Here is a 67,177-nt window from a genome sequence, read left to right as displayed (position 1 = left end):
GACAACAACAGGAAGCCATTTCCCTCCAATGGTTATTTCGAAATTCGAAATGACCGATGCCTCAGACGTCTCTATAAAAAGAGCCCTTCAGTTGCTTCATTCGACACAGAACTTGATGAAGCCATTACGCTGACCAAAATTCTACTCAAAGTTCTGCAAGAAAAAGCAAAGCAAATTCTTACACCAAATTCTATATCTTTTGTGTAAAAGTCTAGAGTGATTATTCAATCATCTAAAGTGTCTTAGCAATTGTTGTTTAGGACAAATCTTTATCATTTCTAGAGATTAGAAAGGAGAGGTTGAGTACTCGGTTATAGTACTCAGCGTGAGATTAGGAGTGAGTAGAGGTATAGAGGAAGGTACTCTTGTTATACTCAGCTTCTAAGTTGTAAAAGGTTTGATGCTCTACCGTTAAAGAGCTCAGTAGAGAATTCGAAATCTCGGAACGTGTTCCGGGGACAGGACGTAGGCTTGGAGGCCGAACCTGGATAAATCTGCTGAGTAATATCTTTCTAACCTTAAACTCCTTAATATATATATTGCTTGCTTAATCAAAACTGACCAAGTAAAGAGGTCAAGCTGAGTTGTGTGTATTGAGTGTCTGAGTTCAGGAATAGACTCAAAGTGCTATCTCTTGACTCAACGAAAGAAGCTGACTTAGTCACCAGTTGACTAAGCTAGTGTCTTATTTACTCAGCGCGCTGTGTAATCCTTTTTCAAAGAAAAAGAAGTCAGCCTTAACGTATTAAAATTTTAAATAGTTCCTATCCCCCCCTTGGAACTAACTTGTTACATTATAAGGGACCAACATCTTTTACTCAGCTTCCATGGTCAGCTTCGTTCTGCAAGACATAGTTCTCAAGAGGACTTCTCTACCATTGATGCTGAGTTGCGTTCCACTCAGCTTCGTTGATTAGCTTGATCTTCAAGCCTTTGTTCTGAAGATGACTTATCTTCTATCATGCTGAGTTATACTCCACTCAGCTTGTGTTGTGTTCTCATGCTGGCTTCGTCCTGTCTTACTTTTTATTTCCATTTCCATTTATATTTATACTCAACATTGAACGAACATATTAGTACAATTAAATCAAAGCACTTAAATTTAATTGTCCCTTAATCATGGATTAACTTAAATAATTTTGTCAAATCAAAATCATGTGGAAAGGTGTTTCAACAAACTCCCCCGTTTTGATGTTGGTAAAATATTTAATTGATGGAGCTCAGCATTTAGATTCCCCATGATTGATATTCTTTTTATGCTTCTGAAATTACTCCCCCGTAAGGGTTGCATTTATTGACTTAACTTAACTCTAAACCTTCTAAGATTTAATTGAGTAAAATTAAGGCATGCTTATACTGACTTAGTTCAGTTCTAGACCTTCCAAGATCTAATTCAGATGAGCCTAGATCAGCTTTCAAAAGAGGTCAATGTGTGGAATGTGTTTTTACTCAGTTTTGATACATGGTTAGTTTGATATCAGAGTTATGGGAAAACATTATCAGAGCAGATGTATCAAGTCTTAGTGTGTACTGAGTATATTCCTTTTTCTTTTATTTGTTTGTTCAATTAAGACAGATCAGCACAATACGTAAGTAAGCATCACATAAGATTAGTCAATTTTGAATAAGGGATGCATAAGTTTATAGATAGACAGCAAGACAAATTATGCCAGATAAGAGAAAATTACAAGTCAAGAATAAAAACTAGCAAATCTAGCCAAACTATTTTTTCCTGTTGACTTGGGCAGAATTAACTTTGCCTTTTCCCTTGTGTTTCTGTTGACTACTAGATGCTTCTCCTGTTTCCCTAGAGTGATGCTGAGTTCTATCAGCTTGTTCTTTCTCCCCCGTTTTGCCAGCATCGGGCGGAGGAGGAACGAAAGTGTCGTTGAGCAGCACGAGTTAATCTTACGGAATACGCCTTAAGCCTTTTCGTGCTTTCATTTAGACCATCAAAAACAGGAACACCATCGTCCAAGACAGAACCGGGAATTCGGATAGAGGCACTGAGCATACTCAAAATATATTATTGGGATTTGCCTACCCATGTGATAGTGTTAGTCAGCATGGTATAAGCTTGATGATACATCTTAAGCAAAGCCGAATCAGAGAACTGACGTTGAGCATTCGTGTGGCGCACATGTTTGAAGGTGGCTCGGGAGTACTGCAAAAGTTCGTTCATCTTGAGTTGGTCAGTTTCCATTTCTTCCTTACTCAAGTTGAGTAGGCGGACTGCCTCACTTATTTGCTCAATGGAACACTGGGACGAAGAGGAGATTAACTCACGAGCTCTGGTCTACTCAGCGTTTAGCTGGGTAAAGAGTCGATGAACCTCAGCTGAGGTTGCATAAATTGAGTTCACAGCTGACAAGTGGTTGAGTTGACCCTAGAGAGAGTTTATATGGTTTACCATTGTCAGCTGGAGTTCAGCCAGCTTTACGATAGATTCCTGCTTGGGTTGTTGAGATTGGAGAGATGTCATGACACTCAGAAGATCCTTGAGACCTTTGATTTCAGTCAAGAGCTGAGTGACAGAGGAAAGTTAAGTTGGCTCAACATGAACAGACCCATCGGCTTCGGCATTGGATTGATGAATATCTTGAAATAGTGCTTGAGCTAAGTCGATGATTCGACGTCCAGACTCAGTAGCATGCAAGTATGCGTAGGGTTCATCACTTTGTGGCCCAGATGCCAGAATATGAGTAGCACCGAATGGAGGAGGTGTTTGGTGCTGTCCAAAAGCAGATGTGCCAGCGAGGTCAGCGGCTGGACTTTTATTCAGATCACCAGCAAGAACTGACTGGTTAGCATTCTGCATTGAAGGATTTGGAAGAGGATGATCGGTAGAGTCATTGACTGGCTCAGTGTCAGCTGGAATTGGAGTTGGAGATCGAGGAATTTCAAAGCTGAGCAGACTTTTCCTGCGCTGACTCAGTGGTTTGACCAGCAGGAACTTCAAGCACTTGCTTGGTAAAGATTGGATTTTCTGGAGTCTTGGGATCGGCTTGTTCCTTAGCTTGAGAAACAGAGGCTTGCTTTTTCTGGAGTTTCCTTGGAGAAGGCTCAGTGATATTTGAGAAGAATTTGAACTGCATTGTAGTGAGGTCAGTGATGGGATCCCGGAGAGGAGAATCACCCAGAAGGTCAATGACTGGGGATTTGTGAGCCTTTTTCTTGAGTCGTATGAATTTCTTAGCCTTTGGAGGAGAGGGGTCAGCTTGAATAGAGTCAAGAGATTCAGAAGATGAATTTACCCCTAGGTCAGTGTGATCCTTTGCTGTTGGCTCAGCTTGTTCTTCAACCTGCTCAGCGGCCACTGTTGCATCTTGCTCAACATCTGCTATTTCCTTTGTGTCAAGCTGACTTCCTAGATTACCCAACTCTTCTTCTTGGTCAGCAGGTGGTTTTTCGAGATCAATTCCTTGGCTTCTCACAAAGTGTGAGTCTTCAGAGATCACCGAGGCAAGAGGGGGTGCATCTATAGGGTTCAACCCAGATGAAATCTTTTTCTTCTTTCGCAGAGGCTGCTCGGGAGTGTCTTCTTTCTCTTCTTCCTCAGGCTCAACTTGCCTCTTTTGTTTTTCTGCTGACTTAGGTTCCTCCTGACCTTGCTCAGCTTCAGCTTTCTTTCCTCTGGACATTGATAGGGGTCAAAAACCCCTATCTTTGGGTATGGTTTTAGGACGGGTTTTAGCGTTATTTAGTTAATAAGCGAGCAATTCTCGCATTTAAATGCTTTTGTGTGAGTTAGTTAGAAATTGGAAATGTTTTACTTACTTTTCGTTGTTTAGGCTCGTCTTATGATCAATTTAGGCAAATACGGCCAAAATGGCATGCATATTATAATTCTGTTATCATTTGAGCTAATTGATCCGTCAAAAGTCGCACCAAACGAAGCGTTTGCTCAAAATAAGCGATTGGCGGGTCAATTTAGCCTTTGGACTAATGTTATCTGGAGTTTTTGTGCATGCGCAGGGATAAGTTCGGGCAAAAAACACATTGTTGGCATTCGGCAACCGCGTGGGGGCGTATCGGGCAAGACTGCTCGACGAACTGGCCTATTTTAGGCCAGCTCGCCGAGCAGGCCCTCAGGGGCCTGCTCGGGCGAGCAGGGAGCCTGCTCGCGATGAGCAGTGCCTGCTCGCCGAGCAGCTCGCCCTGCTCGGCGAGCAGACCTGCGGGAATTGGTCAAAAAGACCAATTCCGCCCCCACAACTCCACGATCGGCCCCACGACTTCCTACCTGCATAAGGACACGAAATAGGTCATCAAAAGGGCCCGAGCCACGCATATAAATAGGATTTTTTCCAATGTAATTAGCATCTTTTATCTTTTGTAATTTTCTTAGCTTTTCATCTTGAGAAATCCTCTCCACCTCCTCCATATCCTTCAAACCTCCATTGAAGACACCTCTGAAGCTCCGCTCACCGAGGATTGCTCAAGCTCCATCCTTAAGTCCTAGGAAGACGCCTGTATTGGTAGACAGGTTCCCTGAAAGGGATTTTTCTTCTTTTATATTCTGTCTAGCCTCTGATCCATGTTATGAATCCTAGGCTTATTGTATCTTCGTGACAATACTTTCATCTTTGATATATATTATAGTCTTTGTTCATTCAATTGTTTTAATGCTTTAATCTTTGTCTTACGCTTTGTCTGATTGGTTTAACTCATTCGATAATCCCAAAATTAAGTTGGCACATATTGCGAGCTGAATCTGACCTAGTCAGTGCCTATAGGATTGACGACCCTATGGAAGATTAAGCCCAAATTGTTGAGCCTTAGAGCTAGTTTCGGCCTTACAAGGGAATCACGAACTAGGGACCTTAGGAGGATAGGTAGGGTTAATCGTCTCGGACACAAGTGACTTAGATTTTAATTCAATTGCTTAAACAACCTATTTTCATTATCATCGTATCCCTTCATGTTCCTTCAGATAATTGCATTGGTAAAAGATCACTTAGGAGTAGTTTAACTTAATTAGGGGTAGAGTAACTTAATTAGGCATAGAATAACTTAGTTAGAATCAGATAACTTAGTTAGGAATAGTATAATTCAACCTAGGAGTAGATTAACTTAGAAAAACCAACTCAAAACCCTCTAAGCCTAGATAACACCTGAAACCAAGTAATCTGATACTTGCGGTAAATAAATCCTGTGGACGATACCTAGACTTTTCCAGAAATTTATTACTTGATAACGACGGGGTACACTTATCCCTAAGATCGGCCACATTCACGTGAGGCCGCGTCAAGTTTTTGGCGCCGTTGCCGGGGATTTATTTCTTCTGCAATATCGAACCAAAGGTCGATTTGTTAGTTTAGGCATTCATTGTAAATATCCCTTGTTTATATCATCTATACTTATTTGTATACTTGTTTATATACTTGTTTATATTCATACTTACGTATACAAATACTTGTTTATTCGTTTATACCTAAAAGTACATATGACCTTTCTATACTTGTTTACATCTACCGTGTTCTCTCATAACATGCGTAGTTGTTCATACCTATTCTTATTTATACTTGTCTATACAAACGTGTATCTATACTTGTTAAATTCATCTATACTTTTCTGTCTGTGCTTATTTATACATTTTTATACTTGTTCATTCTTATATTTATATTTGTTCATATTCTGAGTCATACTTATACATATTTGTTTATCTCTACTAGTTTGTACCATGTACATCAATCTATATCTGTCAATAATAAGAATACTTGTATAAAACTGTGCAACCTTGTATGATGTGTATAATTTTCTTTCATAAGAAAAATTTCCGCTTTCATTTATTTCTTGTATTTATTTCTTCTCAGCATATGCCTACAAGATCAGCAAGAATACCGTGTGTCCCTCTTAACCCTGAACTTGAACGTACTCTTCGCAGGAGCAAGCAGATTGGAAAGCTGAAGCAAGACGAGATCATCGAGCCTATCAAGATGGCTGACAATGAACGGAACACTGAGAACACCGGGCCAGAAAATGACACTCGTCTGATGAGTGAGATCCTGGCACCACACCGACACCAGCATTTGTCCGGCATTGCCGCTCCGAATATTCCAGCCAATACATACGAAATCAAGTCCGGTATAATTCACTTGATCCAACAGACCAGATTGTTTGGAGGGGAAGCACATAAGAGCCCGAATGATCATCTGGACCGCTTCCTAATGTGCACAGACACTGCAAGAACAAATGGGGTTCCCCAAGATGCTGTTAGGCTGAAGTTGTTCCCATTTTCTCTAACTGGGCAAGCTTTGGAATGGCTGAGAACACTGAAGCCCAGATCAATCACGACTTGGGCAGGATTGGAGAAGGAATTCTTGTCCTACTACTTTCCTCCTTCGAAGACAGCAATGCTCAAGGGTGAGATCACATCCTTCCACCAACCCGAGCACGAAGCGCTCCACACATCTTGGACCCGATTCAGAAAAATGTTGCGTATGTGCCCTCATCATGACATACCCAAGCATCAACTGGTGAGCGTCTTCTATCACGGATTGACACCCACCAACAGGGCTATTGTAGACTCCACAGCGGGTGGAGATTTGTTTAGGAAGACAGCAATAGAGGCGTTTGACATGATTAACGAGCTGGCTAGGAAGAGCGTGCAGTGGCAAGAGGAGAAACTCGCTGGCCCCACAAGGCAGCGGGTGTTTGCTGTGGAAGAACAAGAACAAAATCCAAGTGTTGCGGATATAAGTAGGAAGATGGACGTCCTGTTGGCTAAATTCAGCCAACCTCCCACCTGTGTGCACTGTGGCGGCGACCACCATGGAAAGGACTGTCAGGCAGGGAGCCCTTTCACTGGAGATGGGGTGGAGATGGTCAATTATGTTGGGGGGCAACCGAGGTACAACCAGAACTATAACAACTACAACCCCAACAACCACAACTCCTACAACAACAACAACAACTATAGGAGGCCTCAGCACCCGAACCTATCTTACGGGAATTCAAATCAGAATGTGCTTCGACCTCCCAGCGATTTTGTTCAGGAACATAGAGAGCAGGGGCTTGGCATGCCCCCATATCAACAGCAGAACCAAGGGCCAATGCAACCTCCTAAGGAATCTGACGAGGTGGTTACTCTCTTAAAGGAGATCTCGGTTAGGCTTGCCAACAATGAAGCTTTCTGTAAGGATCTGAGCAATCAGGTAGCCCAGATCAATATGGACAGGCAGGAAAGGCCACAGGGTTCTCTCCCAAGCACAACGGAGAAGAATCCAAAGATCCTGAGAAAGGATTGAGTAAGGGGGAGAAATCGAGTTCTCCTCGGTTTAAATTCAAAGCTTGAACAATTATTTCTGCATTTTTTTCCTTTCTTTTTGTTTTGGTTAAATTTGGTTGTTAGTTTTTAATTCGTGTTTTTATTATAATGTCGAGCTTTGCACCCCATATTCTCTCTAAAAAAAAAAAAAAAAACGCCCCAGCTCGGGCGAGCCAGCTGCTCGGCCGACACAGGCTGTTCGGGATTTTAATCCCGAAATAAAAAAAATAAAATATATATATATATATAATAGAATAAAGATAAGGATAGGGGATGACTCATCATCCCCTTCCTTACCTTCTTCTTTCTTTCTTTCCTTCTTTTTATTTTCTTCTTTCTTTCCTTCTCTCTTTTTCTTTTTCACAAAACCTAAACCCCAAATCCTCCATACTAACCCGAATTCAACAACTAAGGTATGTATTCTTACCTATTTTTGATTTCCAACATGTTTCTAGGTTTAGATTTTAGTTTAGAGTGTTAATTTTTGAGATTTGGGACAAAACCTAAGTTTTGGGTTTTTTATCTTTTTTCTCAAATAACCTTTTACTTGCTTTTAATTCTTGATATTCTTGTAATATATAGTTACATTATGATCAATATGTGGTTTGGGTATGATTTTTGTTCTTAATTTGTGAATATTTGGAGAAATTGCTCAATTTGGGTAAAATCTCCATTTTAGCTCAAAGTTCAACTATTCAGTTTATAGTTGACAACTTGCCAATAGAATTCTATATCACATTCTTAACACATTTTAGTCACTGGGTATCTCTAATTTTGCACGAATTTAGAATTACGGGTAAATTACTTAGGGACTGAAAGCTTATGGTTTTGGTCCCTAAGTTTCTAAACTATGGTTTTACCTACTTATTGGTTATTTGGAGGTTTATGTTTATGTTTGTGAAGAAATTCTAACTAGTCCGTTTGGTCTATCTCTCAGGCACTATGGGAAGGAAAGGCAAGGCCAAGATCACAGTTGACAATGAAGCCGACTCTGACATCGAATTCAGTGACGCTCTACAAGCTAAGTATAACCCACCTTTTGGGCTAGTCGATGAGAGAGAGGGGCTATTGTATCGTTGGTTTTCTAGGCAAGAACTTGCCACTCTAATCATTGTTGACCAGAAATATCTAACATCTATAGGTCTGGAAAAGGATTTCAATGAAATCCTAAAATTCCACAGTTGGCATAGACTGGCCACAAAAAGGACCCTAGTGTATTACAATTTCACTGTAGAATTTCTGACCACCTTGAAAAAGGAGTTGCCTGTGGGTGTGGTAAGCATTCTTTCAGACTGAACGGTGTACCCTATCGTCTCAGTGACACTACGTTAGCAGCCTTGATGGGAGTCTATAACCATCCAGAGGCAGTCTCGGGTTTTGAGGAACCAATGACAAAAGATAAAGCTTGGGAACAATTAACAGGCTTATCAGAATTTGACTCCCGTACTGCTAGCCCAATCCACCTCTTAGACCCAGTGCTAAACCTTGTACACAAGTTTGTGGCTCACAACTTGTTAGGCAAAAATGAGAGCAATAAGATCTCAAAGACAGAATTGCTCATACTGTGGTGTGTGGCCAACCATAAACCCGTTAATAGTATCAAAGCCATCTTTGAAGGCTTTTCAAGCCAAACAAGTAGAAAACGCGGGTCCATTGGCCTTGGACATTTGGTTACCAACTTCCTTGATAGCCAATTCAAAGATTTGGACATTCAGGAAGAGGGTTTCCACCCCACATTGCTTAACTCCACATTTCTGGGAAAATCTACTTTCCATTCAGTTTTGAACAGGAACTCATCTGGAGGAGCAAGCTCAAGTGGGAGGGTAAGAAAACGGGCAAGAAACCTACCACGACTAAGAGAGGGAGAGCACGATGAACCTGAGGAAGAAGAAACTGCGGCAGCAGATGACCAAACGGAACACCACGGGTCGGGGACGGAGGCCCAATTCCACGCCATTAACACCATGATGGCAGAAATGAGAGACCTTAACCTTCAGACCTTCAATACTGTTCAACAAATGGACCAACAGTTCACTACCTTCGAACAGAACATGGACCGGAGGCTCACGGGCCTTGAATATGTAGCGGCAGACTACTGTGAGCGCTACAACATGCAGTGGCCACCTCCCTCGGCCGATCAGTAAGTTGTCTTCTCCACCCTAACTTTTTACACTTGTTCTTTATGGTTTGTGATGCAATGTTGGAACTTATTGCATATTTTTAGTGTGAGGAGGAGGGGTAGACAAACTTACAAAAATTGTATAATTTTTAAATTTTTGTTGCGTCGTGTCTAGTTTAGTTTTACGTTTTTTGGGTTTTATTTATGTTTTGCATGTTTAGGACCTAAAGCCGTGAACCTCCTTCGAATCTAAACTTCGTTATTTGTCCTTGAGGGCTGAGAACCGAATTTAAGATTGCATGACAACTAGTTTAGGTGTAGGACACAATCCTTGTATCTGTAAAAGCATGAGCTAAAGTTTGCATTTAGACCCTACTTTTGAAGAAATGCTAAAATCATTACTTAGGTAGATAACTTAAGAATTGAAGGCATGTGATGTTAAACTTGAGTTTGGGGAGAACTAGTAAACACAAAATTGAAACCCAAGGAATTGTGAGTTGAATTTGAGCCTAAGAGCGAACATCAAATCTTTTTCTTGACATTTTTGTGTGAATGCTTTGACTTGTGGAAAGATTACAGATTTTGCACCTAATACTGTGTTGAACCTACATGCAATGATTTTAGATGATAAACGATGAATCAGCCTCATTAGAATTAACCCTTTTCTTTACCTTATTTTCTCTTTTTTCAACCACTCTAGGAAGCCCCTTTGAGCCTGTATTTTTGTAGCTTGTAGAATTTTTCTTTCGTTCTAACCCTTATTTTTGCAAACTATCACTTAGTTTGTTACCTAACCCAAGTTTTTGCAAAGCTCAAATTGAGCCTTTGTTTTCTTCTAGCGCTTTTTTCTTGTTTATGGCATTATAGTAGCAAGCCAAAAGGCTAAGAAGTGATTGAGCAATGCTATCCGAAAAAAAAAGAAAAACAGAAAAGAAAAGAGAAAAGAAAAGAGACGAACAAAAGAAGGAGAACTCTATCTCCCAGTTCTTAAAATCAAAACGTCTCAAAGAAAATATAACGAATAAAAAGCTCAGTCACTTCATACTCGCTAAAGCCATCTTAACTTTGTTTTTCTAGCGCTAGAACTATTAACCCTTGTTGTACCTTTAACCCTCTACCACATTACAACCCCAATTCAAGGCTGTTTTTGATATCATCGGAGTCATATAGCATAGTAGAGGAACTCGGATGAATGTGCAAAATCAACGTAATCCTAAGCAAGAACATAAGCCGAGAGTAAATACTTTAGCCACCAAAATTGTGTGAAATGAGTGAACTACCTATGGTGAGGTGTTTTACTTAGCGATCCCCTCAAGCTCGTTTAATTGAACATGTGTCCTTTTTCTTAAAACATGTGACCTATGATAATTGAAATGTGGCTTTTGGATATTGTGTCTCTACTTTGTATTTCCGAATGCATGTAATTAAAGATGCTCGAAATTGTGTCAAGCACCTAGTCAAACCGGGAGGTTTTCTAGCTTGCTTGTGATTGCGGGTTTAGTTTTTTAGTTTACTTGGGGACAAGTAAAGTTTTAAGTGCGCGGAGGTTTGATAAGGGTAAAAAACCCCTATCTTTGGGTACGGTTTTAGGATGGGTTTTAGCGTTATTTAGTTAATAAGCGAGCAATTCTCGCATTTAAATGCTTTTGTGTGAGTTAGTTAGAAATTGGAAATGTTTTACTTACTTTTCGTTGTTTATGCTCGTTTTATGATCAATTTAGGCAAATACGGCCAAAATGGCATGCATATTATAATTCCGTTATCATTTGAAGCTAATTGATCCGTCAAAAGTCGCACCAAACGAAGCGTTTGCTCAAAATAAGCGATTGGCGGGTCAATTTAGCCTTTGGACTAATGTTATCTGGAGTTTTTGTGCATGCGCAGGGATAAGTTCGGGCGAAAAACACATTGTTGGCATTCGGCAACTGCGCGGGGGCGTATCGGGCAAGACTGCTCGACGAACTGGCCTATTTTAGGCCAGCTCGCAGGGGCCTGCTCGGACGAGCTGGCGCGGCCAGCTCGCGGCCAGCTGGCCTTCATAGGCCAACTCACCGAGCAGGCCCTCAGAGGCCTGCTCGCCGAGCAGCTCGCCCTGCTCGCCGAGCAGCTCGCCCTGCTCGCCGAGCAGCTCGCCCTGCTCGCCGAGCAGACCTGCGGGAATTGGTCAAAAAGACCAATTCCGCCCCCACGACTCCACGATCGGCCCCACGACTTCCTACCTGCATAAGGACACGAAATAGGTCATAAAAAGGGCCCGAGCCACGTCTATAAATAGGATTTTTTCCAATGTAATTAGCATCTTTTATCTTTTGTAATTTTCTTAGCTTTTCATCTTGAGAAATCCTCTCCACCTCCTCCATATCCTTCAAACCTCCATTGAAGACACCTCTGAAGCTCCGCTCACCGAGGATTGCTCAAGCTCCATCCTTAAGTCCTAGGAAGACGCCTGTATTGGTAGACAGGTTCCCTGAAAGGGATTTTTCTTCTTTTATATTCTGTCTAGCCTCTGATCTATGTTATGAATCCTAGGCTCATTGTATCTTCGTGACAATACTTTCATCTTTGATATATATTATATTCTTTGTTCATTCAATTGTTTTAATGCTTTAATCTTTGTCTTACGCTTTGTCTGATTGGTTTAACTCATTCGATAATCCCAAAATTAAGTTGGCACATATTGCGAGCTGAATCTGACCTAGTCAGTGTCTATAGGATTGACGACCCTATGGAAGATTAAGCCCAAATTGCTGAGCCTTAGAGCTAGTTTCGGCCTTACAAGGGAATCACGAACTAGGGACCTTAGGAGGATAGGTAGGATTAATCGCCTCGGACACAAGTGACTTAGATTTTAATTCAATTGCTTAAACAACCTATTTTCATTATCATCGTATCCCTTCATGTTCCTTCAGATAATTGCATTGGTAAAAGATCACTTAGGAGTAGTTTAACTTAATTAGGGGTAGAGTAACTTAATTAGGCGTAGAATAACTTAGTTAGAATCAGATAACTTAGTCAGGAATAGTATAATTCAACCTAGGAGTAGATTAACTTAGAAAAACCAACTCAAAACCCCCTAAGCCTAGATAACACCTGAAACCAAGTAATCTGATACTTGCGGTAAATAAATCATGTGGACGATACCTGGACTTTTTCAAAAATTTTTTACTTGATAACGACGGGGTACACTTATCCCTAAGATCGGCCTCATTCACGTGAGGCCGCGTCAGACATAAACCGAATCTTTTTCAGGGCAGCATCAGTGTCTTTGGAAGAGGTTTGAATCGCTTTCCTCTTTTTGTCAGTGCGAGCTTGCTTTACTTTCTTCCCTTCTCTGGTCAGCATGCCCTCTGTTTCTTTAACCGCGGCCCCTTTACCTTTCTTAGGTACAATCGGTTGGTCGAAGGCCAAACCAAACAATATTCCAGCTGTAATCTCCGTACCCCAAACGTTGATTTCCTCTACTAAGCTCACTTGGTAGTCCTTTAGGATTTTGGTAATTAGTGAGCCTAACCTGAGGGTACCAGTACTCCGTTGGAAGGCACTGATGAGAAACACCAGCATGTTGATTGGTTTGTAGGTCAGCATATGCCAGATAAAGCATTGCTCAAAATTTGACGCTGAGGATGTGGAATTGACTTTGGGGGAGAGAAAGTTCGTCAGGATGTAGTGGGCCATCTTCTGATTCAGACCCATGGAAGTGCTAGTGATTTCCCCTACATGTCCGGCGGGCTTACAAAACTCAGTGGGATATTCGATTTTAGTGTGGTCATTGGTGGTTCTGAGTTTGGTTCCGCTATTGGTCAGCTTGAGCAATTTAGCGAGATAGGGAGTATTGACAAAGATATCTTTCCCTTGGACCTTTGTGACCATGTAGTCCCTGTCATCATCAGCGACTCTCAGATTGGCATAGAATTCCTTTACCATTTCTGGGTAGGTGGCTTCTCGGATAGAAAATAGCTCGGTCCAGCCATTTTTAGAGATCCATTCGTAGAACGGTTTCTCAGCATCTACAAATCCCTTAGAAAACTATCGGGAGTGATCAACCTTGTATCCCCTGACACTGTTGTAGACTAGAGAGTAAGTTCTTTCCATTGGTTTCTTCCCTTTGTCCTTTTTCTTTTTCGACGAAGTTGCAAGGTCAGCGTGGGGGCTCTTTCTCGGAATTTGGTCATGCTGACCATGTTCTTGAGACTTGGTGGGAGTCTCGCTATATTCCTGCTGAGCAGGAGATGGAGGGTTTTCATCGGAGCGGTTGTCGTCGTAACCGGAACCGGAGATATTTTATGAATCGTTTGACATGATTCTTAGAAAGATTTTGAGAGGTTTTGGAGTTTTAGATGGAGAGAAATTGATTGCCAGAGATTTCAAATTGATCTGAATCGTTGAGGTGGCGGTTTTGACCTCGAGATAATCAACCGATAATGATTCTGGCATTTATGACACAATCGGCGCATGTGTTTTCTAATTATTATGATTACGTCATCCTAGGTAGCTATTTAATACGCGTGCCAGCATTAATTTTGCAACGGATCTTTTACTCAGCGTTAAGAATTTTAAACGTTTGAAATTTTGAGTAGTCAGTTTTACGTAGGAGAATTATTCGTGTGCTTAGTAACTTAGCTTAAGATAATCACTCAGTATGTAAGTCTGCTCAGTATGAGGTGATTTTATATTATGTTTGACTTAGCATGCAAAAGTTACTAATTTGGCACAAATCACTCAGCATGGTAATCACTCATCATTCAATTTAAACATAGAATTTTATTGAAGATGATTAGACATACCGATTGCTTCCCTTAGTATGTTGAATTGCTCACGAGCCAAAGGCTTAGTGAAGATATCCGCAAGTTGTTCATCTGTTGGTACGTAGGTCAGCTTAATCTCACCCTTGAGTATATGATCTCTGATTAAGTGATGCCTTATGCTGACATGCTTCATCCTGCTGTGTTGGATTGGATTCTTAGATAGGTCAATAGCGCTTTTGTTATCGCATTTGACTTTAATTGTTTCTGTTTTAACTCCATAATCCTCAAGTTGTTGCTTAATCCACAGGACTTGGGCCACACAGCTTCTAGCAGCAATGTACTCAGCTTCAGTAGTAGACAGGGCCACTGACGATTGCTTCTTACTGAACCAAGATACTAGGCAGCTTCATAGGAAGTGACATCCTCCTGAAGTGCTTTTACGTTCTAGCTTATCTCGTCCATAGTCAGCATCAGTGTATCCAATGAGTGTGAAGTCATTTGTATTTGGATACCATAAACCTGCATTAACTGAGCTCTGCAAATATTTGAAAATTCTTTTTACAGCTATAAGATGAGATTCTCTGGGGTCAGCTTGATATCTTGCGCAATAACATACTGAGTACTGAATGTCAGGTCTACTAGCAGTAAGATAAAGTAGAGAGCCTATCATACCTCGATATAGCTTGCTATCTACTGACTTACCTTTCTCATCAGCACAAAGGACAGTGTCAGTACCCATTGGGGTTGATATGGGCTTACATACTTCCATATCAAAATTCTTTAACATTTCTTTGGCGTACTTGGACTGACTGATGAAGATTCCGTTCTTCCCTTGCTTGATTCGTAAACCAAGGAAGAAGTTGAGTTCGCCCATCATAGACATTTCGAACTCAGTTTGCATCTGTTTACTAAATTCTTTGCACATAGATTCGTCAGTAGCACCAAAGATTATATCATCTACGTAAATTTGTGCCAGCAGGGTATTTTTACCCTTTTTCTTAATGAACAAGTTTGTGTCAGCTTTGCCTCTGACATAATTCCTGGTCAGCAGGAAGTTGGTCAACCTCTCATACCAAGCTCTTGGAGCTTGTTTCAGCCCATATAAGGCCTTCTTGAGTTTATAAACGTGGTTTGGAAGTTTTGGATCTTCAAACCCTGGAGGCTGACTAACATATAACTCTTCGTTTATAAAGCCATTAATAAAAGCACTTTTAACATTCATTTGATATAGTTTAAAGTTCATATAGCTTGCATAAGCACACAATATTCGTATAGCTTCTAACCTAGCAACATGAGCGAAGGTCTCACCGTAGTCAATGCCTTCTTGCTGACTATAGCCTTGGGCTACAAGTCGGGCTTTGTTTCTGACCATATTGCCTTGCTCATCTAGTTTATTTCTAAAGACCCACTTAGTTCCTATGGTCTTTTGATTCCTAGGTTTTGGTACTAGATCCCATACCTTATTTCTTTTGAATTGATCAAGCTCCTCTTGCATAACATTGATCCAATGTTCGTCATGCTCAGCTTCTGAGAAGTTCTTTGGCTCATGTACTGAGACGAACGCGACATTACCGAGATACTTTCTAAGCTGATCTTTTGTCATCAGCTTGTTGTCAGCAGCATCAGGAATGGACTTCTCCGAATGTCCTCTTGGAATTTTTATTTCTTTAGGTAATGTTGAGTTGTTTGGAATAGGTATTTCTACAATATCTGCAGGAATAAATTGGTCAGCAAAGGTAATTTTGGGTTCGTGTTTACCTTTGGTCAGCCCTTGTACTGATGACTCAGCGGCTCCTGTTTGGTCAGCGGAAGCTGAGCTCGGTTCATCTTCGGCGGAATGAGTTGTCTTTCCTGCAGGGTCAGTTTCATTGAACTCTATATGGACAGACTCTTCTACAACTTGAGTTCGTTTATTATATACCCTATATGCTTTACTGTTAGTTGAGTACCCTAAAAAGATCGCTTCGTCAGCTTTAGCATCAAATTTTGCAAGGTTATCTTTTGTATTGAGTATAAAACATTTACACCCAAAAGCACGAAAGTAGCCAATGTTGGGCTTTCGTCCTTTCCAAAGTTCATATGGGGTTTTCTTGAGTATAGGTCTAACTAAAGCCCTATTCAGTATGTAACATGCTGTGTGGACAGCTTCACCCCATAAATACTTTGGAAGCCTATTTTTACTCAGCATTGTCCTAGCAATTTCAATTATTGTTCTGTTCTTCCTTTCAACAACCCCATTTTGTTGAGGTGTCCTAGGAGCAGAAAAGTTATGGTCAATGCCACTGACTTCACAGAATTCATCAAACTGTTGGTTTTTGAATTCTCCGCCATTGTCACTTCTAATATGAGCTACTCTTAGATCTTTGTCATTTTCAAGCTTTTTAATCAACGTTGTGAACATCTCAAAAGTTTCATCCTTGCTACTCAGCAAGATGATCCAAGTATACCGAGAGAAATCATCTACAATGACTAAGGAGAATTTCTTACCGCCCAAGCTGAGTGGCTGGACAGGTCCGAAAAGGTCCAAATGTAGTAATTCCAATGGTCTCTTGGTTGAGACAATGTTTTTACTTTGAAAAGACTTTTTTGTTTATTTACCTTGCTGACAAGCATTACATAATTGATCTTTTTTCAAATTTCAATTTGGGCAATCCCTCAACTAGTTGCTTTCTAGCTAATTTGGCAAGGAGGTCCATGCTTACATGACCAAGTCTCATATGCCATAGCCAGGAGTTATCCTCTTTAGATACTAAGCATATATTTTTGGAAAACTGTTTTTCTAAACTCAACATATATACATTGTCAACGCGAGGGGCAGTTAAAATCAATTTGTTTGTTTTTCCCTCGAGTATCCGACACTGAGTAGCATCAAATACAACATGTCTACTGCTGTCACATAGCTGAACTACACTCAATAGATTGTATTTGAGCCCTTTTACTAAGGAGACTGACTCAATAGTAGGGTTACCTCCGATAGTACCTGAACCGACTATCTTACCCTTTTTATTGTCTCCAAAGCTTACGTTTCCACCTCGTTTAAGCTCAAGTGTGATGAACTGAGTTTCATCACCAGTCATGTGCCTCGAGCATGCGCTATCAATATACCATAGTTTTGATTTTTCCACGCATCTCAGGCTCACCTGCATTTTAAATCATTCATCTTTAGGTACCCAATTCTTTTTGGGTCCTCGTGGGTTAGCATAGACAGGTGCAAAGTTATGTTTTAATTTGTGACGACATACTTTTATTGTGTGGCCAGCTTTACCACAGAAGTCACAAAATGTTACCCTTTTTGGGTGACTTTGTTTTTGGTCAGCACCATTGTGCTGAGTATGCCAACATACCTTAGTGGTATGTCCTTTCTTTCCACAGAAGTCAGATTGGACAATCCGCTTGTTATACCAACACACATCTGTTGTGTGTCCCCTTTTCCCACAATAGTCACACTGAGTGAACTGTCTACGCTGACCAGTACCTGAGTACTCAGCATGGGATTTGTTTGAACCTTTTATTTGGTTCTGTAGGTTTGTGACGTCATTTCTCAATTTCTTTGAATCTAATTGGACCCCCGAGACAACCTTGTGCATAATTTCCATGTTGCTATGCAAAGTTGAGTTGTCTTGGAGAAGATATCGAAGGTCACTAAGTTTGACCTCTTCAATCTCGTCACAGCGCCTGCTGAGTGCCTTTATTTTCTTATTACACTTTTTAGTCAGTGTATATAGATCACTCATAGCGTTAACCATTTCATTTCTAAGCAAGTGTAAGGATGTTACCTCATTTGAGTATTCCTCCTGTTCAGATTCTTCAGAGAGGTCAGCTTGCTCAGATTGAGTGAGGTCAGCAGCATCATCGGCCATGAAGCATATGTTTGCTGACTCATTTGCATCAGCTTCAGATGATGTTGACTCATCGCTGTCACTCCATGTGGCCACCATTGCCTTTTTGCTTCCCTTCTTTTCTTTCTTTAAGTTGGGACAGCTTGACTTAATGTGCCCAGTTTGATGGCACTCGAAGCATGTGACAGGTTTGGAGCTGTCCTTTTTGTATTTATCACTAGACTCAGCTTTGTACCTATCGCCTCTTCTGAATGGCCTCTTGCTGTTCCTTTCATTCTTTCTGAACAACTTCTTCATCTTCCTTGTGAACATGGCCATTTCCTCATCATCTGATAAGTCAGCTTCGATTGAGTCAGCTTTCATGACAAGTGATTTTTGTTTCTTGTCTTCTGACTTTTCTTTTGCTTCGAAGTTTTTCATAGAGATCTCATGAGTCAACAGAGATCCGATCAGCTCGTCATATTTGTATGTGGTCAAGTCTTGAGCTTCCTCCACAACCGTTTTCTTAGCTTGCCAGCTCTTGGGTAAGCTTCTCAAGATTTTCTTCACCTGTTCTTCTTTAGTGAAGTTCTTGCCGAGTCTCTTCAGCTCATTTATGATGTTGGTGAATCTAGCGTTCATTCCAGAGATGTCCTCATTGTCGTTCATCTCGAACAGCTCGTATAATCTCATATGTTGGTTCACCTTTGATTCCTTGACCTTGCTTGTACCTTCGTAGGTTACTTCAAGCTTTTTCCAAATCTCCTGTGCTGAATCGCAACTTGAAATCTTATTGTATTCTGCAACGTCTAGCGCACAGTGAAGCATATTGATAGCCGAAGCATTATTTTGTAGTTTCTTAAGGTCATCCTCTGACCACTCAGTTTCACTCTTGACAATTTTCTCATTGTCAATAGTTTTATAAGGCACATATGGGTCTTGAACTATTGCAAGCCATGCACTCATGTTTGTGGCTTGAAGAAAGTTCTTCATCCTATTCTTCCAGAATGTATAATTAGATCCAAAGAATAGGGGAGGCCGACTAATTGATAATCCCTCAGGGAGTATCTATGTTGTTTGGTTCCCTGGAAGGAAACGAGTTCTGTGTTGAAACACCTTTCCACATGATTTTGATTTGACAAAATTATTTATGTGAATGATAAAAATATTCCAACACATTAAATTTAAATGCTTTGATTTATTCACACTAATGTGTTTGTTCAATGTTGAGTTATTTGATTAATAAGCCAATTAGCTAAATGGACCCAAGGCCCATAAAATAGAGTCAAAGCATCACGGCCCAAGTAGACTCAAAACGTCGTCGTACTGAGTAAGACATAAGCCCAACAACAAGAAGGATCGAGAAGCCTTCTACCAATAGCTTCAAGATGAAGCTGCTGAGTTGAACGACAAGAAGTAGAAGTCAGCGGCAGAACAGAATAAACTTGGAGACAAAGCATTTATACTTTGGGTAAAGCTCAGAAGGGGCAGGAAGCTGTCTGGAAGACTTTGCCATAAATATGGGAACATTCTGTTTCATCTGATGAAAAGCTGCTGAGTACTGGCGAAGACAGAAGATACAAGAATATGATTGGCCAAGGACACTGAGCACGTACTGAGTGAAAGTGACAGGAAGCCGTTTGCCTCCAACGGTTATTTCGAATTTTGAAATCACCGGTGCTTGAAGTGTCACTATAAATAGGCCTCTCAATTGCTTCATTCGATGCAGATCTTCAATTAAGTCGAAACGCTGACCAAATTGATACTTGAAGTTCTGTGAGAAAAGCAAAGCAAATCTTACACCAATTCCAATCTTGTGTAAAATTCTAGAGTGATTTTATTCATCTAAAGTGTCTTAGCAATTGTTGTTTAGGACAAACACTTATCATTTCTAGAAGTATAGAAAGGAGAAGCTGAGTACTCGGTTATAGTACTCAGCGGTAGTAATAGGAGTGAGTAGAGGAATAGAGGAAGGTACTCTTGTATACTCAGCTTCTGTTGTAAAAGGTTTCATGCTCTACCTTTAAAGAGCTCAGTAGAGGATTCAAAAAGCTTGGAACGAGTTCCGAGGACTAGACGTAGGTGGAGAGGCCGAACCAGGATATGTCTGCTGAGCAACATATTTCCAACCCTTAACTCCTTTATACATTGCTTGCTATAAAACTGACTAAGTAACGAACTCACGTTGAGTTAAGTGCATTGAGAAGCTGAGTTCAGGAATAGACTCAAGTGCTATCTCCTGACTCAAGAAAAGAAACAGACTTAGTCACCAGTTGACTAAGCTTGTGTCTTAAACTACTCATCACTGTTGTGTAAACCTTTTCTTAAAGAAAAGAAGTCAGCCTAAATGGACAAATTTTTTGAATAGTTCCTATCCCCCCCTTGGAACTAATCTTATCACATTTCACAGGACCAACATGCTGTTCTCAGCCATTTATCGGGATCAGCTCAAGATAGTTATATCTTTGAGTAGTGAGCTATATAGCTCTGATACCACTTGTTGGTCCCTTGTGATTAGTTCCAAAGGGAGGGGGGTTAGGAACTAATGTAACTTTTTCGCTTTAATTGTGCTGACTTAATTTAATTCTTTGAGTTTCGCAACTCAGTTTTGGTCAGTGTGGCCGAGTGAGGCGTAAGACGGCTTTAGTCAGATACTGACTAGAACTGTTTTACTTGTGAGTTGGGAAAATGACACTTTTGTAGTCAGCTTCCAACTCAGCACTCTGATTTACTCAGTGTCAGCTTAAGCAATTTATATGCTGAGTAAATATAGCAAGCAACTCATATAGATATATATATATATATATATTGTAAGAGAGTTAGAGATTACTCAACACGACTTATCCTGGTTCGGCCTCTTCGCCTACGTCCAGTCCCCAGAATCCATTCGGGCTTTTTAAATCCAATACTGAGCTCTTTAAAGGTAGAGCACAAACCGTTTACAAGGCAGTTGAATATGCAAGAGTACCGTCCTCTATTCGTCTACTCAACTCCACTAAGCGCTACAACCCAGCACTTAGATTTTCTCTACCACTGAGTACCAAACCGAGTACTCAGCACACTCTCTCAATACTATGATTGATACAAGATTGTTCTTTTTCAGACAAAGAACACTTTAGATGATTACAAAGAAAATCTCTCTAGCATTTACACAGATTTGGAAGTTTGGTGTAAGATCTTTTTCTTGTTTTAGTGTGCTTTGTATCTATGCTTTTTGTTCTCTTGTATTTCGTTGATCGGCAAAAGATCCAAGAAGTATACTTGTCCTTTTATAGTTGTATTCTGAAGACTTGTTCATTTGAATTCTGGATTTGTCCGTTGAATCCAAACGGCTCCTTTTTGCGACAAGACTCCGGTCAGCTTCAGATTTGCAGGCCAATCCCGTCGTCTAAATTTCGCAAGCGTCAGGTGATGCGTGCGCACCTAGGTAGAGTTTTCTAATGGCGATTAAATGTGTATTGCGGTGAATGTTCTATGAATATGGATGTGATCTTTTAAATGTTCTTAACTTTACTAGATGCTACGGCTACTTAGGGGCAAGTGTACCCTGTCGTATCAAGTAATAATCCGGTTAAGACCGGGTATCGAATCCACGGGATTTATAATTACAAGTATTAGACGACTCGGTTTCGTATGTTATTTAAGCGGCGATTACTTTGGGGGTGAAGTAAGACACAACTACACACTATCCTAACTATTGGCGACTCAGATTTGTGTAGCTAAAACCCTATGAAGTGGGATGAATATTGATAAGTTATAACCACGATAAATAATGACTCTAAATGTATACGGATAAGAATTTACTCTTGCAAAGACGACTAAGTATAGTAGGACCGACCCGTGAAGCACTTAGACTACGTAATTCCTAGTCAAGGCGTGTCTAATGCGGGGCAATTAGAAACTAGGGCCCGTAAGTTCCGTGGCTTGTCAATTCCTACGGTTTCTGGTTTGTCACTTCCGGTAGGGCAACACCTATATAACTCCCTAAAGATAACCCGAATGGCGTCGGAAATCGCGTTCTCCTACATAATAGTCAATTATCAATATCAAAACAAGTAGTAAATACTAACACGTAAAGGGAAATAGAGATTATAAATCATGAAATTATAAATATGAAATGTATATAAATGGGATACAACCAAGCCTAGTACATAGGAAGAGTACAAGCTAATTAGCACGTAAAAGGGGAGAATCCGCCCTTGAGACTAGCTAACCGGACTCAAAGCCGTCTCCTATGTCGTGGAGGTGGAACTCTCAAGCTTGGTGACGAATGGTGGAGCGGAACTTCGATGGAATGCCGGAACAACCGAACAAGCTCTCGAGGTGGAGAGTTTAGCTACAAAAATTGAATCTATACTACAACAAGTAACAAAACAAGTATAGTTTGCTCTTTAGTGTGTAATTATTTCTTGGTATCAAATGAAGTTCAAGAGCTTCCTATTTATAGACATCAAGCAAGGGCAAGTTTGTAATTTCACAAAGCACAAGTATGGAGCAACATCATTTGGTGCAGAAATCCCATGATACGCCCCGCGTAAATTGGTCTACGCCCCGCGTAAATGCCCATTCCGTCAGAAATCTCCTGCATGTGGACCAATTCGTTGTCTTGTTGTCTCAAGCACGCCCTACGTAAAGGATTGTACGCCCCACGTGTTTGAGTCTCTGAAGTTTTATTGCTTGAATTGGTGCTTTTACGCCGTGCGTAGCTGAAGTACGCCCCGCGTAAAAGAGTCTCTGATCTTTTTACGTTGAAGAACTGCCTTTTACGCCCCGCATATATGGTGATACGCCCCGCGTATGGAGAGTTGACTCTGGGAGACAATGCAGTCTGACTTTCAGGATTAGGCCAATTATTGCCGACATGTGTCATACGCCCCGCGTAGAGTGGCATACGCCCTGCGTATGCTGAGTCAGTTCCACATGGCTTCTGCGGATAAGGCAATCATTATCGACACCATGTTTCACGCCCTGCGTAGATGATTATACGCCCCGCGTATGGAGTGGATTTTTGCTCCTTTCTCGTACCTGAAATACAAATCTTAAGAGCCGAGTTAGCTTGACGTTTTTATTTCCTAAACTAATCAAAAACGAGGAAAATTAACTGAAAGTACGAGATTTATTTTTATTTCTTTATTTTATCAAAACACTTTATTTTTGTAATTAAACTTATTTATTTTATCCAAAATCAACCCGTAAATCACGCTAAAAGATAGGGGTAAAATACCCCTATCATCAGGTTTGTCTTCTTCTCGCAGGTTTCGTCTTTTTATGCCAGTTTGTCTTTTAGCAAAAGAGCAGTTGACCCATGCATCTTGAAATTGGCTTTTAAGTAATTCTAAGGTTTCTATTATTGGTGCAGACAGTTGTCGGATCTTATCTTTTAGCAAACGGATCATTCGCTCTGTCCTGAAGATCACTCAGCTTGTCTTTGATAGCCGTTGTCGTCGATTGTTGCTAATACAAATACTGAGTTCTCTTTTACTCAGCTTCCATGGTTAGCTTCGTTCTGCAAGACATAGGTCTCAAGAGGACTTCTCTACCATTGATGCTGAGTTGCGTTCCACTCAGCTTCGTTGATTAGCTTGATCTTCAAGCCTTTGTTCTGAAGATGACTTATCTTCTATCATACTGAGTTATACTCCACTCAGCTTGTGCTGTGTTCTCATGCTGGCTTCGTCCTGTCTTACTTTTTATTTCCATTTCCATTTATATTTATACTCAACATTGAACGAACATATTAGTACAATTAAATCAAAGCACTTAAATTTAATTGTCCCTTAATCATGGATTAACTTAAATAATTTTGTCAAATCAAAATCATGTGGAAAGGTGTTTCAACAGAGATGGCCAAAAAAGATATTTGGACTTGTAATTTAGATTTAGATATAGATTCTGTTGGGGTTTAGTGTCCTATAGACAATTGTTGCAGGATACAAACTTAATGTAAATGAATTGTTCTTTATATCATTTGTTTTAATGAGATATATGTTTCATAACTATATAAAGGCAATCCCTTTTAAAGTACTAAATAAAGTCTAATAAAAGGAAATCCGTAAGTTTGTTTAAAGTGATTATAAAGTGTTCATACAAGCATGAAGTGAGACAAAACTTTATAATAAACTAATAAACTTAAAACCACCCCAAGTCAAGTGATATGTTTAGGATTGATATATCACTGTTGAGACTTGTATGTAACAATGTCTTCTATCCGACAGAAAGCTGATCTCACAAGCTTCATATATATAGATATCTGGACAGTTACATAGATCCGATGAAACGTCGTTCATTAAGATTGGGGATCCGATTTGAGATAACAGGATGGATAGATTCATCCTTGTCACCTGTTCATCTCATTGGTATTAATAGGTATAAGTAATCCTCAGACTCAAAGGAATGTTAATTGGTCATCCTGAATTACTGAATGTGAGACTTTGATCCTGCGGTCCCACGATCCTTAACAGAGATGACTCTGGGGTGTGAACTGCAAAGGTTGGGTGTCACAGGAAGTAATGTCAGGGTAGTTATACATTGGATTGAGCATTTATCACTCCCGATTAATGGGAGATATATCCAAGGATCACTTGTGGAAGACTCGACTCTAAATCCTTGCAAGGTGATAGCTTAAGACTTGAAATACAGATTTCACTTAACCTATCTACTTGAGTTGACTCGGCCTGAACAAGTAAAACGAACGTCTCACTATATGTGACTTGACATCATCCATAGTCATAAGATTCAGTTCAAGGATATAGTTGATAAAGGATCGAATTATACTGTAACTAATATAGAAGGGTTAACGACAGAATCAACCTGTCTTCTTAACGGACTCTAGGGGAATGATTACAGACTTGCCAATAACATACTCAGTACATCATTCCGTTATGCAAGGATTAAATATAATTCTTGAAGAAATTAATTTAATAGTTGCATACGGCCAGAAGTAGTAAGAACCTAATAGATCACACATAAGACTTGGAACCAAAAGAGAGATGGATGTCATTAATAGATGGAAGCCCAAATGAGCCCAGTAAGGCCCATTTAATTAGGGGAGGCCGAAATTTGTATATAATAAGTTAGGAATTATTTTAATTCCCTTAATCCTAATTTGATTAGGTTTGTGAATTAAATTAATTAAGAGAGATAATTAAATTAGGAGTTTTAATTAGATTAATATACTCCTATTATTATCCAATTAGGTTATTTATTATTATCCTAAATATATTAGATATATTATAAGATAATAATTAGGAATCCTATTCCGAATTGAATTCCTATTAAGTAACCTATTCCTATCTAACTAGGGTTTAGATACAAGTTATTATATATACCCCCCTAATGTGCGAATTTCGACTAAGCCTATCCCCTCCCCCTTTGTGATTTTCGAAATCCCTAGCTAGTGAGAGAAAGAGAATTCGACTTCCCGCTTTCGTGGACAAGAATTCATACGGCTTCCGTCGATTGATTAATTACATTCATCTCCTTTTCTCTTTGATCTTGTGTTGGTTAATTAGAGGCAATCTATTTTGGTTGCATCTCATAAGGGTTGATTCTATCTTAACCTCACCGTGTTATACTTCGTGCTTGGGATCTTGAAGAAGAATTGTGGGCGCTTCTTTAACAACGGTAGATTGTTCTTCAAAAGGTATTCCTTCTTATCCCTCTTTATATGAAATAACGATTAACGGATCCTATGGTTAAAAGGAAGTAGGCTAAAATTTTTATATTTCCGCTGCTATACCTTAGCCTAATTTCCAACAGATTCGATATGGACTAAGATGGAGCATAGTATAAGGGAAGTAGCAAAGGAAGTTCTAGGGGAATCTAAAGGTAGCATGCCACCGGGTAAAGACACAGCTTGGTGGACAGAAGAAGTACGACAAGCAGTAAAGAGTAAGAGAGAATCCTATAAAATATTAGGGAAGTGCAGGAGTGATGAGAACTATGAAAAGTATAAAGAGGTTAAAAGGGAAGTAAAGAAGGTCATACGAGATGCTAGAGCAAAGGTGAATCGAGATCTGTACACAAGATTGGATATGAAGGAAGGGGAAAGAGACATATATAGAATTGCTCAGATGAGAGATAGGAAGACGCGAGATCTCGGAAAAGTTAAATGTGTGAAGGATGTGGACCAAAAAGTCCTAGTTGGAGATAAGGATATCAAGGAACGATGGAGGTCCTATTTTGATAACTTATTTAATGGAGATCGCGGACAAGAGGTTGGAGATATAAGTATCCCTCACGATATGATAAATCGTGAATGCATACGGAGAATTCAAAAGAGTGAAGTCAAAATGGCATTAAATAAGATGAGATTGAAGAAAGCAGTAGGACCTGATGGCATCCCTATTGAGATTTGGAGATGTTTGGGAGAGAGAGGAATCGAATGGTTGACGACGTTCTTCAACAAAATTTGGAGAAACAATAAGATGCCATCCGAATGGAGGAAAAGTATCCTGTTGAAACACCTTTCCACATAATTTTGATTTGACAAAATTGTTTAAGTATAATTTAAAATACATATTCTAAACACATTAAGTTTAAATGCTTTGATTTATTCTACTAATGTGTTTGTTCAATGTTGAGTTAAAACTGTTATAAGACATAAGGATTAAAAGGCCCAAGCCCAATACGGAAGCCAAGGCCCAAGTCAAACAACTCAGTACAACTCGGCCCGCGTATGTCAAGACGTTGCCGTTTTGAACAAAACGCAACTCAGCATAAGGAAGGATCTAGAAGACCTTCGGGAACAACTTCAAGATGAAGCTGCTGAGTAGTCTCGACAAAGCATACAAGACAGCAGCTGGCAAAAGAAAACTTCCAGACAAAGTATTTCCCCTTTGGGCAAAGTTCAGACAACACAGTATGCTGTCCAGTTGACTTTACCATAAAAGGAGAGACAGTCTGCTGAGCTGACCGAGGACAGAAGATACACAATTCTGATTGGTCGAGAGCTCTGAGCAAGTCAGGATGACAACGACATGTAGCCGTTTCCCTCCAACGGTTATTTCGAAATTCGAAATGACCGATGCCCAGACGTCTCTATAAATAGTGCCATCAGAAGCTTCACTCAATACAGAACTTGATCAAGCCATTACGCTGACCAAATTTCTACAAGTTCTGCAAGCAAAGAAGCAAAGCAAAATCTTACACTACAATTCTTATATCTGTGTAAAAGTCTAGAGTGATTGTTTCAATCGTCTAAAGTGTCTTAGCAAATCTTTGTATAGGACAAAACACTTATCATTTCTAGAGATAGAAAGGAGAGGCTGAGTACTCGGTTTTAGTACTCAGCGAGAGATTAGGATTGAGTAGAGGTATAGAGGAAGGTACTCTTGTCATACTCAGTTGCTGATATTGTAAAAGGTTTGAGGCTCTACCTTTAAAGAGCTCAGTAGAGGATTCGAAATCTCGGAACGTGTTCCGGGGACATGACGTAGGCTTAGAAGAAGCCGAACCTGGATAAATCTGCTGAGTGAAGTATTTCTTACCTTTAACTCCTTATTTATATTGCTTGCTTAAAATAACCAAAAACTGACCAAGTAAAGAGGTCAAGTTGAGTTGTGCGCGTTGAACGTCTGAGCTCAGGAATAGACTCTAAGTGCTATCTCCTGACTCAAGCTAAGAAACTAACCTAGTCACCAGTTGACTAAGCCAGTATCTTGCTGTTTACTCAGCGCCGCTGTTAAAACCTTTTTCCTTAGAAAAAGAAGTCTGCTCTAATTGCGAAAAAGTTTAAATAGTTCCTAACCCCCCCTTGGAACTATACTTGCAACCTTACAAGGGACCAACAAGTGGTATCAGAGCTCTAAAAGCTCACTTTAAAAAGGTCTAACAACCTTGAGCTGATCCCTACCATGGGCGAAAACAGCACTCGGTTTCTCCCTGGAAACCAAACAACTCAAATACTGCCTGAGGGGCTGTCCATTACTAGGCCTCCCCTATTCTTCGGGTCAAACTATACCTTCTGGAAGAATAGGATGAAAAAATTCATTCAGGCTACAAATATGAGTGCCTGGCTATCTATAGTCCAAGGCCCATTTGTACCTGTCGAGGTTGTGGCTGGCCAAACAGTTGTAAAAGCTGAGGCCAAATGGACAGAGGATGATCTTAAGAAGCTCCAAAACCATGCTTCGGCTATCAATATGCTTCACTGTGCGCTCGATGCTGCAGAATATAATAAAATCTCAGGTTGTGAGTCGGCACAAGAGATCTGGAGAAAGCTGGAAGTCACCTACGAGGGAACAAATAAAGTAAAGGAGTCCAAGGTGAATCAGCAGATGAGACTGTACGAGCTGTTCGAGATGAACAATGATGAGGGCATTTCAGACATGAATGCAAGGTTTACCAACATCATTAATGAGCTCAAGAGACTTGGGAAAATCTTCACTGAGGAAGAACAAGTCAAAAAGATACTCAGGAGTCTTCCTAAAGATTGGCAAGCAAAGAAGACAGCAGTTGAGGAAGCTCAGGATTTAACCACCTACAAATATGACGAACTCATCGGTTCATTGCTGACCCATGAGATATCCATGAAAAACTTTGAGGTGAAGGAAAAATCTGAAGACAAGAAGCAGAAATCCCTTGTCATGAAAGCTGACTCCACTGACGGGAGTTCAACTGACGATGAGGAGATGGCTATGTTCACAAGGAAGATGAAAAGGCTATTCAGGAAGAGTGACAAATACTCTAAAAAGCCTTACAGAAAGTTTGATAAGTATAAGGCTGACTCAAGTGACAGCAAATACAGAAAGGACAGCTCAAAGTCCATTACATGCTTTGAGTGCCATCAAACTGGCCATATTAAGTCAAACTGCCCCACGCTGAGGAAAGACAAGAAAAGTGGGAAGAAAGCAATGGTGGCTACTTGGAGCGACAGCGATGAGTCTTCATCTATAGAAACTGAGGCCACCGAGTCAGCGAAGATATGCTTCATGGCTGACGAACTTGCTGAGCCATGCGTCTCGACCTATCAGATGATGAGGAGCAATCAAATGAGGTAATTTCTCTTCCCAGCTCAGAAACGATATGGTTAATGCCCTGAGTGATCTCTATACACTTGTCAAGAAGTGTAATAAGAAAGTTAGAGCACTCAGCAGGCGTTGTGACGAAGTGGAAGAGGTCAAACTGAGTGACCTCAGATACCTTCTTCAGGATAATACAACTCTGCATGATAACATGAAGATCATACATGAGTCTGTCTCTGAAGTCCAGTCAGTTTCAAAGAAACTGAGTAAGGACGTCACAACTATCCAGAACCAACTAAAGGTTCCAAATAAAAGAAATAGTCCTCTGAGAACTCAGGACCAAGGTACTAAGCAGAGATGGAATCCCCAGCGAAAAGTCCAGTGTGACTTTTGTGGGAAGAAAGGACACACCACTAAGGTGTGCTGGCACGCTCAGCACTGGGGTGCTGACAAGTCAGTGAAACATCCTAAACAGAAGGTCAGTTGTGACTTCTGTGGAAAGAATGGTCATACTGTCCATGTATGTCGCCATAAAATAAAATATGATGCTATACCTGTTGCACCTAACAAGTCAGGACCCAAAAAGAATTGGGTACCTAAAAGTAACTAGTTACAATGCAGGTAAGCCTGAGATGTGCCGAGAAGTCAAAGATGTGGTATATTGACAGCGCATGCTCAAGGCATATGACGGGTGATGAAACTCAGTTCATCACGTTTGAGCGTAAACGAGGAGGGAGCGTAAGTTTTGGAGACAACAAGAAGGGTAAGATAGTAGGGTCAGGAACCATCAGAGGTAATCCTACTATTGAATCTGTCTCCCTAGTCAGCGGACTCAAATATAACTTACTCAGCGTAGCTCAGCTATGTGACAATGGGAGAAAAGTTATATTTGATGCTACTGGATGTAAAATATACGAGGGTAAAACAAATGAGTTAATATTAACTGCCCCTCGAATAGATAATGTCTTTATGCTAGATTTAGATAAAAAGTTTTCAAAAACTGTGTGCTTAGTATCAAAGGAAGAAAATTCCTGGCTATGGCACAGGAGACTTGGTCATGTAAGCATGGACCTCCTGGCCAAACTAGCAAGAAAGCAATTGGTTGAGGGACTGCCTGAACTTAAATTTCAAAAAGATCAATTATGCCACGCTTGCCAAGCTGGAAAACAAACCAAACAATCTTTTCATAGCAAAAATATCGTCTCAACTAAACGTCCGTTAGAGTTACTACACTTGGATCTCTTCGGTCCAGTCCAGCCGCTGAGTCTGGGTGGAAGAAGATTTTCCTTGGTCATTGTAGATGACTTCTCTCGGTATACGTGGGTTATCTTGCTGACCAGCAAGGATGAGACCTTTGAGACATTTTCAAATTTGGTTAGAAAAATTGAAAATGAAAAAGATCTAAAATTAGCTCACATCCGTAGTGATAACGGTGGAGAATTCAAAAACCAAAAGTTTGTTGAATTCTGTGAAGCCAGCGGCATTGACCACAATTTTTCTGCTCCTAGAACACCTCAGCAAAATGGGGTTGTAGAAAGGAAGAACAGAACTCTGGTTGAAATAGCCAGGACAATGATGGATGAGCATATGCTTCCAAAGTATTTTTGGGGAGAGGCTGTGAACACAGCATGCTTGTTGAGCGATTTTCGCAAGTGCACGGTTTTGGTTGTAGTAATAAAAATATCGATCCCACAGGGATACGTTTTTTAACAAAAAACTTATTTTTGAATCTGTTAATTTTGAACTTGTTACATTTACTATTGAATGTAAATGAAAAGTGAAATTTGTCTAATTGAATTTAGGAAATTGTTTAATTGAGTTTGTGGACTTTGAGTATTTGAAAATGCTGGATTAAGATTTTATATTAGAATATATCGATTGTTAGAAAGATCTTCTGATTTAGGGATGAATTTTACAAAACAGGAACATTTAGAACTTTTAGAAAAACAAATGAATGTATTCATTTGCATTAAGCAAAGAAAACAACTTAAACTTTGTATCAATTATGATGATGAAATAAATGACGGAACCTCTAATTAATTGGCTTTGAACGCGACAAAACCCTTTCGGGATAGTTGCCCTTAATCAAATTAAAACTCTTTCGAGATGATAATTTGCCTAAGTGTTCAACAAAGTTTCATTGTAATGATTTTGAATTTAACTACGTTTTAATGAAAACACCAGCAATCACTTTAGTGGATTGGTTACCATAAGTGCTGCATAACGATTTATCGAATAGAATGGACTTTATTAGATGAAATATAAATTGATACAAGTTTACAGAGAACATGGAGCATCGAGTTCTTCGAGGGCGTGCAAGTGAACGGCTGATCAGTCCTTTCCTTGGGTTTCCTTAGAGGTTGTCAGGCTCAAGGGCGAACACTCTACTCAATCTTCTCGCTGTAACTTCGTAATAGGGATTCGGTCGGCCACTACCAAAATGCAAACTAAAACTGGAACAATGTCTAAACGCTACTGAGTTGTAATTAAACTATAAACAATATGTGTACCTCATCTTGTTTTGTACAGAATCTAATTTCTAACTCTCGAACTATTTTTGCTTAGAACTTAGACATTAGTTCTACGCTCTGATTCTATATCTATATTACATAACATTACATACATTTTTCTCAACACCAACTCTTTATTTATAGATGTTAAAGGGTTGAGATTGAAGTGATGTGTCTTTTGTGAAAAATTGTATCCGTTGGTTAAGAGTCGTGTCCGTTGTGAAAGGACGTCTTTATCCACTTGAACGAACGCGTTTCTTGGATTTCAACATGTGTTAAATGCACTTTGGCAGAATTTCTGCACTTACCGAGAATGGGAATCCTCGGCCGTGAATGGGGGAGCATTAAGTTGAGCTTTGGACGAAGGGAGGAAGTAGCTGAACCACGCGTGTCGCGGCCGCGGGTGGGGGATTCACTGTCGCGGCATGCTGTGTTTTTCACTTCTTTGCTCTCGTTCGTGTCCTTGACTTGGCGCTTTTGATTTACGTCGTCTTTGACTCCTTTTGTAGGGTTTTTCTTCTGTTTTTGATCCTTTTTCGTTCATATTTGGATTTTACCAAATATTTAGGTACCTTGCAAGAAAGAAAGATATTTGAGAGTAAAAGTAATCTAAACAGATATAAACAACACAAATTCGTAATAAAAATGATATAAATATTAATGATATTTTAGGTATATTTTGGGCTTAACAATGATATATTCTTAATAGGGCTCTAGTTAGACCTATACTCAAGAAAACCCCCTATGAACTTTGGAAAGGACGAAAGCCAAATATTGGATACTTTCGTGCCTTTGGCTGTAGATGTTTTATTTTAAATACCAAAGATAGCTTAGCAAAGTTTGATTCAAAAGCTGATGAGGCTATCTTTTTGGGCTACTCAACAAACAGCAAAGCATACAGAGTTTTTAATAAGCGAACTCAAGTTTTAGAAGAGTCAGTACATGTAGAGTTCGACGAAACTGACCCTGCAGGTAGATACCAGCCGCTGACCGAAGATGATCCACACTCAGTAACCACCGCTGACCAAGAACCAGCTACTGAGTCATTCACGAAAAGGCTGACCAAGAGTAAGAGTGAACCTAAGATTACTTTTACTGACCCATCTACTTCTGCAGAGATTGTTGAAACAGAAACAGCACAAGACATAAATCTACCCAAAGAAATAAGGATTCCAAGAGGGCACTCAGAAAGTGCAATCCTTGATTCTGCTGGGAATACCCTGATGACGAGGAATCAACTCAGGAAGTACCTCAGCAATGTTGCTTTCGTCTCAGTACAAGAACCGAAGAATTTCGCTGAAGCTGAGTACGATGAATTCTGGATGATCACAATGCAAGAGGAGCTCGATCAATTTAGAAGAAACGATGTATGGGAGTTAGTGCCTCATCCAAAGAGTCAAAAGACCATCGGAACAAGATGGGTCTTCAGGAACAAGATGGATGAACAAGGAAACGTAGTCAGGAACAAAGCAAGGCTTGTAGCTCAGGGCTACAGTCAGCAAGAAGGTATTGACTACGATGAGACCTTTGCCCCAGTGGCAAGGCTAGAGGCAATTAGAATTCTATGTGCATATGCATCTTACATGAACTTTAAATTATTCCAAATGGATGTCAAAAGTGCATTTCTTAATGGAGTTATAAACGAGGAGGTTTATATAAATCAACCTCTAGGTTTTGAGGACCCTAAGTTCCCAAACCATGTTTACAAACTCAAAAAGGCTCTGTACGGCCTCAAGCAAGCACCACGTGCTTGGTATGAGAGGCTGACCAGTTTTCTGCTGACTAGAAATTACGTCAGGGGCAAAGCTGATACAACCTTATTCATTAAGAGAAAGGGTAAAGATACCCTGCTGGCCCAAATTTATGTTGATGATATAATATTTGGTGCAACTAACGAATCAATGTGCAAGGAGTTTAGCAAACAAATGCAGACTGAGTTTGAAATGTCCATGATGGGAGAACTCAACTTCTTCCTCGGTCTTCAAATTAAACAAGGAAAGAATGGCATCTTCATCAGTCAAGCCAAATATGCCAAGGAGATATTAAAGAAATATGATTTGGAAAATTGCAAGCCAATATCCACTCCTATGGGCACTGACACTGTCCTCTGCGCTGACGAGAATGGTAAGTCAATAGACAGCAAATTATATCGAGGTATGATAGGCTCTCTACTTTACTTAACAGCCAGTAGACCGGACATTCAGTTTTCAGTATGCTACTGTGCTAGATATCAATCTAACCCTAAGGAATCTCATTACATTGCTGTAAAAAGAATCCTTAGATATTTGCAAAGCTCAGTGAACGCAGGTCTGTGGTATCCAAATACTCATGATTTTACACTCATCGGATACACTGACGCTGACTATGGACGGGATAAGCTAGAACGTAAAAGCACCTCTGGAGGATGTCACTTCTTAGGAAGCTGTCTTGTATCCTGGTTCAGCAAAAAGCAGGCGTCAGTAGCCTTGTCTACCACTGAAGCTGAGTACATTGCTTCTGGTCATTGTGTTGCTCAAGTCCTATGGATTAAGCAACAGCTTGAAGACTATGGTGTTCAAACGAAGACAATTGAAGTCAAATGTGACAACAAAAGTGCAATTGATCTCTCAAAGAACCCAATTCAACGCAGTAGAATGAAGCATGTCAGCATCAGACATCACTTCATTAGAGACCATGTACTCAAGGGTGAGATCAAGCTGACCTTTGTCCCAACGGACGAATAGCTTGCGGATATCTTCACGAAGCCACTGGCCCGTGAGCAGTTCAGCATATTGAGAGAAGCAATTGGTATGTTTAATCCTCTTCAGTAAATTCCTGTGCTAAATGAATATGAATGCTGAGTGAATTACTATGCTGAATGATTGATTGTTTGCTGAGTAACTCATCGAAACAGACTGAACATCAAATACTGAGTAAACTTGCACACTGAGTAAATTAGTTTAAACTTAAACTTAAAAATCATCCCTTTATGCAATACTGACCACTCAGAATATCAAACGCTTAGTATTCTACACACTGAGTGTTAGATCCGTTAGAATGAATGCAATAGCACGCGTATAGCCCTAGGATGACGTATTCGCCGTATATGTCATAAATGCCAGGATCTTTGTCGGTACATAATCCCGAGGCAAAACTGACACATGGATTTGATTAAATCCACACCGCTCATTTCTTCTATAAATAATAGGTAATTTCCCATCTTTTATTCTTTACGCTTAATCAAATTCTAAGGCAAAGAAACTTTCTCTCTCAAGATCCTTCTAAACCTTCCCCATCCTTGAAAATGACTAAGATATACTACAACGTCTCCGGTGCCGGCCACTAAAAGACTAACTCCGATGAACCTACTGGAAATCCTCCTACACCGAGCAAAGGAAAAACTGGCCAAACCTCTGGTCAAGGAAAGACTGTGAAAGTCCGAACCTACTCCAAAGTTTTTGAGAACGTACGAGAATGGAAAGTTGAGCCCTCCAGATGGGTCTCAGAACACTTCGTACAGAACGAACAACCTTTCTGCGAATGGATTTCACAAAACGGATGGACGGAGCTATTTTCGGTTAGGGATGAAACCTATCTTGACCTAGTGAGGGAGTTTTACCACAACCTCAAAGTTGCCAATGACAAAACTGACTACCTGTGCACTGAGGTGAAAGGCAAAACCATCTTCATCAACCCTCTCTACATAGGAAATCTTCTCAAGCTAAAAACTGAGGGAGCAAGGCTGAGAAGATCGGGAGATCAGGACAAAACTAACTATGCACACAACTTTTGCAAACCTGAGGGTCACTCAGGAGAAGTGTTAGCTTCATCAATGGGTCAGCACCAGAAGATGGCTCACTACTTGCTGACCTACTTCATCTACCCGAAGATCAACTGCACTACATCAGCAACAAATTTCGAGCAGTGCTTTATATGGCACATGCTGACGTACACTCCCATCAACATGCCGGTCTTCCTCGTTGCTGGTTTCCTTTGAAGCACTGGCACGATGCGGCTTGGATCACTCATCACCAGAATCCTCACTGTCCATAAGGTTGATCTTGAAGGTGAGGAGAAAAATCGAGGATCTGAGATAACAGCTGCCTCACTGAGGGCATTGAAGTTTGGACAGCCCTTGAAGAAAGGTAAAGCTGCTGCTGCTGGCCAAGCTGAGGGAACTGCTGAGCCTAAGAAAGGGCGAAGGACTAAGGCCCCAGCTTCCCGCAAGAGGAAAACTGCTGAGACTCCTACCCAAAACGTTGAGTCTCCAGCAAAGAGGCAGAAGTCAGCTGGTAAGTCAGCTGAGAAAAGAAGCAGGCAAGGTGAGGCTAGAACTGAGGAAGCTGTGGAGCAACCTCAGAAGAATCAGAAGTCTTCAACACTGACTCTACTGAACGCCATACCTACGGACTTCGTTGTACCGGGTGACTCTCACTTCACCTAGTGTCAAGGTACAGAAGCTGAGCATGATGAACATGAGGTTCAACTAGATGATCACTTCATCTCTCAAGTTGAGGAAGAACTTGATGGTGACAGTACTGAAGAAGAAGAAGAAGAAGAAGCCAGCGGTCAGGATGACGCCGAGGACTCTGAGGAAACAGCCAGTGAGATTGAGGTTGAGCATGCCGATACTGAGTTGGCTGCTGGAGTTGAGCAAGTACTCGACCAACACACTGTTGATCCTGCTGAAGAGCAAGCTGACCAGCCTCATACTGAGCAATAAGAATCTTCCCCTTCTCACTCAGGAGAACCTGATCATACTGACACTCCACCTCGTAGAAGGCGAAAGTTGGTCAAGGCCAGTGAGAAGCAAGTCAGTGAACCTCCTGTGCAACTACCAACTCTTCCTGACTTTGTCATCTCAAAGACAACTAAGGACCCTTCTGCCGTCAAACTCAAGTTTTTCAAACGCCAATCCACTTCCACTACATCGGCGCCATTAGAAAAGCAAGCCTCTGTTTCTTCTCAACAGGAACATGCCGACCCCAATGCTTCTACAACATCAACAAGTCAGGTTGAGCCATCTACTGTTCATGCTATTTTCTCAAGCATGGTGCTGACTCCACACACCTCTGCCGTCAGCACAGATAGTATTCGCATTACACCTTCCGCAACTCAACTCTCTGCCGATCAATCAACTATCCCTAAAACTCAAGTGCAGATTGAGAATACTATTCCAGTCACTGACCTGGTAACTCCTTTCATTCCTCTTCCTTTCGATCATACTGATATCCCTGAAGGTTCACAAAGCCATCTGAATGCCACTGAGTCCGGCAAAAAGATCATTGACTCAGTGCAAGCATTAATCAGAGACCTTCAACATTCCACTTCTCCTGCTGCTGGATCTTCAATTCTTGAGACCACCCAGCTCTCCCAGGTCACTCAGCTTCTCAACGAAGTTAAGGGACTAAAGGATCTGCTGAACGTCGTCTTATCCTTCCAAGCACAGCAAGCTAAGCAGGATTCAATTGCCAAGCTGGCTGAGATCCAACTGACAACCGTGCAACACCTGAACTCTCTCCATCAACAAGTCCAGAAATTGTCAGCTGTGAACACTGACTATGCCACTTCATCTGAAATCAAAATGCTCTTTGCTCAGCTTCATACTGAGCAACTTAAGACCAACGAGCAAATGGTATCGTACAGTCAGTGCTCAGTAGAGCAAATTGGTGAGGCTATAAGGTTGCTTAATCTGAATAAGCAAGAGATGGATACTGACGCAATGAAGCAGAACGAGATGATGACTCTCGCACAACAAACTTTCAACCACATTCGTCATAACAACATTCAACGTCAGTATTACGACACTGCTCTCTTAAAAACCTTCCACCAAATCTTTGCTGGCCTTACTGAAGCTCTTATCTGGCAAGGTAAAGCTCAAGCATTCAGCGTCAATATGCTCAGTGCTGCTGATCTCAAAGTACTCGAAGAGGTCTCAGCTGATGGAGTTGCCATTTTTGATGGAGTAAATGAAAGCGCTGAGAAGCTTAAGGAGCTATCCCAAGAACTGACTCACGCTGTATTAACTGATGCTTTCAGACTCCCTGAAGTTGACAAAACGGGGGAGAAAGAACATGCAGCAAGAGCTCAGCATGAGCGAAGTCAGTCATCGCATCACAAGAAAAAGAAATAGATAGGCTAGCCCAGTTTTAGACTGAGTCACTTGTAATCTAATTCTATTTGCCTTATCTATAAAAAAAATTTCTGTGTAATTATTGACTTCTATCTATATATCATATTTGCATCTCTTATTCAAATCCTGAGTTATGATATATGTTATTAAGTACTGAGTCATTATGTATCTTCAGTTAAATCAGCTATGTTTAATACTTGTAACATTTATTGACTAAATGATATGCTGATAACATGTTTGACATTGACCTATGTGTTTATAAAACATTCTGATAAGAACTCATTGAACAACAAATTACTCAGCGCGCTCTATATGACTAAACCTTCCGCTTAATACTGAGTAAATATAATATGTTGATATAGCTGACCTATATCTGAAAACTGACCTTAGACTTACTCATTTAAACCTTTAAATGTTTTGAGTAAAACTAAGTCAGTAGCTCAACCCTTACGGGGAAGTTTGCTCAATTATACTAGGTCAACTATTATGGGGGAGCTCATACTGAGTTCCTCGCTGAATAGTTTTGCCAACATCAAAATGGGGGAGTTTGTTGAAACACCTTTCCACATAATTTTGATTTGACAAAATTGTTTAAGTATAATTTAAAATACATATTCTAAACACACTAAGTTTAAATGCTTTGATTTATTCTACTAATGTGTTTGTTCAATATTGAGTTAAAACTGTTATAAGACATAAGGATTAAAAGGCCCAAGCCCAATATGGAAGCCAAGGCCCAAGTCAAACAACTCAGTACAACTCGGCCCGCGTATGTCAAGACGTTGCCGTTTTGAACAAAACGCAACTCAGCATAAGGAAGGATCTAGAAGACCTTCGGGAACAACTTCAAGATGAAGCTGCTGAGTAGTCTCGACAAAGCGTACAAGACAGCAGCTGGCAAAGGAAAACTTCCAGACAAAGTATTTCCCCTTTGGGCAAAGTTCAGACGACACAGTATGCTGTCCAGTTGACTTTACCATAAAAGGAGAGACAGTCTGCTGAGCTGACCGAGGACAGAAGATACACAATTCTGATTGGCCGAGAGCTCTGAGCAAGTCAGGATGACAACGACATATAGCCGTTTCCCTCCAACGGTTATTTCGAAATTCGAAATGACCGATGCCCAGACGTCTCTATAAATAGTGCCATCAGAAGCTTCACTCAATACAGAACTTGATCAAGCCATTACGCTGACCAAATTTCTACAAGTTCTGCAAGCAAAGAAGCAAAGCAAAATCTTACACTACAATTCTTATATCTGTGTAAAAGTCTAGAGTGATTGTTTCAATCGTCTAAAGTGTCTTAGCAAATCTTTGTATAGGACAAAACACTTATCATTTCTAGAGATAGAAAGGAGAGGCTGAGTACTCGGTTTTAGTACTCAGCGAGAGATTAGGATTGAGTAGAGGTATAGAGGAAGGTACTCTTGTCATACTCAGTTGCTGATATTGTAAAAGGTTTGAGGCTCTACCTTTAAAGAGTTCAGTAGAGGATTCGAAATCTCGGAACGTGTTCCGGGGACAGGATGTAGACTTAGAAGAAGCCAAACCTGGATAAATCTGCTGAGTGAAGTATTTCTTACCTTTAACTCCTTATTTATATTGCTTGCTTAAAATAACCAAAAACTGACCAAGTAAAGAGGTCAAGTTGAGTTGTGCGCGTTGAACGTCTGAGCTCAGGAATAGACTCTAAGTGCTATCTCCTGACTCAAGCTAAGAAACTGACCTAGTCACCAGTTGACTAAGCCAGTATCTTGCTGTTTACTCAGCGCCGCTGTTAAAACCTTTTTCCTTAGAAAAAGAAGTCTGCCCTAATTGCGAAAAAGTTTAAATAGTTCCTAACCCCCCCTTGGAACTATACTTGCAACCTTACAAGGGACCAACATATCCTAATCCCGTTGTATAAGAACAAAGGCGATGTCCAAGATTGTGCCAACTATCGAGGAATCAAATTAATGAGTCACACTATGAAACTGTGGGAGCGAGTGATCGAACAAAGGCTAAGGAGGACGGTGAAGATCTCGGAAAACCAGTTTGGTTTATGCCGAGAAGATGAACTATGGAAGCCATCCACCTAATGAGACAATTAATGGAGCACTATCGAAATAAGAAGAAAGACTTGCATATGGTTTTCATTGACTTGGAGAAGGCATATGATAAGGTACCAAGGGAAGTACTTTGGTGGGCTCTAATAAAGAAAGGCATTTCGCGGAAATATATTGACATCATAAAGGACATGCATGGAGGAGCATGCACGAGTGTACACACCAGTGTTGGGAAGACTGAAGAGTTTCCTATTACGATTGGAGTGCATCAATGTTCTACATTGAGCCAATTTCTTTTTGCCATCGTTATGGATGAACTAACGAGTTCACTTCAAGATGGTATACCATGGTGCATGTTGTTTGCGGATGATATTGTGTTGGTTGATGAGACGAAAGAAGGCGTGGAGAGGAAGTTGGAACTATGGAGACAAACTTTGGAATCTAGAGGCTTTAAGCTGAGCCGAAGTAAAAGAAAATATTTGGAGTGTAAGTTTAGCGACGATAGGAGTAGGGAGGCAGGGACAATCACCCTAGATGAGAGAGTTGTTCAGGCATCGGATTGCTTTCGGTATTTAGGATCCATTATCCAAACGGATGGAGAAGTAGATGGAGATGTTGCTCATAGGATTAAATCTGGTTGGGCGAAGTGGAAGAGTGCTACGGGTTTCCTTTGTGACCCCGGCATGTCAAATAGATTGAAGTAAAATTCTACCGCATGGCAATTAGACCAGCACTGTTTTATGGTACGGAGTGTTGGGCAGTGAAACACTGTCACACTCATAAGATGTCGGTGGCGGAGATGCGTATGTTGAGATGGATGTGTGGTCATACGAGAAAGGATCGGGTGAGTAATGAAATAATTAGGACAAAAGTAGGGGTTACATCTATTGAGAATAAAATGAAGGAAAACCGACTAAGGTGGTTTGGCCATGTAAGACGAAGAGCACTTGATGCGCCGGTTAGGAGGACTGAAGAGTGGTAAAGGGATGTAGTAGTGAGGGGTAGGGGAAGACCTAAGCAAACTTGGAGGAGGGTGATCGAGAGTGATATGAGCGTATTGGGGATTGAGGAAAATATGGTAGTGGATAGGAAAGAGTGGATGGAGAGAATTTGTGTCGCTGACACGACTTGATTTCACGGTTTTATAAGATGGTTCATGTTAGCCGACCCCGAATCATTTTGGGACTAAGGCTTTGTTGTTGTTGTTGTATTTATTATTAAAATAAATTAGGCTTAATACATCATTTGCCCCCTGAACTTGTCCAAAATGGTTGATTGGCCTCCTGAACTTTCAAAGTGTCTCGATAGCCCCCTGAACTTGCATAAAATGTTTACTTAGCCCCCCTGAACTTGCGTAAAACGTAATCAATTGATAACTCGGTTGCAAAAAAAGTAAGTTAAATGCGGAAGATGTATGCCACGTGTCTTAAAATGTTATTACATAATTTAAGAATAGAGTAAAAATGAAGTTATTACTTTGCTCAACTATGAACCTTGTATCCTCTAATATTACAATCGCAATACCCCGATCTTGATTGTTTTACTTTTTTTAAGACGTGTGCAATACATTTTCCGTATTTAACTTACTTTTTTTGCAACCGAGTGATCAATTGATTACGTTTTACGCAAGTTCAGGGGGCTAACTAAACATTTTATGTAAGTTCAGGGAGCTATCGAGACACTTTGAAAGTTCAGCGGGCCAATCAACCATTTTGGACAAGTTCAGGGAGCAAATGATGTATTAAGCCAATAAATTATATATAAAATAATGATTCGTTGGACCATAGTGGTAACTTTTAGAATTTTTTAGCATTGAAGACTTTTTATTTAAAAAGTTGCCAAATGTGATATGGATGAAAGAGAAAATAAAATAATATATTTTGAGACGATGTGTTAAGTTTTGACAACTTTGAAGAAGAGTGCTTCATTAGAGATGTTCTCAGAAGTAAATTTGTCAATTAAAATTTATTACATAAATTAGCTCGAACGTTTTGTATAGGGCTGTAATCGAGCCGAACCGAGCTTTGACCTGCTCAAGCTCGGCTCGCTATAAAATTAACAAGCTCGGCTCAATTCATTAGAAAATAAACGAGCTCGAGTTGAGCTTCGAGCTTGTTCCGAGTCCAAAATCCTCTTTGAACTTGGTTCATTAAGAAAATTATCTAACCATGAATTGATTGTGAGTAAATCGTTAACTATATTAATATAAAGTTTGCTCGCAAATAGTTCTTTAATTGTGTACATAAACAAGCTCACAAGTAAAGTTCATGAATAAATAAACAAGATGCTTAAAAATAGTTCGTTTATTACTCATTTATTATGTTTGTGAACGAACTTATCCAATAATAAATGAAATAATATTAAGTTTAGCTATTTGTGAACTAACACAAAACTATATAATTTTCTACAAAATTAAAATTTGTTCATAAATGTTATAATAGAACCGAACCAATAAATCGTGTTCATTTATAAATCGAGCCGAACTTTTATCGAGCGGCTCATGACCGGTTGGGCTCATTTACAGCCCTAACCCTTGCAACCTTAATTGGTGATATTATTGGGGTTGAGAACTTCAAATCAAACAAGTCCCAATTTTTCAAGAAAGTTGGGTCCAACCATTAGTAAATAACCACGTGGCCAAACTCCAATCATGAAATGGATAAAAATCTCTCTAACAACTGAGGGTTTTGTGTTGATAGCATTAGAAAGAGGAGCAAGAAACAAAGTAATAATAAGCAAAACGCAAAAATGTCAATAGCTGTAATAGCATCATCATCTCATAAAAGCTTCACAACCAACAATCTCATCCCTCAATTCCAAAAACCCAAACCAAAACTGTTAATCTCATGTACCCATGATAACAATGAATCTGATTCCTCCACCAGGTAATTTTTTAAATTCCTAATTCTTCAATTTCTTCGATTCAATCTTAGTTTTCTTACTGAATTTGTTGAATTTTTAGGAGAAAGAATGAGAATCAACTGGCGAAGTTAGCTTTAGTAACACTAGCAGCAGGGGTTCTTACACTTGGGTCAGTTAGTGATGCATCAGCTGCTAAATCAGGTGGTAGAGTTGGTGGTCAAGCTTTCAAGTCTTCTGCTCCTCCTAGATCTTCTTCCCCTAGACCTAGAATCAATAATAATTCCAGGTATTTTCTTCTAATCTTAATTAATTTTTCACTTAACTAACTGGGTATTGCTTTTGCCTGCATCACACTGCCTGTTACTGCTTATGGACACGCCATTTGATGAGTGGTTCATGCTAGGGATGATTAGTATGGGATTAGTGTCAAATGATTCAATTCTAACAATCTAATTCAAAAAATATTGTGCCGTACTAGTGTTAAACCTATGTTGCACTGACACTTCTAGTTAGTAGCGTTTTTGCTTTTCGTGTACGTGTCCCTTTTGTGCGGTGTCCATTTTCATTTATAGAATATTTTAGGAAGATTATGTTTTAGAAATAACTTTTCCCGTATCAGTATCTGTGTCCATGTCCGTTTCCCTGCAACATAGTGTTAAACCAATCAGATTAGTGTTGAATTCGTATAGAATTTGCAAATCAAATGTAATTTTACTTAATAATGATATTAAAAAGGATAAGGTATATCAAAATAGTTTCAAAGTTTTTAGAGAGGTGATAATTTAGTCCCAACCTATAAAATAGAACTATTTTAGCTTTAACTTTGTGAAATGGTGCAGTTTATATAGCTTTGGGTAACGGAACTTGAGGCTTACTTTGTAGCATTTCACAAACGTTGAGGCGTTAAATTCCGTTAACCAGGACTATAATTGTACCATTTCACAAAATTAAGGCTAAAATTGTGTTATTTCATACGTTGAGCCTAAATTGACACTTCCTCAAACATCTTAAGTTAATTTGGGTACCTTATCCCTATTAAAAATAATATAGAAGAGTATAATAATAATTTTAAATATTTATGTAAATTTTAGATTAAAGTTTAACCCTAACATTGTTATCAAACTTGCACAAGTCCCAAGTTGAAATGTACAAGTTGAGTCGAGTCAGCTAGTCGGATCATATCGGTCGAAACGATGTCGACTCTGTATATTGGGCGAGTCTGGCAAGTGAAACTTGGGGACTTCCAAGGAAACTGACTCATACGAGTCGAGTCAGCTAGATTTCGAGTAAGAGAGTATCGAATTTGTTCAAGACTACGTGTCGTCTTAGCCAAATCGGCACTGACTCATGCGTATCAGGTGAGTTTGCCGAGTGACACTAGGCAACTTGCAAGGTAAACCAAGTGTCGATTACCAAAAAAAACTCGGCAACTTGCAAGGTAAGTCCTCGAGTGTCAATCATAACAATCCAAAAGTTTGACCAAAAATCTATTTAATATATTTTTCACCCGCTAATATCATGTTGTGTTAACGTAATATATTTACAAATCTTTATCAAAAAAAAAATATATATATATATATTTATAAATCACATCGGCAACTTGCAAGGTAAGTCGTCGAGTGTCAATCATAACCATCCAAAAGTTTGACCTAAAATCTATTTAATATATTTTTAACCCGCTAATATCATGTTGTGTTAACTTAATATATTTACAAATCACATGTGATCAAGTATATTATGAATTAATAGAATGATATTTGATATGCAGGACAAACATATATGTGAATCCACAAATAGCTCCACCATTAGTAGGTGGATATGGGTATGGTTATTATGGAGGAGGTTGGGGCTGGTCTCCTTTTTCATTTTTTGCACCTGGTCCTAGTGTTGCCATTGGCATTGGAGGTGGTTTTGAAACCTTGGCTCTCTTTCTTTTTCTTGGTGCTGCTGCTGCTGTACTCAAGAGATTCACTGGAGGATCAAGAAATGATTTTGATGATGATGACTTCTAATTAATCATTACTCAAGTTTTGTTCATCACTTGTCAATCTATACATACACATATTGTAAAATGTGCTATTAATTATTTTGACCCCAAAAAAAGTATTGTAGTGCAAGTATATATCAGAACAGATACAAATGTCCAATGTAACTACTGTTTCCTTTCTATCTTATTACAGTTTGTGATTATTGATATAGACTCCGTTTGTTTGTCGGGAAATATTGTGTTTTGGAAAAAGTTCTACATAAAGCGAGTTGTGAGAAGAGATTTTGGGTTTAATTCCCACTAATGAGCTTTAATCGTGACTAAACCCGAACAAGATTATCTCAATGAAGATGTTTGTGGTTGACATAGAACTTCTCCCGTGTCCGAAATTGCCAAATGACGGGAAGACAACTTTTCATTCTCTCATTAGTCATTCGCGAATAATCTTTGCATTCTGGTTATTCAATAGCCAAAACCCTGGCAACAGAACAATATTAGAGTCCAAGTGGAGTTTAGTTTCAAAAATGAGAAATCATGGAACTTTTGGTGAGTCCAATTACAGATTTCGGCCTACTCCGAAGGAGAAGGCATGCTCAATCATTGGGGTCGTCGACCATCTAAATAGGAGAGAGTGTAAGGCGGTAGTTAGCTCATAGCCAAATTGGTCTAGCCTCAGGTATTGACATAGCTCCGATAAGGCTTCAGCTAGGAGTGGTGAATAGAACATGTTAATATTTGAATCTTTTAGACCCCAAATTAGTACAAAGAGTACTATAGGTGATAAAGACTTTTCGGTGTAGGATCTTCACAGTTTGGACTAGTGAATCGGCACTAGCCTTACGTGATCCACTATAGTCCATCAGAGACTAGGCGACAGACATCTGGTCTTGTGAAAGAGAGATGGATGTCTTCACAGGGAAGGTTCTGCCCTATAGACAACTGTCAAGCTCAGCGTGTGCTCCTACGAAGCTCGAGATTTGATACATCGAGGATTCTAGCGTGGCAGTTCCAGAAGTGACTTTCGAGCATTGACTTAGGTTTAACCACACTCTCGAAAGTAGAACTTGGCAGAATGCTAAGCAATCCCCTCGATATCAGTCGGGTGGCCGATGACTTGCGAAAATCTCAAAACCATATGGGGACTTCACTCTTGGAAGTAGAAGTTGGCAGAATGCTTATAGGAGAGCAATCCCCTCAATATCGGTTAGTTGGCTGCATGGTTTGGGGAAATCTGAGAACTGTAAGGGGACTTTGGCGTAGTCCAAGTTTGTCCCAATAACATCCTATATAATCTTAATAAAAGGGCTGCCTGGTGCACTATGCGTCCCCATTAAGCGTGGGTCTGAGGAAGGGTCCCACCACAAGGGTTTATTGGGGGCAAGCTTTTCCGTGCCAAATTTTTTTTTTGACAAAAGGCCGCTCCTAAGACTCGAACCCGTGACCTCGGTCCCATGTATGGTAAGAGCTAGTAAAACACATTGTCTGAAACAAGAAAATGTTGATTCCAGAAAACGTTACAACAGATCAACGAGAAAACAAGTTGTTTCCAGTACTGGATGTATTCTGGAAATTGATAATACAATCAATCTCTCGGATGAACATACATATCTATATGTATATGTTGGAAATAACATTTGTTCCCTCTATACAACATACTAAGCTTCCTTTATATCATTCTATCAGCTGAACAGCTGCAATGGCCGGTATCTTATCTCTCAATTTCTGCGTCAAAGCAACCCGAACTGTCATAACCCCCGCTGCAGGTCCACTTAGCCGGACCTTGACAACGTAATCGTCGATTTGAACAAGTTCAAGTACTCCACCTCCTGTTCCAGCTAGGTAAGGCCTAATCTCAGCAAGAACCTGCATACAAGTAACCAATTTTAGACTCGAAACTACAGAAACGGAACCAAATGAAATGAGTGAATAATACTAGTTTGTGAAACCTTTTCGATGTTTTCTTCGTTGAGGTCGAGTCCTGTTTCGGTGTCTTGGATCTGCTCAACAGCCATGATTTCAGGTATTTTGTCGCGCAACCGGAGTTCGATTCCCATCTTGAGTGTCATAGCAGAACTTGGACATGATCCACAAGCTCCTTGAAGCTTTAATACAACAACAAGACCATCAATCTCATGTAAAACAACATTTCCTCCATCAGCCATCAAACTAGGCCGTACTTGTTCCAAAACCTTCTCTACATTCTCTTCGGTTAATGGAAGAACACAACTTGGTGAAACTACAACCCCTTCAATATACACAACCCACACAACAATTACAAGTTAGGGGTGTCAAAACGGTTATCATGTCATAATTGTATTATGTGATTTATATATTCCACGTGGTTATATATAATGTAAATGTAATAAAAATGATAATCATGTCGTCCTGTCAAACTAGTTCTCTCCTAAATTGCACAGTCCTAATTACAACCTCTCAAATTTTTGCGAATGAGAAAATTGAAGAAATAAAGAGAGAATGCATTGTAATTAAATTGGTGTAATGAAGTCATTTCCTTGTAAAATAACATGTTACATCTTCCTCCAACTCGATTTCCTGCAAATACTCTTAATAATAAGTGTTTCATGGTAAGAAAATTGATGCATAGATTTTACGATTCTAAGCAAGAACGGGTTTAAAGGATGGTGATAGATGCAATGAATAGCGACATTAGAAATGGGGAAGGACTAACTGGAGCTATGTTAATAAGATGTGTTTCCATTATACGAAACACGTTTAAAAACTATGAGGTCGAATTAATGATATGTGCAATATCGACATGATATTGAATTAAGCTGTTTATATGCAGTATCTATATCCAACACGTACAAATCTGTAGAATATAACTTTTTCAGCTATTCAAGCATTCCTTTTCATTTTCTTCTCGTAAAAGTAATCAATTTTTCAGATAAAAGGATCAATTTGGTCTTTCAACTTGGTTCGTGGATTCAATTAGTCTCAAAATGAACTTGCATAAGAAAATGACATTTGTTACAAAACCACACAGTTAGTTCATATGTTGAGAGTATCTTGCAGGGAAACAGACACGGCTAGATGTTATTTGGAGTGTAAGTTTAGCGGCCACATAGGGAGGCAGGATGGGAGGGTTGCCTAGTTTTCGTTATTTAGGGTTTATTACTCAAACGGATGGAGAATTGGATGGAGATGTAGCTTCTAGGATTAAATCCAGTTGGTTGAACCGGCGATCCCGGCGTGCCTAACAGAAGAGAAAATTCTACACCTGCATTGTTACATGGTACAGAAACGCTGTCATATTCATAAGATGCCCAGAAGAATAGACTAGTCAAAGCAAGGATTGAAGAGTGTAGGTCAGGGTAGAGGGAGGTTTAAGCAAACTTGAAGAGGGTAATTGAAAGTGATACGAGTTTAGCAGGGATCAAGGAAAATATGATAGTTGAAAACTAAGTGTGGGGATAGAATTTATGTCACTGTCAAGAATTGATTTCACTAGCTGACCCGAATCATTTTGAGACTAGTACTTTGTTGTTCTGGTTGTTGTAGCGTTCTTATAATAAACTTCAAATGAAAACAGACACAGACCTTATCAAATGCTACCAAAGAGAAGTGTCCCTCCAATATATATCAAAATTAGAGCAATTACATTATATGGTACCTGCAGATTTCCTTAAAGTACGGTTGAGCTGCTTATAAGAAAAGAGGAGTCTGCTATGAAACTGTCCTCTAAGGAAGCCGCTCTGCCTTGAACAAAATCCAAAAGAATCTGAAATTGACTTCTTCTACACAGGGAAATCAACTGTTAAGTAGAATAATACAATGATATACGAAAATTGGTTGGAAGATTTAAGGTTGAAGAAGGTGTACCGTAAAAAAGGAAGAACAGTGGGTTGTTTCAGATAAAGAAAGAGAAGGGTTCAACATTGAAGTTAATGCTAAAATATATACATCAGACCACCACTAATTATGCATCGAAAATGAAATTTGATATATGGGTATCGGAATGTAGCATTTGAAATGGCGGAGGAGAAGAAAAGCATATTGAAAGATTGGGTAAATAATGGTGATATGGTGTTTGTGTGGATAGAATCTCAACTGCTATGCTGGAAAACCGATGAAGCCACGTATGTAAACTGATTACTCAGATATGGCCTATGGGCTTCTTCTTTTTTACTTCAACAAGACTATACCTGTTTGTGGCTGGACAGACTTTGGGCCACTTCTGGATGTGCCTGCTCTAAAATGACTAGTCCAAACTAAGAGTGACTGTTCGAGTATAAATTTTACAGTAATTCGAGTAATATTTCCGACCGATTAAATCGTTTTGAATCCTACTATATGGACATGATTGGTGGAAAGAAAAACTATATATGCATGTATCATGAATTCATTGGCCGGTAGTATTACTGTGGGAATACCTTAAAATTTTCCCTGTCCGAACTTGGTTCAATCAAAATTCGGTTAAAATGGCTCGGCCTGAAATTGGATCAGTTCGAGACATTAATAAAATGAACCCGAGTTTTTTTAAATTCAGTTTGAAAGCTCGTGAAGAAGTTCAATTGTTTTTTAATTCATACGTATATTTTATTAATTCTTAATTCAAAATAAAATAATTAATGATTATAGCGAAAAAAAAGACGTTAAGGCATGACTCTGAATCTCAACTCATAAGCCTATTAAAAAGAATAGTTAAGGGATGCTTTAAGCATTTGGTTAGTTTGAAATTAGAAGTTCAAACTTCAAAATGCGAACTCTAAGGACTAATTAGCTTTTCTCTCCCCAAGTTTTCTCTTTTCCAACCACGGCAGCTATTATTCTTAGAGCTTGCCATTATGGGTGATTTGCTTTTAATCTTTTAAAAATATATTATAGGGTTTTTTTTTCTTCTATGCTACTTATTTTATGCATATATGATGAATCTAGTTAAAATTTGTTAATTATTTGGTTCGATCAAAACTCGGCTCGAGACATTAACAAGTCAAGATCAAACCTATCTAAGTTCAGTATCGGTTCGACTCGTTAAAACCCATGGTCTAAACTATAGTAGTAAAACTCAATGTTATCATAAAAAGACGTAATATCAAATCAGATTATAATGATACGATGGTAAATAAATGAATGCTATGTTACACATAACATATTTTAATTTGTCAAATTTAAACCATTGATATTACACATATTTTTTTTAAACCTGATATTACACATATTAAACATATGGTAACTAAAAAAAATTAAACATATGGTAACTAAAAAAAATTAACTTTCAACATTTATGCATTTAACCCCTTTAATTGGATTAACGGGACGTTTGGTATTCTATTGGGATAAAGATAATGATAAAGGTTGGGATATGTATAAGGATAAATGGTTGGAAGAAGGATAAAAATACGATAGTCGAGAATTATTATTCAATGTTTGGTATGTAGGATAGAGATATGGATAAAATAATAAATTTTATTATGTTAACCTTATTTAAACTACATAACATTAATTTGATGGATAAAATGAACTTTTCTATTCTATTAAAATCGCAGGAGCTTATCTCACCTCCTTATACCACCCCCTCTTGGGTATTGGGTACAGGATTTGAAGGATAAGACTCATATCCCGCTCTTATCTCCTTAACCCATCTCTAAAACAAACATGAAATAACTCGTCTCATTTTTTTTTATCCATATCCCTGTGTCTTTATCCCCTCTAACAAACACCCTTTAAATTGATTTATATGGTGACATATTACTTCATCTTTGATAGAAAGGCTTGGCATCGAAATCCAAACTTCCAGTGAGTCAACTCATCTCCCTCACGGAATAACGCATTTCAAGAACACGGATTATCACAACAATCACAAGGTTTATAGATTAAAGGTCTATTTTCAGCTGTTATTGTTTAATGTTTGCAATTAGCAGATAGATCCTTTCAAAATAGCATAAATAACCACTTCTCGATACTAACCAAATACTTCTATTCTACAGTGTGAAATGAAAAAACAAAAAGTAAATACAAAAACGAAAATCAAACAGACTAAATACAATACAGCAGTTGAATTAGCCTTCATAAGAAATTAACTAATTAGCCTTCCCTGAAATGAGCGGTTTAGGAGGAGACAGCGATCGAATTTCGGGTGCGGAACTAGGAAACAGTATGTTAAGCTTATGCATCAGTATGTCAGCTCTTGAAGGAATATCATTCAGAAGAAATTGCTGCACAATCGGTTTCTTAAACCACTCCATCACAGTCTCTCCTGGTGCCCTCAGAACCACCTTGCTAACTTCAAACGGGGACTCTACCGAGCTCAACATCTGTGCAACCACAATCTTCAGTGTCGGTCCGGTAACCAATTTGATTCGCCTTGGTATGACACCATAATATAGCATCCGCTTTCTGAACCTATGAAGTGTGTGTACAACTGCTATAAGAGCAGCTCCTACCGATAAGTTCCTAACATCGAGGGACCACGCAATGTGCTGATCGAAGACTATAGCCTTTGGAAAAAGCTTGTTCTCGTAAGCAACTTTCCAAACACATCGAGCTCGGTTTATTTGCCCCATTAGAACAAGGTAATTGAGTAAAACATTCACGAAGTACCGCGCAGCACCTTCTTCCAACTCGTAATCAATGCCCTGGAAAAACTCCCTTGTAAATGTTAACACGGGTTGTTGCCTCTGTTCCGGACCAGTGAAAATTCCGCATAGAAAAGAATGTGCCTTATGTCTTGTAGCACTGAGGATTGACATTAAATGCCTCTCATTCTCCTCTGCTTGGCATCGGACTAGATGGGCGAGAATGGATGTGTAAAGTATCAGATCTACTTTAGCAGCAGCGCCCACATAGGTCTCGAGGAGAGGCTTGGCTGATTCATATAAACCATTCTTCATACAAGACTCGAACAATTGGCGTATTATGAAATTATTCGTTCTTATCCCTGACGAACCCATGAAACGTAGCCATCTCAAGGCAAGGTCAACAGATCCATCCTTGATATACACCATTAAAACATCACTGGCACTCACATCGACAGAAAAACCCATGGCCTTCATTTCGAGTAAAATTTTCGCGGCTACATCCACAAGCTTCTTACTAGCCAGAAGAGTCAAAAGGGAAGTGTATGTACTCAATCCCGGTTTCAGACCAGCATTTGTCATTGAATTATACAGCTTCATAGCCAAATCTACTTGCCCGGAAGCAGCATGCATTTCAAGAAGACATGAATACGTAGACGGGGTGGGTAGGAATCCAGCCCTCTCCATATCGTTAAAGATAGACACTGCTGTATCGAGCTTCCCCGACTTCGCATGGGATTCAATAACCATAGTATACAACCCGTAGTTCGGTCTAAAGCCACCTTTCTTCATCTCAGCCCAAAGTCTGAAAGCTGCATCTAACTTGCCAGCCTTGGTATGCGACTCGATCAACGAAGCATACAGAGTTGCAGATGGCCTGAGCCCGAAACCCTGCATTTCCATATAAACCTTCAGAGATGTGTCCAACCTCCCTGCTTTCCCCAACGAATCAACAAGTGAGGAGAAAACGCTAAAGCTTGGGCGGAAGTTCCTTTCTTTCATCTCTTGGAATAGCTTGTTAGCCATATCGAGACGGCCTGATTTTGCTAAGCTTGGTATCATCAATTCATATGTTGAGGCATCCAAAGAAGACTTTGCTGCTTCCATGCTCTCATATATCTCAAATGATTTGTAAGGCAAACCCTTGTTCAAAAACAAGGTTATAAGCGCATTATATGTTTGAGTATCGATTTTACATCCCGAATCCTGAACCTTCTTGAAACAACAAAATGTTAGCTCCAACTTCTCTGCTTTAGCCAGATACTGGATCACTCTATTATACGCACCTATCGATGAAATCCCACCCTTACTTGAATCTTGAACCATCTCATCAAACAATGACTGAATTCCATCGAAATCTCTACTTTGATTCAACCCATCAAATAACAACATATAACATTCATCATTCGGCACATACCAAGATTGTCTCTTGGCCCATTTAAACAAGCTCAATGAGGCAACAGTATCATTGATAGTTTTCAAAGCCTGAACAATATGAGTCATGTTCGGCACGAATTGTAGCTTGTCCAATTGAGTCTCCAATTCTGGTCCCCATTTCCACCTTTTTGCTACCTCAACAAGCTTTCCAACAGCAACAACATTCAAAAATGGCTTCTTCAGATCACCAACCATAACATGATCATCAACCCCTGGCTCAACTGACCTTATACCTTTCCCACTGTAAATTACACTACCTGACTCATCTAAATACTCTATCTCCTCAGTCCACTTAGCAGAATCACCTTCTGTGGTCTTCCCAGAACAGTAATTTTTCACAAAGTAAGGGGGTTTACCATAACTATTAACAGAAATACGACGAATGATATTCTGACCCAATATATATCTCGAGAAGTCCAAATTCACGCTAGTATCAATTACTAAATTCGTGCAGGAACTAGAGTGTTCATCATTTTTAGCATTGAAAAAAGGCCTAGAAGTGCGAGTTTTGGTGAGTGTATAAAGATTTCTGGGGCATAATCTACTGCGATAAAACATTGAGTGGAAGAGGAAATAAAGGGTTTAAGTTTAAGGATTTCGGATACTTACCGGAATCGTGAAGCGATGTTTGGTATTTGATTGTTGAAACGGCCGAAGGTATTTGCGAAGAGGAAGCTAAATAGAGATGACGGCTGTGGAAGTTAGTGCGTAGGCTGTTTGCTGTTGCGGCATAGAAAGGAAGAAAATGGAGAAGGAGAAAGGTGCTTGAATGCAAAACTAATTGCAAACCAAATAGAGAGGAGTAAATTGAAAATTGAAAAAATTATTTAGTTGAATATTTATTTATTAAGTAAATAAGAAAACAGGGATAAATAAAAATAAAAATGAAAATGATTATGTAAAAATATTTTAAAACTAAATAATTATATATATTGCTCCCAAGTAAAATATAATTATATAGCCTCTTAATCTATGTGGTATCTCATGTATTTCGGTGTATTACATGGTTTTTTAAATGATATTATATTCTTATTGTGGTTTTTGTTTTGGATTTTCGGATATAGATTCCAAAATTTGTTTTCTTCCATTGTGAGTAAAAAAATTTGAGTTTTAGAGTTGCTCTTGTAACAGAATTGTTTTGTGTTTGAGAGCTAACCCTATGAGCAGAAATTTTCTAGGTTTCAGTCTGCCCAAGCGAGCAACCTAGTTTGGAACAAATTTCAATTTGTCCCGCATATTGTTTGGATATAGGATTCCAAGTCTCAATTCATCTTAACGGATTGTGGTAGTTCCTTTTCCGCCGTTGTCATCTCTTTTTTTACATGTCTGCCCGTTTAGTTTGCCGGTGAATCTCCTTTTATGCAATGACGTTGTCGTCGGCCTCTTCTGTATTGCTTCAACTAGGGTTTTATTCTCCGTTTCCGACGAAGCTTGATGTTCCTCCGTCTTTTCTCATCTCTGAATTTGTTCTTCTAGGTTGCATCTACATGATTATATTTTATATTCTAAAATATCTTGAGCGTACTCTTTTTAAGACTGTTATTCTGTAGAACATGATTAAAATCCACGCTTCATCTTGAGGTGCGGTATTACATAATAATTCAATGTAATAAATGTAAATATGACAAGTCAACTAAAGCATGCTTTAAGCTGCTATAGGATTATGTAGGCTGTTGTGGCCCTATAATTTTTGTTGCAGTACAAGCTTGGCAAGAGTTGTGATTGATTTTGTTTTTGGTTTTTGAAATACCTTTTACTAATGTTTTGATTTGAGCGGTCAGTTTCTTCTTCATTTTTGAGCAAAATTAGTAACTTGATCTTCATTTTAGAGTAAGATTAAGAAATTGATTGTTTTCTGGTCTGAAATATATAATAATTTCTATTGGGGTCTAAGCTTTGTAAGGGTTGTGATTGATTAATAAATTTAGGTTGTTAATGTGATGGTGATTGTAGAGTTTAAAGTTAGTTACCTTTTTATGTTTACTACTGTGACTTAGCTAGAGTCCAAAAATTTAACTTTTTTTGATTTTGTTGTTTGGTGTCTGAAATACTTTTTACAAGTGATTTGATTTGAGCATTCAGTCTATTCTTCATTTTTTAGTAAAATTAAGAAATTGATCTTCTTTTTTGGACAAGATTAGGAAATTGATTGATTTATGGTCTGAAATATTTAATAATTTCTATTGCAGTCCGAGCTTTGTATGAGTTGTGATTATATTGTTTTTTGTGTCTGAAATACTTTTGCTAGTGCTTTGATTTGAGCAGTCATTTTCTTCATTTTTTTTTTAGCAAAATATCATTTATTAATGATTCTCAATCTTAACACAAAAAAGAATTCTATCAATTAAAAAAATTTATATAATCTCAACAAGAAATGATTTCTATAAATATTATATTTAAACTGGCAACGTCCATAAACTATGATATATTAAAATTTCTCCAATAGATAATGTAAGCGACAAAGCTTTTAGCTTTGCTCTAGCACGATGCAAGGCCAGCCTTGGGCCTAGGTTTGGAGTATGCTGGTCTAGACCCAGGTAAGAAGGAGCTCAACAAAATCTGGTAGGTTTATATGTATATATGAAACTAAAAACAATTATATAAACATTTATACGAGATGATCTAATTCTTTCCTACTTTGTTTTGTTGTGAAAGCTAAATTCATTAATAAAAAAATTTAAGAGGCCCACCCCTTTCTCCAACACTAAATTCAATTTGGTGATTATTAATGATTAAAAAAATTTTAAAAGGCTCTTTTCTCTAGGTAAGTAATTAATAATCACTAAATTTTAATGATTAAAAAAATTGAAAGGCCCACCCCACATTTTTATCCAACATCACTAATTAAATTAAATGGTCAAGTACATGAATATCATAAATAATTAAGTACAAAATCCAATTAAGTTATATCACTAAATTTAATTTTTAATATATTCTAAATTTTTAATTTATAAATTATAATCCTTAAAATATATTAAAAGTATTGATATTACTAGTTTGACCTAATCTAAAATTATAATTTGATATAGTTATAAATAGTTTTTAAAAGATGAATTTTTGTGTAATTTTCTCTAAATTAATTCCATCAAATCAAATAATCTTTTCCTCTCCAACATGTTACTCTCCTCCTTTAATTCAACATTCTAAATCGATTAATATTCAAGTTTTCTTGTTTACTTTTCTTCCTCAATCTTCAAAAAAATTTCCAACCTGCTTCATTCTGAATCAATTAATAATTGAGTTTTGATTATTGAAACACCCCGACCAACGACAGACTGAGTCCAAACCACCATCGTCGCCTCGCTTCTAACCAATTAAATCATGGATTGATTTTCTCAGTGCTTCTATCGAATTTGGTTGATTATTTTAGGTATTTCATCTATCTCATATATTAGATTTGTTGATTATTTGATTGCTTAGTTTTGATTATATTGCAGGATTCGTGTTTCATTGTTTTGTGAAATATTTAAATTGTTATTCGATGTATTGCTTGCTTGACAGTCTCAATTAATTTTGTTATTTGTTTATATTCTTTACAAATACAATAATAAAATTGGTATTTGACTAGGGCTCGTAAATTGTCAGAACTGGCCCTGACATGATGGATCATATCGTTGAGATAGGAAGGGTAAGCATTAAATGAGAAAACTTTCTTTCATAAAATACTTGAAGAAAGTTGTCACCCATATTTATTTGAGCGGGAAATGTTATATTAAATACATTGAACGACCTACTGCATTTTTACAGATAAATTCGCAAACAGTCATCTATTAATCTAAATACGAAACAAGTTATTTAATTTATTAATTACGCTGGTTGATGTACACCCCAATGAAAACAAATGAAAATAATTTGGAGATCCGGTCCCATATATGTAGAATCCTCCTCCTACTTCACCCATACATTCAGTCCGTGCTTACAAAAACTTATTCCTTCTCGAATTGGGATATTGTGTTCTATCATGTTCAAAAGTCTTTGGTGCGCGTAGATAATGCCACCTCATAAGAAATCTCGCCATTTTCGGATTCTTTTCCTTATAAGGATCCAGAGTTATTTTTGTCCTAATTATACTATGAGTACCCTATATAAAAGATACAAGGGGAAACTTCAAATAAAACCCATGTGGTTTCACTAATTTTCAGATAAAGGACTGTGGTTTACTTTTTGTCAAAACGAGGACTGAGGTTTCACACTTTTAATAATGCTATTAAAACTATCTTTAACGATCTGAAAATGAAAATTTTCAAGAATTAAAGTTGTTCAATGTCATATTTTCTATGGAACTACATTTTCGATTTTAGAAAATCATCTTTTTGGAACTTTCTTTCTCTAAACATTAACTTTCTCTCTCTTTACCAAACATCATCTAAATAATCTCGAAATAAAAAAGTTGAAAAATTAAAGTTGCTTAGAATATTAGTAGTTCTTAAAATATGTCATTTTTGAAGTTGTTAAGGGTGATTTTAATAGTATCAATCGAAAAAGTCCTTATTTTGCTAAAGTTGAAAACCTCAGTCCTCGTTTTGACAAAAAGTAAACCACAGTCCTTTATCTGAAAATTAGTGAAACCACAAGGGTTTTATTTGAACTTTACCCAAGATACAAACTCCCTTTCACAAAGGTACAAAATAACATAATTGCAGAGACTCTTGCTCTGTAACTTTCCATCTTTTTCTCTTTTATACAAGAACTGACTTGAATGTCAAAGAGTCACTCATCTAGATCCCGTTAAAAAAATTAAAGAGAAAAGTCAGATACAGAAAAAGAAAAAAATAATGGAGAAAACAAATTCAACCATTACGAGAAGAAAAATATGAAAAGAAATATATTCTAATACAAGGTCGGTCTTACAATTTATGAGGCCTTAGTTTTAGCGGTTGACTTTTTCATCTATTTGTGGATAATATTTTATTTCTTATCATTTTCTTGCAGTATAAATTTATTTTAACTAATGAAAACATAAGCATTTCCTAAATAAAAAAATTTAGCGGTCGACTTTTAGGATCAAACTTGAATATATGGAATTTTTTTTAAGAAGAAATATATATAAAACACACTAATTAAAAAGAAGTTGTTTCATAAAAACACTCATTACTATCTAAATAAAGAAAATAAAAAATATTTGGAAGGATAGTTTTATCTGAAAAAAAGAAAGTAAAGAATATTTGGTAGGTAAGTTTTACTTTCAGAAAGAGATTCATCCGATTTTAAATTTAAATTCGTCTGGACTGTCGGCTTACAATTAAACTTATTCCTTCCCGAATTGGGATATCATGTTCTATCATGTTCAAAAGTTTTTGATACGGGTAGATAATGCCACCTCACAAGAAATCCTGCCTTTTTCAGTATCGTTTCCTTATAAGGATCTAGAGTTATTTTTGTCCTAATTCAACTATGAGTCTTCACCCTATATAAAGTGTACAAATTCACTTCACAAAGGTACAAAGTAACATAATCGAAGAGACTATTGCTCTGTTTTATATTTATCATTAGTCTTGTGTGTTTTAAATGGGTTGAGTCTTGTGTATTTTGGAAGGATAGCTTTATCTGAAAAGAGAAAGTAAAGAATATTTGGTAGGGGTGTTTTACTTTCCGAACGAGATTTATCCGATTTTAAAGTCTGAACTGTCGGTTTAGGATAATGACGGTTTGGGAAAAAAGAAGCAGCTAAAATAAGTATTCTTTTTCAGGGACATTAGCTTGGGCTTGGGCTTGGGCTTGGGCTGAGCCAATTAAGTTTACAATTGTTCATTATTTTGGTGTTTTTGAGCTTATGTGCTCAAAGATGGCCTATGTGCTACTCAAGTGGAAGTGGGTTTGTGAAATATGAGTATTGTTAACATCAACTCAAATCACCTATATTTATTATATTTAACCCTTAAAATAATTTTAATAATTTTACTCTTCAATCTAAAATTCTAATAAGTTAAATTTAAGATCGATAGAACAAATTTATTTGATAACTCAAGATACATGTGAACAATAAATATTTGAACTAAGATGTTGTAAAATTTACGTAAAAAGTAGAGTTGTTAAAATGAATAAATAAATTAACCGAATTTATTTAATAAATGTCTTGATCTAATCCATTTAATAAATGGGTTGAGACGATCTAATAATAAATGAGTTGATATGACTCAACCCATTTATTGAATGGATTGACTCGTTTAACTGATCGAAAGGAAAAAATCTTAAAAATATCTTAGACATTGGTTTTGAATTAAAAATTATAATAATTGTTAAGATAAAAAAAAGAAATTATAATAATTTTGCATTCTTAACCTAAAATATATTCAAAACAGATAAATAATAAATAATTAACTTTTGAGATTATTTTGTTGGAAAGCTTAATACATTAATCATCATTCTTGAACCCAGATTGGAACTTTGAAAAAATGTATTAAGAAAAGTTTAATTTGTAGTTTATATCTAAATGAGTTTAAAAATATAAATGGATTCCCTCATAAAAAATCTAGCAGAAGTTAATTTTTTTTTTTTATATATATAAACATTCATGCAGGAAGGCCTAATTCTTTCACACTTTATTGCTAAAAAAATTAAAAGGCCCGTCCCATTCTTCTCCAACATCACTGATTAAATTAAATCCATCCAATCCAAGATGATTCTTCTTCTTCTCTTCAACACGTTTTCTCACATTCTAAATGGATTAATATTTAAGTTTTCTTTTTACTTTTCTTCCTCAATCTTCAATTTTTTTCCAGCCAGATTTGTTCTAAATCGATTAATATTTGGGTTTTGATTATTGAATCACCACAACTGATGACTGATTAAATCATCGATTGAAATTTTCAGTGCTTTTATTTTAGTCTCTTATATTAGATTTGTTGATATTAAAAATGGTATAGTAAATACGTTGAACGACCTACTACACTTTTACAGATAGATTCGTAGACAACCATCTAATAATCTAAATACTAACATTTTATTTTATTTATTAATTGCTCTGGTTGATTTACACCCTAATGAAAACAAATATAAATAATTTGGAGATCTGGTCTCAGATATGTCGAACCCATACGTTCAGTTTGTGCTTACAAAAACTTATTCCTTCCCGAATCGAGATATCGTGTTCTATCATGTTCAAGAGTTTTTAGTGCGCGTAGACAACACCATCTCGTAAGAAATCTCGTGTTTCTCGAAGTTTTTTCCTTACTAGGATTCAAAGTTCTTTTTTTTTTTCTAATTAAACTATGAGTATTCACCCTATATAAAAGGTACAGACTCACTTCACAAAGGTACAAAATAACATAATCGAGAGTCTCTTGCTTTTTTACTTTCTCTCTTTCTCTCTTTTACACAAAAACTGATTTGAATGTTGGAGAGTCACTCATCTAGACCCGGCTAAAAAAATTGAGGAGAAAAAATAAAAGAAAAATAAAAAATAATGGAGAAAACAAATTCAGCCATTACGAGAAGAAAAGTATGAAAAGAATGATATTCTAGTACAAGGCTGGTCTTACAATTTATGAGGTCTTAGTTTTAGTGATTTACCTTAAGGATCGAATTATATAATTAATATATAAGAAAGAAGCAACACAAATAAAAAATTTATATAAAAGATTATGTCCTCAATTTAATTAATTCATGTAGGCTTATATAATGAATGAAAGTTTTTTTTTTAACATTAAATATAATTAATAGTTTTTTTTTTTTTTTTGTTATTGAAAACTAATGCTAATGATCAGATCTAACGGTTGCTTCAGAAAAAAAAATGAGATCTAATGGTACAATAATAATTTAAAGAAAACAGGTTGTCAAAAAAAAAAAATTTAAAGAAAACACAATGTGTATTAATAAATATTTTGATCAAGTGTTCATTTTTTTTAATTTAAAAATTAAAATTAATGTATAATAATTAATGGAAATATACAAATTTAATAGGAGTCTTAAAAATGTTTGAACTCCTTAATTTTTAAAGGGCATTAGGTGTTCTGGTAGAATTTTTTTTAAAAAAATATAAACACACTAGTTAAAAAGAAGTTATTTCATAAAAACACGTGTTATTATCTAAAAGGAGAAAGCGAAAAATATTTAAGAGGATAGCTTTATCTAAAAAAGAAAGTAAAATATATTTGGTAGGAGAGATTTACTTTCTGATAAAAATTTATTCGATTTAAATTCGTTTGAACTGTCAGTTTAGGATAACGATTGTTAGAAAAAAAAAAAAAAAAAGTACTTTTTTTTGCAAGACATTGGCTTGGGCCTTGGGCTGAGTAAATTAAGTTTACAATTATTCCTTATTTTGGTGTTTTTGGGCTTCAAAGAACTCATGCTCAAATATTGTTTACATAACCTTTGATTGATTAAATGAATTTTTATTATATTTAACTCTTAAAATAATTTTACTCTTCAGCCTAAAATTTTAATAAACTTAAATCTAAGATGACGGAATAATATATTTGATCAATCATCATGATACAAGTAAACAATAATATGTAATAATATTATTTTAACATAAAAAGTTTCTATAAAAAAATTATCAGTTACCTTTGTTTAGCAAAGATTGCTGATTTAGATGATAAAAAAAAACCAAATTTTCACTTCATTAAGCAGAAAAAAAAAAAAGCTTAATACATAATTACGCACTAATTGAACTTATCACACACTTAAATTTGTTCATTTTGAACATTCAATACTTTTATTTACCACTATGACAGATTTCAAAGATGACATGACATTTTAAAATTAAACTTCCATTTAAACATGTTTCATGCCATGTCAATAAATAAGGGTGTCCCGGATGCATAATGAGTTAAATTTAATAGTGATGGTGTAAGTAAGGGGAACCCGAGACTCGCTTTGGCTGGAGGGATCCTACGTGATGAGCATGGTCAGTGGTTAGGAGGTGTGACGGTGAATCTTGGTTTTGCACTGCAGTACTGACAGAACTATGGGGTTTGTATTTTGGCCTCAACTACGCATGGGCTAGGCATTACCGCATGGTAGTATTCGAAATGGACTCTTTGATAGTAATTCGACTTGTTAGTCATGAGGTGGTTCAATGACATCGTTTTTCTTGGCTTATTATGGCGTGTTGTAATCTATATGATAAAGATTGGGAGGTGCGGCTCGTTCATATCCTACGGGAAGGGAACATGGCATCTGATTGGATAACAAACTATGCAGGAAGTTTGAGTTTAGGTCTTCATGAGTGTGATACGCCTCCTGCAGGCATCCATGATATTCTTTTTTTCGGATTTTTGTGGGTATGGGCTTCCCAAAATGACCCGTATTTAAGGGTCGGTTTGTTTTTGATGTTTCCTCAGAGTTAGTTCCTCCATTGTTAAAAAAAGAAGTAAATAAGGGTGTCCAATGTCCAAAATTAATAAGTTTAGGTGTATGATAATTTTAAGTATAAATTCAGAGCGATAAATGATAGAAAACGATAAGTTTAGATGTGTAATTAGGTAACGTATAAAAACATTTTAAAGGCAATAACTTATTTTTTTTCGTGCATAGAAAAAGGTTTGTGATTAGAACAACATAATCCCCAAATCAGGATCATATTAAGATGTTGGCAACAAACAAATCCACCTTAATTACAGATTAATAATAATTATTAGTTATTATTATGCTTCAAACAGATGAATCAGAGGTGCAAGATTCTTGTCTCCTCTCTTGTTTAATTCTTTAATTCTAAATATTGTCCCTTACATGTGATCAATATTAGGTAAACCATATAAATTCATTTAATAAATTTGTTTATACCAACCAATTATTCATTTCTTCATCATCATATATACTAGTATTTGAAAATGAATTCATGCTTCTATACCCAAGATTTGTTTAATCAAAATAAATATAAATTTTGTACTTTTTTTTTTTTTTTACAAATCATCCATGAAATTTGTAATATCTCTTGATCTAAATTAATTTCATTTGACTTGTCATTTTTGAGATAAAAGATGGCTTATGTTTTACATTTTTTTTTTCCTTTTTTGTGATTTTGCTATTTTGAATTCAAAATTACAAAAACACTCAAGAATATGTTATTCAAAACTATTTGATACATATAAGAAAATTTGTTAGCCATAGCTTTGATTAACGAATTTTTAGATGGTTTTTTTTAATTAGAGAGATTAAACTGTTGACGAGAATAAAGTTTAAAGATCTTTGTGGGACTGCTTGTAAGGGTTTGAGCACCTACTAGCCACAAAAAAAAAAAAAAACTCCATTAAAGTTTCGTATTTAGCTTTAATTTTTTTTATATAAAAATATTCCAAAAACATTATCAACTAGTGAAATTGGTGATCATTACAAGTTACAACCAATGTATTGTAATTGGTTTTTTTTTTTTTTATCTCATTGGATTATTATTTATCAGTTTGTGTCCGTTGCAAAAGCTCATTTCTTAAACCAAAAGTAGACAACATGGTAAATTATAAGCTACTCCATTTATAGTTTTTGAAAATCTTTTCCTTTCACGATATATGTTCTTCCTTCCATTCGTGCAATTTGACCTTCCTTTGTTCGAAAAGCAAAATTCGAAATAAACTATTTGATTCGGTTAAATAATATTGAGAGGGAAAATTAGGGTTAAAAATCGAAACAATTCGGCTAGTATATAGACTATCTTGGCCGAATTCTTCAAGCTAGGGGGAGTATATATATGTTTTATTGTATTAGCTAATTTGTGTTCTAATCACTTTAAGTTTAACTAAACCAAATAGGAATTAGAATAATTAATTATTCATAACTCTAATACCAATAGAATTTATATTTTCTATTTGGATTATAATTAGTTTAATTAATTTATAGATAATTACAATCGAATTATAATTATACTAAAATCAATTAAGTAATTAACCTAATATATATACACATTTCGGCCACTATATTTTCTCTCTCCTATCAGAAAATTCTAAAATTACCGTATTGCCTTTGGTTCTCAATACAATGGCTGACCTATTAGGTTCTTACCACAACTAACTATATATGTTTATTGCAATTTACTTAATGTTGAATTAGATAGCAAATTAACTCCTTAATCTCTATCTATTAATTCTATTAGAGTTAATCCAACTAAACGTATAATGGAGTGAGTGTCAAAACTTAAGAAAAAAGTATGTCATTCCCTTAGAAGCCATAAGAAGTAAAGTTGATTTTGACATTTTACCTTTCAGTGAATAACTGGAGTATAATATGATCATTCATCAACTATATCTAAACAAATCGTGACTATGAAAACTGTCAAGTCACATTTACAGAGACATTTGTTTACTTGTTCATGTTGAATTCACTCAGAACAGATATGTTAAATGAAATCTCAATTTCAACACTAAACCTACCACCTTACAAGGGTTTAAAGTAATTCTACCGCAAGAGACCAAAGATATACTTCTCATCTATCGAGAGTTATGAATGCCCAATCTACCATACAACTACCCTACAATTACTTTATATAATACCCAAACAATGCCCAAGACACACCCGAATGGATTGTGCGTGATAACAGAACTAAATCATCACACTGCATAATTTAGAACACTTTTGATGATTCTTTGAGTTTGAGGATTAGTTATACCTACTATCACAAATGAGATAAGAGATGTGACATCAGACAGATTTATCCATCTCGTTATCTCATGTTGGATCTCTAATGCATATGAGCCATTCATACACATCCATGTAACTTCCTATATACCTCCATATCTAAAGCCTGTGAGATAAGCTCCATGTTTAAAAAATAGGATATATTATTACATGCAAGTCTCAATGACATTATATCAATCTTGTAACATAATGATTGGCTTGAGATGCTTAATTTTTTTTATCATTTAATTAGAATCATAAAGTATAGTCTCACTTCATCTTCTATGAACACTTTATGTTATGAATATAAACTATGAATTTTTTCTACCTCATTAATTTATAAAATAAAAGATAAAATATCTTTCATATAGTCAACTACTATATTGAATAAATCAAATAACTCAAATGAACAATTCATTTATTTAACAAAAGTTTACAAAACTATTGTCTTTAAGACACAACACTAATATTGATGACATGCTGGATGAATTGAGTGGTTCCAAGGTTGGCTTGGGGAATGACTATCACCAAATGCATATAATAGTGAGAGATGAGTGGAAAATGACTTTCAAGACTCGAGATGGCTTGTATGAATGACTCGTGATGCTATTCGGGAGGACAAATACTCCTAGCACTTTCATGAGATTGATGAACCAAGTCCTCCGTCCAATGATTGGTAAGTTTGTTGTTGTGTATTTTGATTATATTCTTATTTATAGTCAAACTTTCGAAGAGCATATCATGCATTAGCATATTGTGTTTAACTTGTTGAGGAAGCACCAACTTTATGCCAACATCAAAAAGTGTGATTTTGTGATTGAGAGCTTGGTATTCTTGGGTTATGTTGTGAGTGGAGACATTATCTGGTCAATGAAGAGAAAGTGAGGGCTATTCGTGAGTGGCTGACACCTTGTAATGTGGAGATATTCGGAGTTTTTCATGGGCTAGCTACATTCTACCGGAGATTCATTCAAAATTTTAGCACTATTATGACTCCTCTTACCGAATGTTTGAAGAAAGGAAGAAGGTTCAAGTGGGAAGACGAGCAAGGGAGTACTTTTACACTTATCAATGAAAAATTAAGCACGACACTGGTCCTTGCAATTTCGGATTTCGACAAGCTATTTGAAGTGGGGTGTGATGCTAGTGGAGTCGGGGTTAGGGGTGTTTTGATGTAAGAGAAAATGTCAGTTGTTTATTTTAGTGAGAAATTGTGTGATTCGAGGCAAACATAGGCTTGTTATGACAATGAGTTCTATGCCATAGTGAGGGTTTTGAGGACCTGATAGCATTACCTAATTGGAAAAGAGTTCATCTTGTAAACAGATTCAGATTTCGGTGTTAGTGGGCAAAGTGTGCTGATCAAGGAGGATAGAGTGATTACTACTTGTTGAATGATTATCTAATTAATGAACGGGAATAAACTATCTTTACCTTATACTTCCATTCGAGAAAAGGTACTTCGGGATTTGCATGGAGGTAGCCTAGCGCCACATTTTGGTAGAGACAAGACGTATGAAGCAGTGAATTCATGTTGACCTCATTCAAGGCATTTAAACTGGAGATTTCAAGTTCGAGCTTTAATATACACAGTAAACTTTAATTAAGAGACGTGTCACTTAAAGATGTCTGAACAACTTCAAACCAATTAATCAAACCTCGAACCGATTAATCCAACCTCAAGTAAGAAAAAGAATATAAACTATCAATGTATAGTTTGAAGTAGTTAAACCAAGCTTATCATAAAAGATTAGTAGATGAAAGCTTAAAGTTGCCAAAGATTTAAGTGATTGAAATTGTTTAATAATTTATAAAATAAAATGAAGAATCATAAGTAGATAAAATATAAATTAAAGGATAGGGAATGCCAATCTGTTAAAATTGATTCTTTTTTTTTTTTTCTTTTCAAAATGTACTTTGAAGCAAATGAGAAAGGGACAACGAAGAATAATATAAATATAAATAAAATAATAAAAGCACTAAAACAATAATTGAAGACCTAATAATATAAATATAAATAAAATAATAAAAGCACTAAAACAAGTGAAGAAACGTGGGAAGAAAAGATATTATTGTAAAATGAAGTGAAAGTATTGGATCTTGAGAAGATAAACTTTGGTCCACATCTTCACAGATTCCTTTTGGGCCCTCTTTATACTATCAAATCTAAATACATTGAATTTGGGAAAATCTATTTTTTTTTCTTTTCCATTTTGGAAACTAATAATATGATTTTAGAATCTTCTTCGTTTTTACTTTCTTTGTAATTTTCAGGTTAATGAATTCAGGTGGTTATTCCGTTTTGTAGATGGATGGTAGGGTATCTGGCATCGGATCTCCGTCAACCCCTGAGCCAGTTGTCGGGACTGATTTAAGTGATCCACCCTAGTCCACTAGAGACTAGGAGAGTCGGGCATCCGACATTCGGGAAGGGAGGCGGATGTCTCAGTTCGGATGGAAACCCGTCGGACATTTTGGACGGGCCCATAGTGCGGGTTATATATATATCGAGGTTTAACCACGGTAAACCCTTCCCGGACGGATTACTGATATATGAATTGACGGGATGCCGGATGTAAAAAGGGAATAGACCCCTCGGGATGGTGTTGGCTGGCCGAGACTCGGAGAAACCTCGGCGCCACACGGGGCATTGGCTTAGTGATAAGCCCAAAATATACCTAAAATATCATTAATAATTACGTCAGTTTTATATTGAAATCATGCTAATTATATTTATTTAGAGTACTTTTACGTCTATATTTATTTCTATTGTGCAAGGTACTTAATTATTTGGTAAAATCCAAATAGGAGCTAAAACGGAGCAAAAACGAGAGAGAAATCACATTTACGAGCTAAAAGCACGTGCAAATTCAGAAGACCGATACGAGGAGTTAGAAGACGATCACGAACGGGAACGAAAGTCCCTATCGCAACCGAGATTCTCAATATCTTAGTCGCGACACGCGTATTTCAGTCTCGAAAACGCGCGTTCGTTCAGCAATCTCCCTCAGCCCCATGCCGCGGCCGAGATGTCAATAATTTCGGTAGCAGCATCGAAGTTTCAGAACTGGTTTCACATGTTTTAAATCCAAATAACACGTCTATTCGTCCGGATAGAAACGACCCTTCACCAGCGGACACGACACTTCAAACATAACCTTTCAGCAAATATAAATAAGTGCTTTATTTCAGAATTCAAGGTTGTTAAAGAGTTGGATAT

General features: G+C 37.7%; 3 protein-coding genes across 4 annotated transcripts; 1 reads left to right on the top strand and 2 right to left on the bottom strand.

Moving 5' to 3' along the window:
* The first annotated feature begins 42,274 nt into the window (after positions 1–42,274).
* Positions 42,275–44,640, top strand: LOC136202069 (FLUCTUATING-LIGHT-ACCLIMATION protein 1, chloroplastic). Its single transcript, XM_065992523.1, has 3 exons — positions 42,275–42,467; positions 42,545–42,730; positions 44,213–44,640. The coding sequence occupies exons 1-3, from the start codon at positions 42,331–42,333 to the stop codon at positions 44,454–44,456; spliced, it is 567 nt and encodes a 188-aa protein (XP_065848595.1). The 5' UTR covers positions 42,275–42,330; the 3' UTR covers positions 44,457–44,640.
* A 1,269-nt stretch (positions 44,641–45,909) lies between these two features.
* Positions 45,910–48,480, bottom strand: LOC136201976 (nifU-like protein 3, chloroplastic). Its single transcript, XM_065992376.1, has 4 exons — positions 48,272–48,480; positions 48,063–48,186; positions 46,378–46,676; positions 45,910–46,294 (listed from the first exon to the last, which is right to left on the bottom strand). Exons 1-4 carry the CDS (start codon positions 48,326–48,328, stop codon positions 46,103–46,105), a joined length of 672 nt encoding a protein of 223 aa, XP_065848448.1. The 5' UTR covers positions 48,329–48,480; the 3' UTR covers positions 45,910–46,102.
* Positions 48,481–50,329: 1,849 nt separating this feature from the next.
* LOC136203164 (pentatricopeptide repeat-containing protein At1g79490, mitochondrial) lies at positions 50,330–53,210 on the bottom strand. Of its 2 annotated transcripts, XM_065994247.1 has the most exons (2): positions 53,014–53,209; positions 50,330–52,719 (listed from the first exon to the last, which is right to left on the bottom strand). In XM_065994247.1, exon 2 carries the CDS (start codon positions 52,597–52,599, stop codon positions 50,473–50,475), a length of 2,127 nt encoding a protein of 708 aa, XP_065850319.1. In that variant the 5' UTR covers positions 52,600–52,719; positions 53,014–53,209; the 3' UTR covers positions 50,330–50,472. The 2 variants fall into 2 exon arrangements, with proteins under 2 accessions (XP_065850319.1, XP_065850318.1); XM_065994246.1 differs by having other exon boundaries at positions 50,330–53,210.
* Positions 53,211–67,177: the final 13,967 nt, after the last annotated feature.

The sequence above is a fragment of the Euphorbia lathyris genome, chromosome 8 (genome assembly GCF_963576675.1).
Source record: "Euphorbia lathyris chromosome 8, ddEupLath1.1, whole genome shotgun sequence".
In the NCBI taxonomy this organism is placed as follows: Eukaryota; Viridiplantae; Streptophyta; class Magnoliopsida; order Malpighiales; family Euphorbiaceae; genus Euphorbia; species Euphorbia lathyris.
This window is presented reverse-complemented; position numbering and strand designations above follow the sequence as displayed.

Bases quoted from the DNA above. Each gene is read 5' to 3' on its own strand.
- LOC136202069 (XM_065992523.1), top strand. From the start codon at position 42,331: ATGTCAATAGCTGTAATAGCATCATCATCTCATAAAAGCTTCACAACC. The intron at 42,468-42,544 runs GTAATTTTTTAA...TTGAATTTTTAG, and splicing joins GAATCTGATTCCTCCACCAG to GAGAAAGAATGAGAATCAAC. The intron at 42,731-44,212 runs GTATTTTCTTCT...TTTGATATGCAG, and splicing joins AGAATCAATAATAATTCCAG to GACAAACATATATGTGAATC.
- LOC136201976 (XM_065992376.1), bottom strand. From the start codon at position 48,328: ATGTTGAACCCTTCTCTTTCTTTATCTGAAACAACCCACTGTTCTTCC. The intron at 48,187-48,271 runs GTACACCTTCTT...TTCCCTGTGTAG, and splicing joins ACTGTTCTTCCTTTTTTACG to AAGAAGTCAATTTCAGATTC. The intron at 46,677-48,062 runs GTACCATATAAT...TGTATATTGAAG, and splicing joins TACTTTAAGGAAATCTGCAG to GGGTTGTAGTTTCACCAAGT.
- LOC136203164 (XM_065994246.1), bottom strand. From the start codon at position 52,962: ATGTTTTATCGCAGTAGATTATGCCCCAGAAATCTTTATACACTCACC.